Source organism: Talpa occidentalis, unplaced genomic scaffold (genome assembly GCF_014898055.3).
Source record: "Talpa occidentalis isolate TD23 unplaced genomic scaffold, MPIMG_talOcc4v2.1 talOcc4.10, whole genome shotgun sequence".
In the NCBI taxonomy this organism is placed as follows: Eukaryota; Metazoa; Chordata; class Mammalia; order Eulipotyphla; family Talpidae; genus Talpa; species Talpa occidentalis.
The window spans coordinates 35597385-35666831 of NW_023600993.1; the positions used below are offsets into that span (position 1 = coordinate 35597385).

General features: G+C 50.7%; 2 protein-coding genes across 3 annotated transcripts; one reads left to right on the top strand and one right to left on the bottom strand.

Annotated features, from left to right (window-relative positions):
• Window positions 1-7550: 7550 nt before the first annotated feature.
• On the bottom strand, window positions 7551-16857 carry CISH (cytokine inducible SH2 containing protein). Its single transcript, XM_037529798.2, has 3 exons — window positions 16719-16857; window positions 12930-13150; window positions 7551-12695 (listed from the first exon to the last, which is right to left on the bottom strand). Exons 1-3 carry the CDS (start codon window positions 16736-16738, stop codon window positions 12163-12165), a joined length of 774 nt encoding a protein of 257 aa, XP_037385695.1. The 5' UTR covers window positions 16739-16857; the 3' UTR covers window positions 7551-12162.
• Window positions 16858-22634: 5777 nt separating this feature from the next.
• On the top strand, window positions 22635-49129 carry MAPKAPK3 (MAPK activated protein kinase 3). 2 transcript variants are annotated; one of them, XM_037529812.2, is made up of 12 exons: window positions 22635-22687; window positions 22958-23234; window positions 40809-40948; window positions 42087-42151; window positions 42596-42675; window positions 44392-44515; window positions 45732-45807; window positions 46116-46240; window positions 46684-46769; window positions 46994-47074; window positions 47733-47843; window positions 48810-49129. In XM_037529812.2, the coding sequence occupies exons 2-12, from the start codon at window positions 23010-23012 to the stop codon at window positions 48837-48839; spliced, it is 1143 nt and encodes a 380-aa protein (XP_037385709.1). In that variant the 5' UTR covers window positions 22635-22687; window positions 22958-23009; the 3' UTR covers window positions 48840-49129. The 2 variants fall into 2 exon arrangements, with proteins under 2 accessions (XP_037385709.1, XP_037385704.1); XM_037529807.2 differs by having other exon boundaries at window positions 47733-48852.
• The last annotated feature ends 20318 nt before the right edge of the window (window positions 49130-69447 follow it).

The following is a 69447-nucleotide window of genomic DNA, read 5'->3' on the forward strand; positions in this document are numbered from 1 at the left end:
TGCCATCACTGGGGACTTGACACAGCACTTGCACAGTGTGAGACCTGAACACCCACTCGGGACAACACCCTTCAGCCCCCGGGGTAAGGCAGGGATGTTGTGAACCTGCCTCAGAGTTCACAGAGGATCTGACTGTGAATGGGGAAGGTCTGTTTCTACAAATGGATTTAAGAGTAAGCATTTCAAAAAGCTAAATAAAATTTAGTTTTAAATCTCTGTGACTTAAAATTTAACAGTCCATTATGGCGTATCATGTATTTTGCCTTATAATTTTACAAGTTTCAGTTATTTCTAAAATAACTTTTTGGAATATGTTTAAGATGCTTTCAATTCTTAAATATTTTCTGTTTAGTAGTAAATCAATGATACTTCAATGAAAATATTTTTAATTTAACTTAATTTATCTTTGTGTGCTCTTTGAATATGTTTTAATCTTCTAAGTGATTATTGTCAATAAGATAGTAATTATGTGAAAACCTTGATTTTAACAACATCATCAACAACATCATCAATGGTTTTCCTGGAGTAAAAGCAAGATTGTAAATGTTGCAGAATAAACACATGCTATGTTTTGAGTTAGGCAGTTTTCTCACACACATCTCAGGCCCATCACTGGCCATGTGGACGGGAGAGATAATCATTACATTCATTTATCTTTGACATTGGACTTTCTGATAATGTTAAATCACTCTGCAACATAGATTTACACAGCTTTTATTATTATGAAAGTTTATTTGTTGAGTTGGAGGATAGAATCCATCTTATTAGCAGTTTGTAGCTCGATACATGATTTTAAAATAATTTGATTCTGTCAAATGGGCCCCATTTATCCTTTGCTGCAAACGTCAAGGCCTGCATTCCTGGGAAAAAGCAGATGTGGCCACAGGTACTCCATGCAACAATAAGGGCCAGAGAAAGAGTGCATCTGGAACTGGTATTTATATGGGTTCATGGTCAAGGAGAGCTAGAGGGGTGGGATGTGATCTGTGGAGGAGACCCCAGGGAGAAAGGAAAATCCGTGATAACATCATCCTGTCTTTCCAGAGTGGGGCTCAGAGAGGATTCGTGATTTGCTCAAGTCACATAGGTTGTCTGGCTCTGGAACCACCTGTGGCATCATCCGCTGCAATCCCTATAGAAGTCACCGAGTGGCTCTTCCCACTCAGGTTGGGTGGACCCCAGGTCTAGTCCCCCCCAGCAGGTAATTTTCAATTAAGTTCAGCCTGTCGGAGTGATGGAGCATCCACATGACAGAGAATGCAGCATTTCCACCCACTCCCAGCTGCCTCAGGTAGTCCCAGAGAATCCACTCTCCAGAGTGCATGCTCATCATTAAGCTTTGTCCCCAGGCTGCCCCATCTGTGCTCCTGCTGGGGTCAGAGGATCTCTCTGTCATAGCCCCACCCGCAGCCCCCACCAGATGTTGAGTCTCAGCCTTTCTCAATCCCAGGACTGGCCACTGGAGGATGAACTAGCAGCCCCCTTTCTCTATAACATGGTGAAGGTGAGCAGGTAGCAGACTTGGAACTAAGCTCAGTGAGAGCCATGGAATCAGCCTGGGCATGAGGGGAGAGGCAAGGCCCTGCCCACACCTCTGTCAAACTTTGGCCAGGGATGGCTCTCCATTCTTCTGAAAGCAAACTGGTCCTAAGTAGTTAAAAGGCTGCCCCAAGGCCATCCAGCCCTTACTTCCCCTCTCTGCCTGACTTGTCCCTATTTTCTCCCCACAAGCTAGACTTCAAGGCCCCTGGTGTGAGGGTGATGACCCTGGAACCCTATGACAGATCACTCAATGGCCACTCCCTCAAAGTGTAACAGGGTTCTAACTCAGAGTTAGACATGGGGGCTTCTGAGGACCACCAGGAGCCATACCTGGGCTCAGTGCCCACTTGTTTGCAGCATCTCTTCTGTTCTCCAGATGGAAAAACTGGAGGCTCCACCAGGCCAGATACATGCTCGACACTGTGCAGCTGGGCAGCCGTGCTGCAGCTACTCTGGGTGACCTGATGCCTGTACCCCAGCTGTGGGACAGGGATCTGAGGGGATGATTTGATAGGGAAAAGACTGACCTGAAGGAGTGAAGGCATCCTGGCCACAGGCTGCCTGTCCATCAGTGAGGGAGGTTCGATGAGTGAGGCCTGGTCTTACTGACCCCACCTTACCCTCCCTTCATACTACTGACTGCTCACCAGCCTGTGCCATACACTCATATTCAACACCCCTCTTTCACCTGTGTACCCACGCCTGCACACTGCCCCTCTCCCAGGCACCATGTCTTCTTGTTGCCCTACTGTTTCTAGTGCCCATAGCTGGACTAGACTCAGGGTACCACCATTGCTGTACAGGAGCTCTGCCCTGGCAGAGCCTGTAGAGACCCAGCAGACTCAGCACACAGATGGAGGAGTCTAAGAAAGCACCTGATGCTTTTTCTGGGAGGCAAGGACCCAAACTGAGGCCTCAGCACCCCACCCCCACCCCCCAGGTCACTGCCCATCCTCTAATTCCCTCTCCCTGGTGTGCCCGCAGGTTCCAGGAAGTGTCTCCTTGCTCTGTGGGGCTGGTTCCAAGAACTGCATCTCCTGGCACCACTTGTTCAGGATCCTTTCTTAGAATGTAGACCTTGCCCCACCTGGGCTGCTGAGGTCTCATTGGGTGGCCAGTGGGCATAGTGGAGGAGGAGGTACCCTAAGTGGGGTGTCTGTAGGGACCTCTCAGAGAGGTAGACGCAGGTTGTTAGCTGAGGGGGTGGCCACACTGGGTGGGGGTCAGGAGGTCAGTGTGTGTAGATGCCTTGACTCTTGGCCAGCCATGGAGAGCAACCTGGTGAGTTCAGTTCAGAGGCTCCTTGTACACACGGGAGACTCATTTTGGGGGGCCAGAATTTTTACCAGCTTGCTGGACTCTACCTGTTACCTCTTCCTCTCCACTGTAGTTTGACGTCGCAGGGTCCCATCCCATAGGCAAACAGCCCAGGCCTTAATCTCGCCTCATTACCCAGTGTGATAATGTCCAGAAGGACACACCAGGGGACCGGAGTGGTAGGTTCTGAGGAGGAGGAGGGAGAGCAATGGGACAATCTATCTTGGGGCCCTGGGAAGGAAGGAACACTTGAATTATTAACTTTGTTATAACATCACCTTGTCTGGTTAGGACAGAGGAAGTCACCCCTCCTCCCCTCCCACACACACCCAGTAAATTGGGTCTGGTAGGTGGAGGTTGGAGTGACAGCCTTGGTTCCTGGGCAAGGACATCGCCCAACTTCCCTCAAGGTCACTGGGCCTCCCTCTCTGGGGTGTGTCTTCTACCCCCACCACCTTTGAGCTGGCACCAGGCCTGCCTACCCGCCTGGGACCTGCCAGATCAAGTTGAGCAACCAGTTCCTGAGAAGCGTTGAAGGCTGTTTGGTTTAAAATTAACTCCCCAGCTCCCCCCTTCCCTGCCTGCAGGCCTCCTCTGAGTTCTTGGAAGAGGCACTCTGCTCTTCCTGGGAAGAGGCCTCCAGCTGCTGCAATTCTAGTGAAAACACCTCACCCAGAGTGGAGGCAGGGGTGCTGCACCAGGCCTTCCCTGCCCTCTGCAAGGCTGAGGGATCCTCCTGGATCCTAGCACCCTCCCGGCTTACACACTGAGACCCAGAGAAGAAAGGGGGTGATTGTCAAGATGCTGAGAGGGAGTGCTAACTGCCCCACAGCCTGCAGCCCTGTTCGGGCACCTGCTGACTCTGAGTGAAGAGACATAGGGCTGTAGAGACCTCTTCTGGGCATGTCTGGGGGCCGGAAGCTAGCAAGCTGATTGTCTGAACGCAAACCCAAGACTTTGGGGCGGCTTTGAGCCACGCCTGGCTCAGAGCGATAAAGCAACCCACCCAGGATAACCCAGCTTTCCGGCCTGAGCTCAGCCCACCGGATGCCAGGCTGACAATGCAGAGCTGTCCAGGATGCCAGGGGCAAGCCCCACAGGCACTCAGGTGCTCTCTGCTAGGAGGCCCCTCCTTGTCTCTTACTTGCACTAACTGCCCTGGGAACCCAGCTCGCTTTGGATAAGCTTTTGGTGTGTCCTTGGGCTCCATGTCTCTGGGGCTTCAGGGAAAAAATTTCCTGGGAACCTGCTCTCCAAGCTGCAACTCCTGCCGTGGCCATACACCCAAAGGAGCTAGAAAAACAGGAATGTTGGCCAAGTGGAAAGGTCAACTCACTCTCTACATACACACGCAAACACACACACAGTGACGGTGTTTAGATGTAGGGCTGGGGGAGGGGTGCCTTGAGGTTACTTCTTGGGAGGAAGCTGGGGGCTGAGAGGTACTTTTAAGAACAAAGCTTTGGTCCAACCCAGACTTTGAGTGAAACCCTCACCTCTGATGGAGGACGTGCCCAGCTCTGGTGACAGGAAGGGCTCAGTCTGGCTCCTCTGGGTGTGGGGAAAGTCCCTGCAGCAGGATTCTGCCTCAGGAACATTAGTGGGTACCACTTCCCCTGTAGTCACACTATCGGGGTCTAAATCTCACCAGTGGGATCAGTGGTAGGGTAACTTTAGGGGACTTCCTGGGAAGGAATCATGGCAGTCCCAAGTTCCTACACCCCCTGCCCTGCCTGCTTCAGCCACTCCGGGGTCACAGAAGCAATTGTCTTTCCTTTGAGCATGAAGCTTTGGCCGCACCAATATGGCTCTCCCTGCCCGAGGCATGCTGCTTCTCTTCTTCGTAGGTCAGTGTTAGCTTCCACTCACTCCCTGTTCTCCCAAAACCAGATTCAGCCACTTTTTAAGCACCTCATGCCATAGGCACTACTGCTATCTCTGTTAGACAGATGGGGAAAACCGAGGTTCTGCAGTCCCAGAGTACTTGGGGCTGGAATACTGAGATTAGAAACCTCTCTATGTTCTTCCTACTAAGTTAACGTGCCTCTTCAAACACAATCAGTCAATTGGTCTGTGACACCAGACCAGTGAGGTGTTAATATCCACCTACCCTCTATACCCCCTCCCTATCCCCATGGAAGGTGCAGGGAGGCTGGGATGGAACTCTAAGCAGCCCCTTGCCCCATCAGTTCTGAAACTGTCCTCCAAGCTCAGTTCTCTGCCATAAGCACCACTTATCACCCAATGCCTTGGGCTCTAGTCCCAGTGAACAAATAATTTAGTCTGGTCTCTGCATGGGCCAGAGTGGGGGCAAGGCCAGTTCAACCTTCTAGTGACTTCTTTCCCAACCCCAGTAAAGATGAGGTCATCCACTATCTTTCATGGATCTGTCATGGGAAGCATGGTGTGTGTGTGTGTGTGTGTGTGTGTGTGTATGTGTGTGTGTGTGTGTGAGAGAGAGAGAGAGACAGAGACAGAGACAGAGAAACAGATTTCACAAGAAACCAAAGAATGATGATTTTGAATCTGTTGTGGAAAATATGTTTTCTTCTCCCCAAGCTGAAGAGACTAGGGAAAACTTGGGTTCTAGGAAGATTCCTCAGAATGCAGTAGGTGCCTGTGAGTAAATGCTGGGGAAGTTAGGGAAAGCTTCTCAGAAAAGGAGTGTTTGAGCTGGGCTTTGTAGGATGAGTAAGAGTTTACCCTGCAGAAGTGAGGTAGAAGAACATTCCAGGAGAATGACTCAATGTCGTGGGTTGTTGGCATGGAACGGCGTGGCAGTTTGGGAAGCCACATCCTGGAGCCTAGGGTAAGGCACTGACAAGATATGGGGGGTATCTGTGAATATCATTAAATGGGGGAAGGTAGGGGTAAAGCTTAGCTGGTAAGGACCTCACTCTGGAGATGGAGGTGGGTAGTAAGGGGCATCAGGATGGTCTAGTCAGCTGAGTTAGCAATGGTAAGGCTAGATCTGAGCAAGGAAGCCATGGGGAGCAGCAGGAGGGCTGCTTGGGAGGAACTAGGGCAAGGTGGACAGACTTGGAGACCCATAGGCTGGGAGTCAGTGTGGGGGTTGTTTCCAAGGCAGGAGAGTGGAGGTGTGTCGAGGAGGCAATAAAGCATCGGACTGGGCACTGGGTGCCTGAGGGGTCCTAAACCAGGTGACACTGCCGGGGAGCAGGCAGCAGACTCTAGTTCAAGAGTTCTAAGTTGAGGGAGATAACCCTGGTCTGGGATTCAAAGCCTTAGACTCCAATTCCATATGCCCAATCCCTCCCTGGTGATTGATGACAAGCTACTTTGCCTCTCTGCATCTCAGGTGAGCATCTTTGAAATGGGGCTGACCCAGAGGTACCTGGCCAGCTTACCTCCTCACTGTAACTCACTCCTCAGGGCACAGACCACCGAGGCTAAGAGTAACATGTGTGAGGGAGACCTCCTTCACAGATAGTGGATGGCCTCACCTTTACTGGAGTTGGGAAAGAAGTCACTAGAAAGTTGAACTGGCCTTGCCCCCACTCTGACCCAATGTAGAGACCAGACCAAGGGATTTGTTCATCAGAACTAGAACCCAATGCATCGAGCAACACATGGTGCTTAGGGCAGCTTGAAGCTTGGAGGACAGTTTCAGAACTGATGGGGAGAGGGGCTACTTGGAGTTCCAGCCCAGCTCCCCTGCATCTTCTATGGGGACAGGGGTGGGGTGTAGAGAGTGGGGGGAGGGACATTAACACCTGACTGGTCCATTTCACTTCAAGTGGAATGAAAACAATGGACAAAGAATGGACAATAAGGGGTCTCTCTGGTGGCACAAGGGGTTAAGCATGGCACTATGAAGCAATCTGCAGCCTCTGCAGCACGGGTTCGATCCCCGGCCAGCCAGGGAGCATCCCACATGGCGAGCAGACCTCTCCTGTCTTGCCCGCTGCTCCCCTCAGCAGTGTATTTCCGTTAGTCTGCCTGTTCTGTTCCCCACTCTGTCTCTGGTGAATCCTTTCACCCCCCTGCATCTCTGGCCTGTACCCCAGCTCTTGTATGTATAAATAAATAAATCTTAAAAAAAAAAAAAAGAATGGACAATGAGAGGTGCAGCAGCTGCCAGGTTAAACCCTATCAGATGCTCCTCACATCACCCCATAAATACTCCTCGGTCCCCCTGCCCCTTGGAGAGATCCTGTTTCTCTCCTCATTTCATAGCCAACTGAATCTCCTAAGGTTCGATGAGATTGAAGGCAATTCCCCAGAACAAAGGCCATGTCACACAATCTAGACTGGAGGGGAAAGGTGGGGGTAAGACAGGGAGCAAGGGGCCTCCCCTGGTGGTGCAGCGGATGGAGAGCAGCGCTGTGAAGCTGTCCGCAGCCTCTGTGACGCAGGTTCAGTTCCCGGCCAGCCAGGGAGCTACCCACACGGCACGGCAGACCTCTCCTGTCTCGCCTGCTGCTCCCCTCAGCAGTGTATTTTGGTTCATATGCCTGTTCTGCTCCCCACTCTGTCTCTGGTGAATCCTCTCACCCTCCCGTGCCTCTAGCCTGTACCCCAGCTCTTGCATAAAAATAAATAAATCTTTAATAAAAAAAAAGATAGGGAGCAAGGGGGTGCTAATCAGAATTAAATCACCCGGGTCCCCTTATATCAAGAGTTTCAGATATGGGAGCCCCAGCCTGCTACGCAGAGAGGCCATGCAATGACCTTTTGGGTAGCAGGCTATGCCGTATAATCTGGGGAAGGAGCTCTGGACCCTGAGTTAGGGTTGGGGATGATGCATTCACCATGGGAGGTTGCTGAATTTCTGGCAAAGTTTAAACCTGCTTCATAGTAAAACTGGTATAACAGGTTGGTGCGAAAGAGCTGCCCAGGCCTGCACTGGATCCACTTCTCCTGGAGGAAGAGGACCCTTTGTAAGGTACCCAAAGTCCTCTGACTCTCCTGGTCAGCCTTATTTCAGGACCCTTGCCCCTCCACTTCCTTGGGCAGCTAAACAGGTCAAGAGGGTTCCCATAGGTGAGAGGCGCCTGCCCAGCTCTGCTCTGGCCCCACACTGCCTCAGCATTTCAGGATTTCTTGAGTTGGCAGATTAAAAACTAGTCCCAGGTGCAGGGCTCCCACAGATCCAGGGGAGGTGAGAATTCTCAGTGGTGATGGTTTAAGCACCCCTGCAAGAACTTCATGAATAAGAGGAAACGAGATGACCTCGGGGCACTGAGCCCAGGGAGAGACATTATACAGGGTCAGCCTCTCCCCTAGCTGCCCTGGCCTGGCTCAGCTCCAGTCCTCCTCCTCCAGAAAGCCCTGGTGTAACTCGCACCCCTTTTGCACGCCCTCAGTACCCTGTGGTGCCACAGCTTTTGTATGTCAGAGCAGAGTGGTGGTTACATGTACAAGGTCCCAAATCAGGGCTTGAACCCTGACTCTGCTCTTTGCAACATGCGCAACCCTGAAAAAGCTACCACTTCTCTCAGTCTTACCTCTGCAGCTGTCAATGGGGACAGCCTCCTCTGGCTTGCGAGGCTTCAGGGAGAACTCAAGGGGCACAAACCCCACCCAGTACCCAGGATAATGAAGTTGCAGCCTTCATCTTCTCCTGCTCCCCACCATAGCCTAGACTTCTCAAAATTCCTTTCTGACTTCCTGTCCCCAAGGCCTCCTGGGTCCATTCTCACCCAGCTCACAGGTTCACCCCTTTGAAATGAGTATTAGGTCATCACATTTCCCTGTTAAACTCTAGAGGCCCAAGAACCTCCACCACACCAGAATGAAATCCATGGCCCCTCTGCCTTTCCACCCTTCGTCTGTCCCTTAGCCCGCCCGGGCAGCCATGCCTGACTCCTTCCTTCCTTCTGATCATGCCAAGTATGTCCCTGCTTCAGAGCCTTTCCCGAAGTTGTCTGCATAGCCAACTTCTGTTCTTTGCTCAGCCGTCCAGGCTTGATGCCACTATGCTTCCCTGCCCCTCAGCTGTGACAGTGTCCCCAAACCCAAAGCCACATTTGCCCTGCCCCTACTTTGCTCTCTTTACACTCTCAAAACTTGTCCTGTTCACTTGTTTGTCTCTCACCCACCAGCCCAGGAGCCTCCTGAGGATGGGGACCATGACTGTCTTGTTCTTTGCTGTGTCCCCAGATGGATTCTGGTCCATTTGGTGCCCAGGAGCATGTGTGCCAGAAAACTTGATGGGTGCACAGCCACCATCTGTTCCTGCCTGTCGGTTGTAGGGTCCCCTGCATCCACTAGACAGCTCTCCTATTTCTCTGTGGCCAGATCTGGCAGGGCATGCCAGAGTTGATTGCATTGTCTGGAGCTGTTAGACAGGGTCTCTGACTGGGTCTCAGGCTCCATGACACACTCTCCACTGCTCCTGTTCTAGGCTGCACCACTCACTCCCCTGATAGGGAAATATGAAAAGAAGATTGAAGCAGAAAAACTGTCAGGGGTCAGAAGTGGCTGGCAGCCACTCCCCAGGTCAGATCTGATGCTGGCTTGAGCTCAGCCAAGGGTGAGGGTGGATAGAACCCTGATGGGCAGGCCAATGACCCCAGAGCCTTTAGCAGGCAAGGAGGCAGGGGTATAATACAGTGTCCATGAGTAACTTGCTTGGAGGCTATCACCCACCATGTGGCAGTCCAGGGGCAGCTGGGCAATCAGGACGCCTCAGGGTTAGCTCTGTAACTCACTTCTTTTTTTTTTGGTAACATTTCTTCAACTAGTCCTTTGCCCTCTCTGGGCCTCAGTTTTCTCATCCATGGAATATGGGTAATATTTAGACCTATTCCCAGGTGGTGAGCACCTCATGAGGTATAAAAGTCCTTGTCCAGTGCCAGCACCTAGCAGGCACCTGGAGACATCTGCCTTTCTGTGTCAATAGAGTTTTCTGCACTTCCTCTTCCGACAGCAACTTTTTGTCCAGGTCATGGCACCAGTGAGGGAACAGCCTGCCTCTGGTGGCCCTCTGTGTCTGCCGCCCATATAGGAGATGACTCAGATGTGGGGATGGAGGGGTCATCTCAGGCATTTTGAGAGTCACAGAGGGATGAGATTCATGCTGAAGGAATGAGGAACCAAAGAAGCACGACATCCCTGGCAGGGCCAGGGTGACCTGGAAGACGTGCTGTCAGGTCCTGCAGCCAGCAACAGGGAAGGTGCCAAGCTAGACACCTGTGCCTGGGCATCATTCCTGGTGAAGAAAGCCCTCACTCCCTCACCCACATCTTGCTCAATCTCACCCCAAATCAGCTCCATTTTTGCCACAATTATCTCCATGTCCCCGTGTCCCGGGCCTCATAATTCTTTTTATCCTTGCCTGCCTCCTTCTTGTCATCAACATGTCACTCCTCATAGCTTCCTGCTCTCAATCTGCCAGCATTTGCCTCTTCTCATTTGTCTAAGGACTTAGAAAAGAGGATGGTTAGAACCATTTCCAAAATAAAGGTCAGAGGCTATGAATGAGGTTCTGAGGAGCTTTTCTGTGTGGCATTCAGGCAAAGGTGCCAAAAACTTCAGGATACAGCGGCATTCCAGGAGCTGAAGTGTTCTAAAATCAGACCATGAGATAATGAAGAGTTTTCATTTCCATTTCATCAGAGAGTAGAGAGAGCTCTTGCACCCACTTCTGGTGTGCAAGGGCCTGAGTGGGAAGAGAGGTTCCCCCAACCCCAGCCAGACTCAGCCAGAACATTAACAGCTCCAACTTTAGGCCTACCTGCCAGTTTACTGGCCACTGTCCCCCACTCAACTGTTTTGCCCCTCTGCATAGAATGAGGCCTCCTGAAACCTCCCTGTGGTCAGGAATATGAGCTTCCCAATCACGCCCTGGGATCTTCACACTTCCTGTACCTTCTCCCTGAGAGACCCGTCCGGACTTCTCTGACTGTTGGCCTCCTTACCTCAAAAGATGCTGCCCCGGGAGTGGGCCACAGCATCCCTCCCCCAGAATTCTCCACTTTCAATCTTTAATTGGCATCCCCTGTTTACACAGCTCTCAGGTGAGGCGCCCCTTTGTCACTGCCCTGTACCTGGAAAGGGCCCAGGCGGTAACTCTGCAGGCAGTTCAGCTGAACTCTACCTTCCTGCCTGCCATCTCCCAGAGAAACTGAGAGGAGAAAGACTGCTTCCTGCCCCTCCAGCCTTCAGTCAGTACACCCGCCTTCCCAAACACAGCCTGCTCAGCCACGTAAGGCCTCGGCTGACACAGACATAAGGTGGGGGATAACGATAATAACATCAAAGAGGACAAATGGTGGACAGAACTCAAAAGAGGCCCCACCGACAGCTCCATAAACAAAAGGTACAATTTTATTGTCATTAAGAAAAGTCAGTGGAAGAAAAAAGATGACCAAACTGTTTTTCTGCTATAATAATTATTTTATAAAGTATTATCAGATCTGTATTTCTTTCCCTATCTCACGTGCAGGTAACTTCCCGGCCAGGAAGTGGACCCAGGAGGGCTGGTCAGCAGCCCTAGAACTAGCACCCCCCTTCCTGCCATACACACACACACTCCCTCAGGACCTGAGCCACAGCGAGACCAGCTCTCTACAGACAGGGCTCTGCCCTGCAAAGGGGTAGGCAGCAGGCTCTGCTGGAGGCATATACTTTTGCTCCATATTCTTGTCCATTGGCCCATCCTCCTAAAACCGGGCTGGGGGCAGAAGAGGACAAATTCACAGGTGGGTGGGTCAGCTCCAGGACATCCAGGTCTGCCTCGGATTCAGCTACACATCTCAGGATGGGCTCTCCAAAGGGAGGAACCAGAGAAGCTGAGGTCTCTGAACACTCAGCAGTCAGGGCAGGGAGGTGGGGTTGGCTGATCCCAAGACCAATGCCAACAAGAATAAATAAATAAATACTGTATTACTGTGCAGCTCCCCAGTCTGGCCTGCTCCCCTACCAGGGGACTGCCACCATCAACCTCAGTTCTCTGGCTGCTATCCAGAGAGGCCAGCTGGAAGGAGGGGACCTGCCCCACCCTGTGGACTGAAAAACCAGGCTGGGAAAGTCTGTACAGTTCAGGAGGCCAGGGCAGGCCCAGCCCACAGGGTGAGACAAGGTCCTGCCTATCTCCCTTTCTTCTGACACATGGCTTACCACGTGGAACTATAGGGGAACTGGGAGCACGACCTCCAAGTTATGAAATTTCGCACTACCCCTCGCCCCCAGCCTTGTTCCTCTGGCTCTTCCTGATCCAGCTGCCAGATGCATGCAGGCACCAGGATAATTGGAGAGATAGTGGGAGCCCACGTACAGCTGGGGCCCGTGTCCCCTCCATGGTATGGCTGGGTGGGGCAAGGTGAATGCTCGGCTGGGTCAGAGCTGGAAAGGGTACTGTCGGAGGTAGTCAGCCATGCGCCGCGGCAGTGGCAGGCAGTCCACGTCGGTCACCAGACGGTTGATGACAAGGCGGCACAGGTGCTGCAGGCTTCGGGCACTGCTTCTGCGCACAAAGGGCTGCACCAGTTTTAGGTGCACAGCAGTGGCCATAGGGGCAGGCAGTGCTGGGTCACTGGGAGCATCTTCCTTAGGAGTAGGCAGGGCCGGGCTGGGGGCAGGGTCAGGGCTGTCGCTTCGGGTGTCAGCAGCACAGGAAGCTACATAGTGCTGTACAAGGCTGACCACATCTGGGAAGGCCAGGATGCGCGGCCTGGACAGGCAGTTGGAGTCCAGGCGGAAGCTGGAGTCGGCATACTCAATGCGCACGTTGGTGGGACCACGGGTGGTTTTGACTGACAGCGTGAACAGATAGCTGGGGTGAGTGCTGTCACGGACTAGGAATGTGCCTTCTGGCATCTTCTGCAGGTGTTGCCGGGCCTCGCTGGCCGTAATGGAACCCCAATACCAGCCTAGGCAAGTGGAGAGGAAGCCGAGAGACTGGTCACAATGGAAATTAACTGAGGGCACCAATTCAGGGTAGGGCAGACCTCTGCCTCCTCTTTCACACTTCCCTTGGGGAGCCTGTTTCTTCCCCATCTGATTCTCCTATGCAGGATCATGCCTCTCTAATCAGAATCTACAGGCAGGCTATGCTTCCCCATCAGACTTCCCAGGGCAAGGCCAACCTCCCTCCTCAGACTCACCAGATTCCCGAAGATAGGAAAAGGTCTTGGCTATGCACAGCAGATCCTCTTCGGGGTCCAGTTCCTTGGGCTCACTCTCTGGCCTGGCTGGAGTCTCCTCTGCTACTTCTTCCAGCAAGGCCCCAGCAGGTAAAGGCTGCATAGCTGGCTCAGGCAGTTCCAGGGACTGGGCCCACAGGGGCCGCTGCCCAATCTGCTCCACAGCCAGCAAAGGACAAGGTCTAGAGGGAAATGGATGGAAAGTGAGTAGAGGCCCTGTGTTCCCCCCATTTCCAGATTCCCTATACTCTAGACTGGCTAGTCTATCTCACTATGAACCTCAGTTTCCCCTCTGCTCTCCCACGGGCAATGACACTACTACCCCAGCATTCACTTGTCAACACAAAAGTCTCCTTGTTGGGTTAAGACGCAACCTATGAAGGGTCTCCCCGGTGGCGCAAGGGGTTAAGACACAAACTATGAAGCTATCCGCAGCCTCTGCAACAAGAGTTCGATCCTTGGCCTGCCAGGGAGAAACCCACATGGCGCAGCAGACCTCTCCTGCCTCACCCGCTGCTCCCCTCAGCAGTGTATTTCAGTCAGTCTGCCTGTCCTGTTTCCCACTCTGTCTCTGGTGAATCTTCTCACCCCCCACGCCTCTGGCCTGTACCCCAGTTCTTGTATGCATAAATAAATAAAACTTAAAAAAAATAAAAGACGCAACCTATGAAGCTATCCGCAGCCTCTGCAGCATGAGTTCAATTGCCGGCCAGCCAGGAAGCAATCCATATGGCGCAGCAGACCTTCCCTGACTTGCCCGCTGCTCCCCTCAGCAGTATACTTTGGTTGATCTGCCTGTTCTGTTCCCCACTCTGTCTCTGGTGAATCCTCTCACCCGGCCCCCCGCACCTCTGACCTGTACCCTAGTTCTTGTATGCATAAATAAATAAATCTTAAAAAAAAAAAAAGGCCCCTTGTTTACTTCTCCCATATATGGGTCCTCTTTTGAAAAAGACTTTTTTAACCTCCTATATTTATTAATCAGCAATTAATCTCTTTCTCTATTTTATATCAATCAAAAACACAGATCATTCCCTATTGGCATTTCTAGTTCACGGTAGTCATTTGGTGTCCCACCACACTGATAGGACCCACTACAAAGCAGTTTTACATTGGTGCCCTCCTGGCTGAGGTGGGCTGATTAAATGGCACTGGTTCTGGTTGAGTCATGGGATGGGCCTGTGTGTGGTCCTCCAGAGAGGTGCCAAGATTATGGTAGGAGACTTGAGGTCATGTTGTCTCCTCGTAGATTGAAAAGTCTGTTGAAGAAACTTGGGTCCACACTGGCCAGGGCTTATAGACTAGAATAATCTTCCCAAACAGGTCAATCTCCCATCCTGTTCTCTGCCCCTCCTAGCTGAGGTGTGGACAGTGGCATCTAAAGGCACTGAAAAGTTCCACCTCCCATAAATACGAGCGCCCACAAAAGAGCAGGGTCCTCATCCAGCATTCCAGATCCCATGCTAGCAAGCCAGCCTACTATGCCCTATGATATTATACAAATCTCGCTCTTCACTAGGCCTCAGTCTCCCTGCCTTCAATGGAGTGGTCCTGCCAGCTCAGATACTGAGAGGTTCAGCCATATTCTTAGCTGGCTAGCGTTAGTTGCTAAACCAGCCCCAATCTCAGCTGTAGTTTTCCTCTAGGGGAAGCCCACCCAGCATAGTAATCCTGGGAGGGGGGGCAGTGTATGATCCTAGTTCCCAAGGAAGAGACCACAGAGGTAAGTGTTCTCTCAGTCCTCACAAAACACATTTTCAGGCCTCAGTTCTAATTCCAGTCCCTGTTGGGCCTCAGGAAGCCAAGATGAAGCCATGGGCCTTGCCCACAAAGAATATTTATAACCCAAAGCCCTAAAAGCAAAGGGTATCATGGGGGAGTCAGCAACTGCCTGGTCATGCACAGAAGCTGTCAGGTCAAAGGAAGGAATAGGGGGAAGGCATTCCAGGTAGAGATGACAACATAGGCAAAGAGTGCTGAGTATTGCTTATGAGGCAGAGAAGTGGGTAAGAGCCAGGTCTGACAGTATAGGTTATAGGTGACCTTTAGAAGATTTTGACAAATCAGGGCCCACTCAGGAGAAGAGGCCATAAGACCAGAGTCTGCTCATTATTTTCTCACACCCACTTTTGCTCAAGTACTTTGGGAGCTCTGGAATCTCACTCAGAGAGTTAAAGGCCAAGTTCCAAGAAACTGGCTAGTGAACTTCCTGCGGGGGTCCAGAGTTCAATTCAGGCCCAGGAAACTTCCAGCAGCATGGTGGATGGCTAGCTTAGGCTAGACCAAAGCTTCTGAGGGTGGCCATGTTCAAACAACTTAGCAGGACACATGTGGGCTATATGGGTCCCCACAAACTCCAGATGAGAGACTGTATATATGGAGAGGGGTGTGCCCACGGCTATGTCATCACCATGGAGGGGGTGGTGGCTGGTGTTTCAGGTGTGGGTAGCCCTGTACATGTGTGTGCCTGCTGTGGAACCCAGTGTGTCAGTTCCACCTGGGACACATGCCAGTTGGGGAAAATTCAGCCCTGGGCTGGGGTGGGGGGGTGTCTCCTCAGCAAAGCTCATAGCCTAAACCTACAATTGAGAATCCCTGCTCTCTACCCCAGGAGGGCACCAACTGGCCTGTGGCTCTGTATGTATGAAAGTCTTAAAAATCTTGCTCCTCAACACCCAACACTAGCCCCGAGGTTCCAAGGGGGCCTTCAAAGGGAAAGAGAATATGGGATTCCAGAATCCCACATCCTAATCTTTCGTCCTCTGTGTCCCAGCCCTTCCAGGAACTCAATTTGGGGGCGCTGGCAGTGGAGGGGGTGTTCAGGAGTCCCAAAATTCAGAGGCTAGAGACAATTAGAGCTACACAGGAGTACAATCATTCTAGCACTTCTAAGTCTCTTTCTTGCTCAGAGCAAGGGACACTTTGAGGCTTGCCCCACCTTCCACCCTTCCTCACTAGGTACCTTGCCAGTTTTGATAAGTCAGTCTCTGGGATGCCCAGCTCTGCCTGGGTGTGGAGAACCCACTTCAGCTCCTTTTTCTCTCCCTAGAGTTTTCTGAGCTCCTATCAGATCTGTCTGGAAAGCACTAGACTTGTTTGAGGCTATCAGTCAAAGGAATGTGCCAAGAATGCTCAGCTGAGGGCAAGACTCTGTCTTATTAGCCCCCACCCACCATGGCTAGTGTTTGGGAAACTTGGAAAAGAGACGTAGGAGCCACGATCCTCCTTCCATTGCAACCCAGGCTGTGCTGAGAGGAGGGGTAGAGATTGTGGAGATGCTCCAGGCAGGGCCAGATCAAACCCAGGCTCTCGCAAGAGCTGCCTGTCTGGGACGAGGCAGAGAACTCAGACTGTCTTCCCAAGACGCCCCATTGCTGGTAGCTGGTGTGGATGACAGGGCAGACGGGGGCAGGGGCTAGTCCAAGGTCATCAGCAGATCCTGTTGCCGACAGCCTAGGTTAGAGCACTATGGGCCAGAAGGGGGTCTGGGGAGGTGAGCCATGATTTGGAGGGGCCCACTCCCCAAGACATGCTACTGCGGGTGTCCGTCTGCCCCAGTCAGAACCAAGGCGTAGTCTAACCAGTGTTCCTTGTGCTGCCAGCCTACTCCCAGCTTCCCTACCCAAGGTCCTTCCGCGCTCGGTCACCTCCGGTCCATTAAGCCCTCTCAGTAACCGGCAGCGGGCACCAGGCGGCTACTCTTCCGCGTGCGGGCGCAGAGGCTGGGTGGGGACCGAGAGTCGCGCTTACCCCTGAACGCAAAGGACCATGTCCCGGCAGCGGCAGCGGCAGCTCCGGAGTTGGGCTCGAGGGGCCGGCGGAGGCTGCGGGGGGCAGTGGGCGCGGATCGCGCTGAGGGCAGACTCCCGGGGCGCACGGTCCGCGGGCCGGGACTGAGAAGCCGCGGCGCGGGCGGTCTGGGAGGGCGCAGGGGGCGGGCCGGTAGGGCGGGGCGAGCGTCCTAATCTTTTGTCCTCTGTGTCCCAGCCCTTCCAGGAAGCAGCGTCTTCCTAGAACCGCAGGCTGCGCGGCCGGGCCCGGGAGGGGCGCGGGCGGGGGCGACCACTCCAAAGTCTGGGGCTGTGGGCCACTTAAGGAAACGCCTTTGATAGATTTCCAAGAACTTTCCAGGAAAATAGGGCGGGGCCCAGCGCGCCGACCAATCGCAGCGAAGGAGGCGGAGCCGAGCGGCCAGTAAGGGCCAATGGCAGCACAAGGGCTCAAAGTGACGTGACCGGGAGGGGTGGTGCTTGTCCAAGAGGCCGGTAGGGAAAGACCGGGTTGGAGCCGACCGGGGAAGGGCTGGGGCTCTGCCGACCCGGGTTTGGACTTCCTTCCGGCACGCCTCTCCGTCGGGGGCCGGCGCCCAATTTCTCCTTAGAACCGGCGGCCGCGCGAGGGCTGGGACGCGCGTCTGTTCCTCTAGCCGGCCTTTGCCCCGCGAGGTCTGTCTGGTGTGCCAGCGACCCCGTGTGGGCCGCACCTGCTCCCTCCGGACTCTTGTGAGACTGGAGGTGGCATGGGTTGGGGTTTGGAGAGATTTGTTAGGGGAGGGAAGGGGAGAAGAGGGAGGCCCCAGATTCCAACAAGTCCCTGAGGGTTAAGCGCGCAGCCACCACATTCAAAAGGATCCAGGTGGGGACGTTTTCTCTGGCAGAGTGGGAGGTGAAAGCACATCTCAAGCTTTAGCACAAGTCGGCCATCCAGGGCCATTCCAAGCCCGCTGTCTCACCAATCAAGGAAGAGGTGATTACCAACTTGGTGAGGCAGAGAGGGATGATAGCCCCCAGCTAACCCCACAAGAGTCCAGGGGCATCTCTGGGCTGGCGAGCGTCCCAAAATGCAGGAGAGAGACCTGGAGCTCCAAACACCCAGAGATAAACTGAAGGTAGGGTAATAAAAATAAGGGGGCAGAACAGTGTTATCCCTTCTTATCTACATGGAGCATTTACTACATATTGTCCCCATTATGCAGATGAGAAAACTGAGCCCCAGGGAACAAAATTCCTTGTTATGAAATAGCAGGGCCAGAATTTGATCCCAATGGAGTGAGAAGTTTATGCTTCAACCCTCTATCTTTTCACAGTTCACTGGGCACATCAGGGAGCATCTAGCCCTTGGGTTAGAATGAGGTGTATGTGTGTGAAGGGAAGGATTTGGAGGGGTGGCAGGGTTCACTCCCCCACTGCCCAGTGTTTAGATCTAGGTTCCCAGAAAGGTGAGCTTCAGGTCCCTGAGCAGAGTTGACAGACACCTGGTAGTGTTCAGAGACCCGAATAATAATAATAATAATATCCAGGCTTTGCCCAGGGCACACAGAGCTGAATTTGCCCTGCCCAGGAAGGGGTGGAAGATGGGACCCAAAAGCAAAGCCCTTAAAAAATTATTGGTTTAAGATGAGAAATGACTTCAGGGGACCCATTTATCTGTAAATTTCCTAAATGGAAGTTGATCTTCAGTGTAGCCCTGACAGCCCCTCCTGAGTAAATCAGAAGTTGATTTCTTGAGGTGGAGGTGGTTGTGACCTCAGTACCCATTTTGATTACTAGGGTACTCGAAGAACTCAGCTTGTATGGGACGCTGTCCTTCTAACAAAAATTGTCCACTGCCCTATTACTATGAAGACAAAGGGGCTTTGTAGCTACCCAGCAACAGAGCTAGGATTTGAGCCGGGGTGTCCGTGGATTCAAACCCCAAGCTTTCCAATCAAGAGAGATAAACTCATACCATTCGCAGCAACATGGATGGAGCTGGAGGGGATTATGCTCAGTGAAGTAAGTCAGAAAGAAAGAGAAAAATATCGGATGGTTTCATTTATAGGAGTAACATGAAGAAACCAAACAAGGCATCAGGAGAAAAAAAACAAATTGGCAGGCAAACTATAAATCAGAAACATTCAGCTGGGGGAGGGAGAGGGATCAAAACAGGAGAGAGAAGAGCACAAGAGACTATGGTGATGGTTCACAGGTGTTCTGGTAGTGGTAATTTTATGGGGATTATACCTGAGAGGAGAATGAACAACATTGTAAAAAGTATATTAAAAAAAAAAAAATTCTCAGGCCTCCCTGGTGGCACAAGGGGTTAAGACACAACCTATGAAGCTATTTGCAGCCACTGCAGCATGAGTTCGATCCCAGGCCAGGGAGCTACATGGTACAGCAGACCTCTCGACTTGCCCACGACTCCCCTCAGCAGTGTATTTCAGTCAATCTGCCTGTTCTGTTCCCCACTCCGTCTCTGGTGAATCCTCTCACTTCCTCCCCCGCCCCCACCTCTGGCCTGTCCCCAGTTCTTGTATGCATAAATAAATAAATCTTTAAAAAAAAAGTTTGCCTGCAACTAGATGTTAAGCTCCCTAAGAGGAGAGTGTATGCATTATTCTTAAAAAAAAAAAAAAAGGAAAAAATTCCCAAGCTCTCTACATTAAGACTCTACCCCTTCTCTCTAATGATGCTTACTACATGCCAGGAACTGTCAGCAATTTATAGTCTCATTTTGTTTCTTACTTCCACATATCTGTGCCTGAGGAAACTAAGGCACAGAGAGGTTACAATATACCCTAGATTTCACACTGGCAAGGAGTTAACTGGGCCTTGGAGCGTAGCTCTCTACCCCCTCCTCCACTTCCTTGCTAGGACCTGAGATGTGCCAACTCCTAAGCATCCTTCAGGATCCAGTTTCCTCACTGAAGATTCCCTGCTCTCAGGCCAGTCAATATCCAAGCATTGTGGGTGTCCCCTTGAAAGTTGCGTAGTTTTGTATGTAAAGTAAAGGGCCTCAAGGGTTTTACCTTCCAGCCACCCTTTGTGAATCTATGCATTTCACATGCATGCTGTCAACAGTGGTGTACTCCAGTTTTGCCCAGGTGCCTGCCAGCACCAGATGTTGTGGGTCCCTTAGATCATCTCATCATCACCTCTCCTGTCCTGACTGCTCCCCCACCCACCACTGCTCTGACTGCTGGCCCACACTGCCGCCCAGTGGCAATTCTTCTCATTTTTTTCGCTTGCCAGATCCTCATAGCCTCCCATTCAGGAATAACCCCCTAAGCCCCAAGGATTGGCTCACCCAGAACAATCACAAAATGGATCACAAGAATACAAATTAGGGCCCTCCTCAAAGTCTGACTCATTTGGTATCTATATTCTCACCATGTGCAGCCTCTCCTCTCCCTGAAAGACAATTCATGTGTGTATGTGTGTGTGCATGTGTGTGTTAGGGTTGAGGGGATTCTGTACACACATATAAACACAGCCTCCAGATACTCATTGGACCCCTTCTAAAGGCCTTGATCCCCATCCCCTTGGAAAAACAGCCATCATGGAGCAACATATGGAAAAGTCTGCCACCCTTGTTCTAGCTCAACCATCTGAAATACCGAATCTTCCCATCAATATGGAGGTGAATACGGCAGATGGTTGCTGAAACATGAACACTGAGGGGAAACATGCATGCTCACTCTCCTGAGTTAAGGGAGCAGTTACAAAATATTTGATGTACCCATGTTGGGAATGTGTGTGCTTGTATAAGCATTGGTATTGGCATTATGGAGACTGTAAGGGAAGAAGCATCACTACTGCTTTTTACATTTTACATTTCTGTATGGTTTGAATTTATTATAACAAGCAATTTTACTTATACAATTAAATTTTTAGTAAAAAGAACAATTTTTAAAATACAATTAAAAATTTTTGGGAACAATTGTAATATAACTTGATTTTCAGAAAATATCTTCAGAGTCCAAGGTATGCACTGAGATGCTCTTGGCTGGGACGAGGAACCAGCCTTCACATGCAGTTGTAGTTGTCTAGCTTTCTATTTATGAGTGGGACCCTGCTTGTCCAGAATGAGCACACAGCTCCAGGCTCACCTGGTTCAAACCAGTGACCTCTGGAGGGAGACTTTTTTCCAGCCTCCAAGCAGCAGAAACCTCCAGATTTTCCTCCAAGGCTCTGAGATCTTGGATCAGGTTCTCAGTGGGGCTCAGGGTAAAAGGTCCTGGGTCCATGTGATCATCACCTCAAATGTGAGTATTTATATGTGCATATGTGAATGTGTGTGAGTATATTCAAATGTGTGGATATGGGCGGGGGCAGGGAGGCATATGATAGGAGAGCCTAGTTTGAGTGCGAGAGCTGGATCCTGAAGTTGTTCTTCAGTGGTTGGGGTCAGGCCATGATAGCTGCTGACATTGGGTAGGTTGCTTGACCTCTCAGGTTTTCTCTTATCTTGTGTGTCTGTGTATAGGAATACAGGATGGTTATGGCGCTCCTTCCTCCAGTTCAGTCAGGCCATGGAATGCCCAGGTAGAGCACCCCACCCAGCATCTAGCCCAAAATAAGGGTGTACAACAAACTGAGGTTATCATCAGGGTCTCCTACTTCACTGAAGCCTTCTAGCTTGAAGGTTCTCTCAAGGAGATAGGGCAGAGGCCTCTCACCCTCCATCCAGCTCAATGACTGCTCTCAGAAGGTGTTCACTGTCTAGGAGCTACTGCTCTGAAGAGCCTGGACTGCAGCCCACGTGTCTATGTTAGTGTGTGTGTTGGGGCAGGGGGTGGGGTTGGGGGGTACCTTTGCAGGGCCCCTATCAGGAAGCTAGCAGAAGAAAGGCTCTCAGGCACTTAGAGGTGGGACCAAGGCCACAAGTGCCTGCAGTCCTGCCAGTGACCTGTAGATGCCAGCAGAGGCCAGCACAGGAATCCAGCCATAAGTGGCAGCTTTCCAGCTCCAGTGAGCCACCTGTTTTGGTCCTTCAGCCTTGGGCTGGGGATTGGAAGGGAGGGGTTGCAGGAGTAGTGTGGGTTTGTCCTCGGACATAGCTGCACCCCCTGGGGTTCTAGATAAGTTGTTTCCTCAAAGGGGACCTCAGTTTCCTCATCTATTAAATCAGAGTTGTTAACAGCTGTGATGAGAAAACCAGCCCAGAATACATAAGCTAATCTAAGATGGCCTCAGAGACCTAACGTGGAAGGGAAAAACCACAAAGCTAGTAGAGAATGTCTGTCACGGGGGTATAGGGGGGGGGGAGACTTAAAACATGACACCAAAAGTAAAACGAAAATTTGATGGATCTGACCAAATGGGAACTTAGGATATCTGGTGAAAGGTGCAGTATCCCAAGAAGAAATGTAAATCAAGGGTATGACCAGTGGATGCACAGAAGCCTGGAGCCTCCAGGGACTAGAGATGTGAATGACAAAGAGATGCCACTTCACTCCTCATTTTTGCAAAAATTGAGACTTAGGTACGCTGGCGGTGGGCACCGCTAAGGAAGCTGGAAGCCTCACAAGCCACTCTGGAGGGCCCAGAAAACACTCGAACTCAAGTGGCTACCTGAGGCTCCAAGGAAACAAGACTTCCTGCGCTCTGATTTCCTAGCTCACTGGGAGACTCGGGTGATCTCACAGCCCACACGGGTCGGGCTTGCTCTGGCGCGAAAGCGTCTCCCCGCCGGGTCCCGCGAGCCTAAGAGGTTACGGCCTCCCAGGAAGCCACGCCCCCAGCTCTGAGCCGGCTCTGGGGCGGGGCCTGCTGGGGCCCGCCTGGCCCTTTAAGGCTGACCGAGCCCTGCCCAAAGTCCCGGACGCTCCGGGGCGGGGAGCGGTCACGTGGGCCACGGGCGGCTCGGCTCTCGGCTTAGGGCGCTCGCGGCCCGGGGCTTCCGAGACCGCCGCCCCTGCCCCTTGCCGGCGCCGCCGCCAGGTGTACTGCCACCAGGTACTCCCTCACCGGGCCCTCTCCGCCTCCTGCGCCCGCCACCTCACGGCCACTCCACGCTGGGCCACTTTCCCTCTTCCTAGGTGCCCGATCTGTACTTGCTGCCACCCGGGCGCCCGCCCACCGCCCTCGGCCGCGCGTCAGTATTCTCAGGCAGTTGCCTCCTACTCTCAGCCCCGGCTGCGGCCCGCAGCCCAGTCTGGCTCGGGGCCCCGACCTGGGATGTGTTGGAGGAGTCTGGGTGGAACTCATTCTTCCCCTCTCACCCAGGTGGCCCTGGACGCGCCAGGCTGGGGGCACCTCTGAGCGCCCCGTGGGGGCCATGGATGGAGAGACAGCGGAGGAACAGGGCGTCCCTGCGCCCCCGCCAGATGCACCCTGCGGACCTGGCTTTCCCGGCGCTCCAGCTCTTGGGGGGCGGTGGGAGCCCAAGAAGTACGCAGTGACCGATGACTACCAGTTGTCCAAGCAAGTGCTGGGTCTGGGTGTGAACGGCAAGGTGCTGGAGTGTTTCCACCTGCGCACCGGACAGAAGTGTGCTCTGAAGGTCAGTGACCCTTTTTGCCACGTGGGTGCCCAAGAGGGCCCCACAGCAGAGGTCTGTGGGTGCAGAATATTCCCTGCGCCCCTGCTAAGCTTTTTATGTTCTGCTTCACGTTTCATCCTCTTATTCCCTTATAAGGGCAGTCTCCTGGTCCTTCCTCCTTTATAGATGGGGAAACCAAGGCTTAACCTAGTTAAGCTTGCTTCCCAGGGAGCAAGAGGTGGAGTCAGAATGGTTAGAGCCTGCTCTACCCGGAAGAGGCTAGGAGTGGCTCTTGACTCTGGAGTGCTGACTGTGCCTGCATGTTCAGGCCCAAAAAGGGAGGCCTCATTCATCTTGGCTGCCCTTCCCTGGAAGCTCTTTTGACTAGAATGGGTCTAAGTTTCCCTCCACCTGAGACTGAGTGTCCACCAAGGCTTGGGGTGGAGCTACTTTCTCTGTGGTTCCTTCCTGCCTGGGCTGTAGTGTTGGGAGCCTCTCAGGGCTAGATGGTGGGCAAGGCTGATCCCCATCTCACCCATGGGACAAGAGGCTGCTACTGGCGCCATCTGAATCATTGGCTTCATCTTAAAAGTAGCAGGCTCTGTTCCAAGCATGACCCCCTCTGGTTCCTGGGCTAGTCACATATCCCTGTCACATCACAGGCTCCCTGGAAGCCTGACTGAAACATCTCTAACAGGTGGAATCCAAGGAGTTCTGGGGGTGACTGATCTAGCCACACAGTTCTGGCTTAAGTCACATAGTTCTAAGCCCAAGACCACACTCCATACCCAGAATCCCTTGAATCTGTCATCACTGGGAACTTTACTCAACTGCAGCTTGTACTAGTGGCTATCTGTGTGGGTAGAGCATGGCAAGAAGAGTGACTCTTGGAGGCTAGACTATAACAAAGAATCTTGCCATTTTATAGAGATTGTAATTGTGATCCTGAGTGCTAAGTTCTACAGATATAGTTCTAATCTCTGGCCTGTGTTTTTCAATTTCATGACCTTAGACTAGATCCTAGACTCATGAAACCAAGTTTCTGCTCCTGTTCAGGGGGATAGATAAGGGGTTGGTGTGAATCTGGAAAAAGATGATACTTATAGTTATTGGTGCAAGGACTCATGCAGGCCTGGGGAGGCTGCACAGGGTCAGCAAGTATCTGAGCAGGAACCTGGGCCTTTGTCTTTCCCAAGGAAGGGCATTAGGGCTGAGAGAGAAAGTTATTTACCTATGATGGTCTCAGAGACAATCCTGAGGATGGGGACAGAGGAGGCTCAAGGCTGGGCTGGTCAGGCTCAGTCTCAGGCATAGCTTCCTTACCTACTAACCCATGAGTGGGAGGGGGGAGGCTTTTGGAGCCCCAGGCAGGGAAATCTCTGAGTCATTCAAGGAAAAGGTGGCTCTTTTGAGGGGGGATGGGACAAAGGAAGTAGACGTGAGACTCTTCACCACTCCCTCAGCATCATTTTAGCCCTTTCCCCTGTGCTAGGTCCAGGGGACAGTCTGGGTGGGTGATGGGCAGCTGAAGCCAGAGAACCTCATCTTAATACCAAGTGTGGCTCTGTGAGCTCTGATCAGCCCCATGGTGCTGCAAATGCCGTGAGCAAGGCAACGATGGAGTGGGAGGCCAGAGTTTGTGGGCCTGGGCAACACCAGCTTTAAGTAGGGCTAGGCTTAGGCCCTTCCCCATAGCTTCAGTATCTGACAAGTGACTCGGGAGAACTTCAGATTGCAACAACTTCCAAAGCATCTCCTCTTGAATCTAGGGCTTCAATGCTTTCTTTGTTCTAGACTGGGAACTAGTCCTAGAACAGATTCCCCTACTGTACCTCATTAGACCTTAAGGGTGAACATGGTTATGGCTACTGGCTTGGGACTTTCAGGACCTGGCTTTAAGTTGGTCCTCAAAGGGAACATGGATTAGCTATGGCACCACCCCAATACCTTCATGTTTTTGCCCATTCTCCTTTTCCCCTGCCCAGGAAGGCCAGCACCTGGGGACCTCAGCACATAGGTCTGGGTCCTGGTAGCTCACCTAGTTCATGAGCTGGTATCAGCTCTCTTTCTGCCCAGCTCTCACCCCAATTGCCCCAGGTTAGCTTAGGTAGAGGCCCTGAGTTCTGTCTATCCTGACCTACACCCTAGGTTCCCTGTCGGCCTGCCCTCATCTTGTAGCCTGGACTTGCTCGGGTCATCTCTGCCATTCTTGGTGGTCCAGACTGAGTCCCCTGGCCTCACTCCTCAGTTCTCGTGCCCAAATGGCAGATACTGTTTAGAATGAAACTGGGAATGCAGCAGGCACTCATAAAACAAGAGCTATGGTTGTTTTCCCTGTAGCTATTGCGTTTGTATGGGGGCCCTAAAGGATCAGGTTTCTCTTTTTCAGAGAGCAGGCCTCTTCCTTTCCCTCAAACTCTTGACCACGGACTTGGTCTATCTTGGCTTTGTTCACACTCAGCAGCTCCCTCCCAAGGCTAGCTTCTGCCACCTCTGGAGTCATCCGCTTTGCATTCCACCCTAAGCACTAGCTGCTGTCCCCTTGGCAGGAATTGAACTGTCTGCCAAGTATGGGGGCAGGGGACTGTTTTCACTCAGACATAACTGCCTGATGACACCCCTCAGCTTCTCTTAAACTGGGCACCTTTAGACCTGTTCCCTACCAGTCACCCCACCCTTATGGGGGGAGGGGGGGATGTAGCAGAGGCCAGAATCCTTCCCTCATGTCTTCCTACCCAGCACACTTGTGCTCCTTGGCTCACTGGCAGGCAGAAGTGATCATGGCACTTAAGTAAATAAAAACAATAAAAGCCTTGAAGAGAAAGCAGGATTTTGCTCATGACTGGAGAGGTAGCTGTCTTCCTCCCCTGCTCTCTGGGCTTTAGAAACTGAGGGTCCTTCCCTCTGACCACTGGGGCTCCCAGTGTCTCCTTTTCCCTTCTTAGTCAAGGTGCATGAACTGGGGGGGTGCTGCGTCCGTATGCCAGGAGATCCCTGCATTGCTGCACAGGCTGGGCTGGCCTGTCAGAGCTGGTGCTATGAGCTGGATTTGAGGTTGGGTGGGGCTGCCATCGAGGCCAGGTACTTTCTCATTTGTCAGCTGCCACACCCTCTTATCTCCAGACCTGTCAGATCAGCCTCCACAGGGCTACTTGTAACTAAGTCAATAATCAGGAGGCTTGTGGAGGGCCTGGAAGACCTATACAAAGGAAACCCCAGCAATGGTTTGATTGCACCCCAGCTTTTCTCCTGGTTGCCCCTCTCCTGAAAAGGAAGAATCTGAGGAGCTCCCATGTACCACACTGCTGGAGCCTTCTGAATTGTCAAGGTGAGCAATTTGCTTTTTAAATGAGGATCCCGGGGATCCTCCAGAAAATGCAGTGTGGAGTTTCTAAGAAGTAGGTTATTTTGAGAGGTTTCACACCCTGCCCAGCTGGCCTCGCTCACAGCTTTAGAAGCTGTCTTCCTGGCCTACTGTCAGGATCCCCTCTGCTGGGACTTCCAGTTTCTTTTCCCATCTCATCCAGAAACATACCAGCTCTCCAGGCTTCAGCCTTGGTGTTATGGATTCTAATACTCTCTTAAATTGCTAACTGTCTGGCAGGTCCTGTTCCCAATGCACAACATGTGCAATCTTACCTAACCGCCATTATTATGAAGACACTGATGTTCAGAAAGTCTCAAAATGAGACTTGCCCAAGGTGCATCAGGGGTAGAGATGAACCTAGGCGGTTTGATGCCTGAGTCTTAGCACTTTAGTCATTCCACGCCTCATGCAAGTCGTTGGGGATGTCAGAGGGTCTTTTAGACTTGGTCTCTGGAAGGATACTGGCATCGTCAGCCCTGGCAGCCACAGCTGGGCCTTAAGTGATGCTGCTGATGTTTGCCCCTCTGCTCAGCCTGCCGTACTGTACGGGATTCTATGCCTGTGAGGGGACAGGAGGAGGCCCCACTAGGCCAGCATACAAGGACTGTGATGACTCTGGGGCCACCTCAGAAAAGTTGTGTGGTTTGCCCCCAGCCTGTGAGTCTCAGATAAGCCCAGTCCCACAGAGTCCAGAGTCCACAGGCAGGAGGTCAGGTTAGCAAGTGAGCAAGAGGAAACTGTCTAGGTTGGGGTAGGGGAAACTTCCTGAAAGAGACTGGCAGTTTCTCTAGTCTGAGAAGGATGTGGAGGACGAAGGAGGGCATAGGCGTGACCAGCTGGTTTGGAGAGCTCAGACCTGCTCTGGAGTACCACTTCCTGACTTGCAGGATGTGGCTGATCTCAGTGGGGCCCAAACCCAGACAAACCCTGGGGAACCAGGGAGGGATGGGTGGATTCTTGAAGAAGACATGTTTGTGTAGGGCATTGAAGGACAAGAAGAAAAAAAATCAGTGATGACTCTTCCTCTCTGTTTGCCCACAGCTAAGATTTACACCTCACCCTAACAGAAGTCTCTGTCTGTCTTCCATGCCTCAATCTCCTGCCTTCCTCCAGAGCTTGCTTTCATGGCATCACCAGGGCCCTGTGGAACACTATTACTGGGGGTGTTGCAAGCACTTCTAGGTTCCCTGGGCTGTCATTATTCAGTTCAGGCTGTGGGGGAAGGGTCTGGTCTCCATGACAACAGATTTCTGTTGTGTCTCTGCTGAGGTTTGTGCTGGAGAAGCTGTTTTCCTACTTGGATCCCTTGTCTTCCTCTCCAGGGCCTCCTTGGGGTATCATCATGGGAGATCGCTTAGAGCATCTCTGGCTCTTCAGCACCCCTTTGGTCCCAACCTGGTGACTGGCTTCCTTGTGTCTGAAGGTGATGGCCACCAGGCAGGGACTGAGGATGGTGGTCATCCCTAGGCCAGGGGCATTTCCAGCACACCTGTGCCGTCAGGGTAAGAGTGCTGCATGCAGCAAGGCCTTCCTGGGTAGGTGGGGCCGCTGCTCTCATGGCAACGAGACCATGTTTCCTACGGAGTCCCATGTATTCCCAGGAAAACACTGGTTCTACTGCCGTTGCTTCCATTTGTTCGATGAAATCCTCCTGCATTCTCTGCAAGTGACCTTGGACAAAAGGTAGTTTCAGAATTCTTTGCAAAACCATCGTCTTTGTAGTGTGGTTTGCACCCTGGGTTTGAAGATATGATGGGGGGCAGGATGCAGCCTTGTTGGCCATAATTATCCCAATGTTCCTGCTCTGAGGTAGCATAGGCCAGCATGTACTCTCAGAGGGTGGAACTCTCATTTGGGGTGGTCTGGGTGCCTTTTTATTTTTTTGGTGATACATTATTGGCCTGTATGGGGACCAGTGCTTGGACTCCCACTGCATTTGGGGAAGCCAGCCCCTTGCTGGGCAGCAAGGGAGCTCCGGGGTCTGGGCTTCTACCCCAACCTCCTGCCTTTTGGAACTGAGTGGATTAGGTCCTATGCAACTGTGATTAAAATCTTGCTGTATGGGAACTGAGAGGGTTTTACTTAGAGCAGGAGTATGAGGCCTCTGTTGGGGGGAACAAGGTGCCCTAGGAAGCCTTTTCAGCACTGGACATGCTGGAAATTCTGAGAATGTTGATTCGTGTCTGTGTGTGTGTGTTTGGTATTAGGGTTGACTTTCTCTTTACACATGGGCCTTCTCTTTGCTGCTTTCTCTTTATGGTGCTTTGTCGTCTCTGCCTCCTTGCTCCTCTCATTTCTTCTTTCCCAGCTCTGTTTTACCTGTTGTCACTCCATCTTCCCTCTCTCAGGTCTTGCCACTCAATATCTACCTCATGGGTTTCAGCTTGGCTGGGCCTTCTCTGCAGCCTGGCAGGCCGAGGGCATGTGGATAACAGATGGGAGCTAGCCAGGTACTGGGGGTTCATCCTGGTCACTCTGCAAGTCCCCCCAACCCTGGGTAGTCTGGGGGTGGAGCAGGAAGGAGAAACACCTGACTATACCCATGCTATTCATTGTCCTCTCTTGCTGGCGGTCTTGACCAGGTGCTGGGCCTTGGCAGCCAGAGCAGTGGAGTCAGGAGCATTTGGGTCAAGCCGTAACCTGAGGAGTGCCCTGTGGGGTATGGCTGCTGCCCCTGCTGTCTGCTCTCCTTTTATGGCTCAGTGGTCTGAGAATTTTGCTTGGGACACACAGTGCAGGGCCAGGAGCATTATGACTCCCAAGGGTTCCCTGACTGAGGTTGGGAAGAAGTGAGGCTCTGGTCTGACCTGTGATGCGACCTCAGAGCCAGCCAGAAAAGCCTGTGGAAAAGCTGGGATGTCTGAAGATGTAAGGTGCAACTGGCCTTTATTTTACAAAGGGCAAAACTGAATGTGCATGGCCCCCACTAGTTGGGTGAGCACCCCAGAGCAGCTGACTCTGTCCTGTACCCTACACTTGACCCTCTCACCTCAGGGAAACTTGGAGGCTATATTCAGAGGTGTGAGGGGACTGGGCCTTGGTCGGCCACACCCGTCACCCCATTCTTAAGGGTTCAGTCTTTATGAGAGACTCATAGCTTGTTCTGTAGCTGCTCCCCCAACATTAACAAGCCCCTTCTCAGGATCTGGCAGAGGGACTGGCAGGTGTTTCCTGTGCTCTCTGGCAGGCAGTGTCATGGTCGGGGGACAGAGGTTGGGGATGAAGATAAGAGTACCCATTTTTCCTTGGGTGCTTCCTGTATGCCAGGCACGAGCACAATAGAATTTATAAGTGGATTTTATCACTCCATGTCGTGGATGGAGAGACTGCAGTTCAGAAAAGCCAAGTAACTTATGCATGGTGACACAGCAGGGACTTGTCCAGGCTGGGCTGGAGCCCTAGATCATCTGGCAGTCAACTCTCAGCCATCCCTCCTGTGCCAGTCTCAGCCTGGTCCCTCCACCAGAGTACAGTCCGACTATCTGTATGGTAAAAGAGCTGGCTCTCCTTGACAAGAGCCCCTCTGGTGGCTTTTGATGGGCAGTGGCTGTAGGCAGTGCCAGGGAAGCAGGAAGGAGGTAGGGCCACCTTGCCTCCTTCTGGGGCTGCTGTTATAAGTAGGGGGGTGGAGGTTGGCTACAGGTTGCCCCAACTTGCCTCACCTAAGCTTGCATCTACTGATGGTGTGCTGCCAGAGGGGGCACTCATCGGTGGTCTGTGTTCTCCTAAGGGCAGGAGCTTAGGGGTTATGACTCAGGTCTGAAGACCCTCTGCACTGTGCTTTGTGGACCAGCTAGATCTTTGAGTCAGGCTGAACATGTGGCGTGTCTTTATCCTAGGGAGGTCTAAGTGGTGATGAGTCACTGTAGCCAACTTCCTCAGCAGCGGTGTCCCACAGTGCTGCCAGGCTGCCACCCTGGTCTCCCAGAGGGCTGGGCTTTCTTCCCCTTCCTTATGTCTATTATTAGAGACCAGGAAAGCTTCCCAGGAGCTAGCTGGGTATTGAAATCTTGGGAGCCCTTTAATTTAACATGATCAGGACAGGGAGTTGGGGCCTGGGGCTAAAGGCCAGGGAGGCTGGAAGCCTAGATAGCCAGTGCCCCTGTGTCCCCTAGGAGAAGCCTGAGTAGGCTGATGGCTGCCTGAGCTCACCCAGGCCTGTGTGGGGAGCTGCAGGGACATGGATGAAGGCAAAGGAAGTGGGAGAGCTGTGGAGCAGATAACATGTTGACGTCAGGAAGAGCAAGTCTGGGGGGTGGGGAGGGATGGAGTCAGAAGCTTCTCTAGGGTCTCTGTGCCTTGCCTCTGAGACTGGTCCAGTCCATCCTCCCAGGCCCCCACTTCTTATTTCTTTGTCATCTTTGTGGTTTCCGGGGAGTGAAACCAGCTGTCATTCTTCTAAGAGCTAGAAGGTGTTTGACCCCCTCTCTCTAGCACTGGCCAGAGGCATGGTCTGATATGTAGCTCAGCAGGGGCTCCCTGGGCGTGGCTTGCTTGGCCTGGTCACACACTGCTTAGGGAGGGTGGGCACTGCCCTCTGTAGCCCTGTGCTGGCTATTCAGGTATCACTGTGGCATAACTGGCCAACTGGGAACACGGATTCCATGCCTGAGGTGTGCCTCTTCATGAGCAGGGATCGTTGAGGGGACATTATTTCTGAGATTAGAACAAAACACTTGTGCTTGCTAAAATTTTCCAGTCCTATTTTTATATTATCATAGAAGTAATGTTTCACCAGTTATATAGCTGATAATGCAGTCGCCCCAATACCTGCAGGATGTACTTGGCACTGTGCTAGCCTGAGTTCTGTTGTGTGCTCATGCCACCATTACAGCCACTTGGGAACACGGGCCTGGTGTTGTCTGCATTTTCCAGAGTAGGCCAGTGAGACCCAGAGGTTGAACTGTCCGAAGCCACAGGACAGTGGAGGATGGAACTGGTCTCTAGGTCTGGGTCTGGTATCGGAGGTCTGTCTGACCTGAAGCCTTGTGGCCAGAGCTGGGTCTTTGTAGTGAGTGGACCCTGTCCTGGGACCCCGGGTATGGAGCCTGCTCCAACTAGCATTATGTGCCCCTGCCCCCTCTCCCTCCCTGCCTTTGAGCCGAGCTCAGTTCTCTCTTTTTGGAAGCAGGTCTCTCTCCACCAGTCCCTAGACCTGGTCCTTCTATCTATTTCTAGGTAGTCTGGGGCTGCTGGGAAGCAGGCTGAGGCCACCAAAATTTAGCAAATTGAAGGAATCTTGTGTTCCTGAGATATGACAATTTCAAAATGTGTGCTGGCTCTCCTGTCTGCAGGGCTTCCTGGGAAGAACAGGGTTGGAGGCACAGCTATTCCTTCCTTCCCGGCACTCTGGTATAAGGGGGTCAGAGAGGCCCTGGGCTGCACCCCCAGCGCAATAAGGCTGCACCCCCAACACTAGGCCTTGACCTGGAAGGAGAGCAGCTGTTTGGGGCCCTCCTTGTTCCTAGGTTCGCTCTGGAGGAGCGGGCCTTCCCCAATCTGTCTGGTTTGCAAGTTTCTAGCTCTGCAAAGAAAGGAGAGGGAAAGAGGAGACAGGAACAGTTTCCTATGGGCCTACACCTTCATCAAGCAGCAGTAACTCAAAAACAGATTAGTAATCTAATCTGTAATTAGATTAGTAATCTAATTAGATTAGTAATCTAATCAGCAGTAACTCAAAAACAGATCCCCAAATTCTTGAAGACAGTGCCTATGACAGCAGTACCAGCCCCAGCCCTAGACCTGACCCCCAGGCAGGGCTAGCAAAGATTTGTAGGAGTCAGAATGGGATCTGTAAAATGGGCAGGTCTCCCTGGATAAAGTTTGAATTCTGGTGCCCAAAGGACTTCCGGACTCACATAAACTGTGTGACACAGAAAAGAGCCCTTCCAGGCCCTGTGACTGCAGATACAGGAGGCTAAGGAGCTATCGGCATGGTCCCCACTGCCTAGAAGCCAACAGGTCTGAGTTTAAGTCTTGAAGCCCACGATCCAGCTGTGTGACTTTGGGCAAGTCACTTAAATTCTCAGAATCAGTTTCCCCACAGCTAAAAAGAGGACACTGGTTCTCAGGTGAGCACCACTGGAACTGATGTCTGACCCAGCCCTGTGGCCAGCACAGCACTGACAAAGTACCAGTGGGAGGGAAGGGGCCACGAACACTGACCTTGCTCTATCAGTCCTGAGCATCCAGCTGTGGCCTGAGCATTTGGGGTTAGTGATACCACGTGAGCTGACCTTCCTGGGACTTAGGAGGAGAGGTAAATGGGCAGGATGACAGAGAGGGCAGGATCTGGTCTGAACTTAATGAAGTGAGCTCTCTGGCTTGAGGCCAACTAATCCATAGCTGTAAAATTGGTTCCATTAGCTCCCTTAATGAGCTACTAAAGCTGGGAAAATGAGTGTGTGAGAGAATAATGGCACAAATCTGAGGCTCTAATTTGAAACTGTGGCTAAAAAGTTACATTTGACACTACCAGCAGCTCTTCAAATAGCACCTGTGCCCTTGCAGTGAGAGGGAGGGTGGAGGTGGGGAGATGACTCTGGCTTTAAAAGGAAGATACTGAGGCCTGAAGAAGGAAATTCCTGCTTCTGAACCCTGAACTTCCCTCCCCTGACATCTGCTCCCAGGCTGTGGTTCTGTGCTCTGCCCTGGATGAGCACAACAGCCAGCAAGTCACCCTGGCTGGCTTGGGGCCTAGGTGAAGAATGTTCACAACCTTCGTTGGTGCCAAGTACGTGGCAGGGGTGGTCTCAACAACTGACTATAAAATGAATCCTGCTCTTCCAGTGGTGTCTCATAAAATTAGAAGCATGGGGCTTCCCCGGTGGCGCAGCGGTTGAGCGCTGGGTTGCGAAGCTGCCCGCGGCCTCTGCCGCGCCGGTTCGATCCCCGGCTGCTCCCCGGCCACCGGAGGAGGGTCCCACATGGCGCGCAGACCTCTCCTGCCGCCCGCTGCTCCCCTCAGCAGTGTACTTCGGTCCTTCTGCCTGCTCTGCCCCTGCTCTGGCTCTGGTGAATTCTCTCACCCTCCCGTGCTTCTGACTGTACCCAGTGCATGTATAAACGAACAAACAAACAAACAAATAAATAAATAAATAAAACATGCCTTAAAAAAAAAAAAAAAAATTAGAAGCATGTCCCCCAAGGGAAAATAATCCTGAATTACCACATAGCTGGGAGCCAGAAGGGATCTTAGATATGGCTTAGTTGAAAACTCCTGTCAAAGATTGGGAGTATGGTAGGTTCTGGGTACTTTTTTTACCCATAACCTCCCTCTGTCGAGAATAGGGGTTTCCCAAAACAAATTAAAAATGAGTTGCAGACCTGTGTTTTTCTCTAACCCTGTTCGTCCTGCCTCCTGAGCACGTGCACTGCAGTTTCATCCACAGCCCAGAAATGCTGCTCTTGGGCATTTCAGCATGCCCTGCCCTAAAGCTGGTATGAGACCCATAAGATGGCAGAAAAGGTGTTGGGGGGACACGTCAGTTCTTCCTGCCCCTCTTCTCTCCATCCGCTGGCACAGAACAAAGCTGGAACCCCAAGAAATTAAAGGACCTGGTAAAATAATATCTTGGTGTGCCAAATTCAGTGCCATGTGGTGGCCTCAGTCTTTGTGGGGGACCCATATTAGATATGTTCGCTTTAATCTTTCTGTATCTTTCATGAAATTACTGTTGAAGATGTTGCCAGAATGTTAGCTTTTCCCCTCATGTATGTTCTGCTGCTAAATCTCTTTTAGAGTTTGATTTTGGAAAAAGTTCAATGAATGTCTGTGCTTCTGTCTTCATGGGTGATAAAAAGCAGCAAAACCCTACCTGGTTTCCTTTTTTGCCAAGACTTCTAAGAAACTCAGAATTAAAATTTGTATTCAATCGTAGTTATGCACTTAATTGGCTTTCTAGTACATTTTATCTTTCTTTTCATTCTAAAGAGAATCTGACATTTTTTAAAATTTTATTTGGCCTCTACCATATCTTAGAATTATAAAATTCCAGAAATTCTGTTGTCCATGATCAGGGCATATGGGAATAATGGGCCTTGTGGTGGCCCATGGAGTAGAAAAGGTATGGGGTGGGGTGGGGGATCAATTGTCTCCAGGAGCTTCTCTTTATTTCAGGGCTGATGTCTCTCAGGCTGTGGGTTTTGTGAAATCCACAGTTCATGTTCCCTAATTTGCTACTGCCTCACTGATGGGAAAGATTGCAAACCAGCTCCCTTCCCCCGGAAGGAGTGGGTGTTCCAGCACAGTCTACAGAGTAGCTTGGCCAGGGCTGCAGGTTAATTGACTGGGAATGTGGAGGTTGGAGGGCAGAGGAGGTTGGCTTATGGTTCTGGCTACATCACCCTCCCTGAGCGGGGAAGTGATTGGAGAATGGTGTTGGGAGCAGGTCCCAAGGCTGTGTCTTTATCAACATTGACATCCCAGCTCATTTTGAGGCTCTAAGAAGACAGAGGACAGTCTTTTTATAGCCCTGGGCAAAAGGTGATGGGACCTTAGCGGGAGAGGCCGTCTGAGCAGAGGAGTCTGGGCTTGTTTACCTGCCTGGGCAAGACTGTAACTGGTTGAGTTGTGTCAGCAAGACCCCTAGTCTTTCTTGGGTTCCTCTTGTGCCTTTCAGAGAGGCAATTCAGAGAAATAGAAAATACTGGGTGAATAAATGAACAGATGAATGGGTCCCCCTCCCTGGGGGGTTCAAAGGCAACATTGCAGGGGCTGGAGACATATGCATACCCATGGTTAAAATCCCTCACCCCTATATCCCTTACATCGATACACACCCATGCATGCAGCCCTCTACATACATGTACCATGTTCACATGTACCATGTTCCCATGTACACATACTCCACCCCATCCCCACCCCCGGACACATACCCCTGCTCTTGCATACACCCATACATCTATGCATGCATTTATTTCAGAACAAGTTTCCCGAGTCTTGTGCAAGCAGTGGTTTTGACCTGTCCTGTCCATCTCCAGCTTGGGGCCACCCCCTCCTCTCATTTCCCTCAGGGAGGAGTTGTCTGGATGTTCTCTGTCAAGTGCTGTCCTCCTCCTGGTTGCTGCCTTGCCATACTCCGAGCCGGGTGCCCCAGGGCAATGACTTCATCCTCCTGGATCCTCTCTGGCCTCAATCTGTAAATTGGGGCTGATGGTCCCCACCCTGCTTGCCTCACAGGGTGGCACCAGTATTCCCATGAGATAAGGGAAAGGAGAATGTTTTGTAAACTGCAAATTGTTTTTCAAATGGGCAAATGCTGTTGTTGTTTTCCCAGTTCCTGAAGTCAGTAATTCCTCCACCTTCACGTAAATCCTGCCATGGATGGGAAGGGCATAGAATAGAGGGAGTGAGACAATCAGACCAGTTCTGGGGCTCCCATTCCACCTGGTGATGCTGGTGAGGTGCAGGCAGATGTCTGTCTGGGACATGGACCCTTTTCCCCACCACCTTGGCTGGGGTCTGTTATCCAGTGGTGTTGGCAGGGGTCTCAGCCATCTCGCTTGGGGTGCTAGGGTGGGTAAGGAGAATGAGGGGAGAAGTAGAAACCACTTCAAAGCCTGAGGTCAGAGCAGTGTCATTTGTTCAATGAAATGTCATTTGACGCCTGTCTAACTCTAGTGGGCCCGTGCCGGCAGTGCAGCCAGAAGCCCCCGTCCTTAGGGCAGAGCCAGGGCTCCAGCTCACTGGTGATGAGGGGGAGGGCACCGTCAGGCAGTAGCTAGAACCTTGGACCGCCTCTAGACTCTCCAGCTTCGGCAGACCCCTGGGGACGGGGGCTTGTCCAGGGGATGTAGGGTGGGAGTGGGGTATAAGGGTTGGGGTTTCAGGTCAGCCCACCTTCTCCCAGCTGTGCCTGGGGACCAGCATACCAGGTGACTCCCATCAGGTTCAGACACTTGGATAGGAGCTTCTTGGAGACCCAGGGCTGCTTCATGCAGGACATGATGTGGGGATATGGCGATAGTAGGTACTTTGCAAGGAGCCCCTGTCCAGAGGTTCCCTCCCCACCCCCTTAATCTAGCCTAAACCCTACAGCTTAACAATGAGAAAACAGAAGTCCAGAGAGACAAAGGCCAGGACCAAGGTCATAGTGAGAGTAGAAGTATAGCCGAGGCCTCCTGTCTCCTAGCCACATGCTCGGTCCCATGCTGGGATGATGGGGACATCTTTTATGAAGGGCATTTGGTGTCCTCTACCTGCATGAGTGAAGCCAACTTGTAGCCCTGGCCTTGAGCTGAGCATTCAGGGCGGGGTCCCTGGAAGAGGAGGTAAAGTCTGGCTTTCCAGAGGGTGGGTGAGTTATCCAGCGGGCAGCAGGCTTGGCTAGGTTGTCATGTCTCTCATTTGGCGAGTCTTCCCGGATCCTCCTCAGTTTAATCTTATTCTGTATTTATGATGGGTTGTGAGGGTTTCTTCCCCTCATCCACACTTTATAGAGTTGTTCGTTAGATCTATAAATACCATCTGAGCCACTGTGCCAGACCCCATGTCCCAGTGCTGGGACCTAGAGGTGACCAGAGAGACTGGCCCTGCCCTGGTGAGCCCACGGTCTGACGTGAGAGGCAGCGTGGTGATGGCCTGGGTTGGGGAACAGCTGACTGATCTGGGACCAGTCCCTTCCCTGCTCTGTGCCTCAGCTGAAGAATGGGGATAATGAAGTCCTTTCTTCCTAATATTTGTAAAGTGCTCAGAACACAGCCAGGCACATTGAAAGTACAATATCTATATGTGTGTGTTTGCTTAAAGAGTTATCAAAAGAACAAGCTAATTGTAGGTTATAAGCAAGTGCTGTAGGGGAGGGAAAAAGGGTGATGACGCGGGAGCTTTCTGGGGAGCTGAAAGTGTTTTCTATGATGATGGGCGTGTGGGTCATAGGGGTGTGTACAGTAGTCGAAACTCATTGCACTGGACTCTTGAGGCCTGTGATGTTAGCAGCCTGTAAAGTATTCCTCAATAAACATGGCATAGATCGAAAGAGAAATACAGGGTAAAGGGAGAAAAAGGGGCCCTTGAGGCCCTTTTTAGAGAGGGCACGCAGGGAGGGCTTCTGGGGGGTGACACTGAGGGGAAAATAAGACTCTAGCTTCGGAGAAGAAAGATGAGGAAACTGAGGCTCTCAGAGATTTGGGGCCATGTTCAAGGTCAACTTGAGAGATAAGAGTGATTTCTTGGCAGCTGGGTCTGAGTGGGGCGAGGTCAAGACTTTGGCCCCTGTGATCTGCCCTACAGAGAGGCCAGTGGGGGCAAATATTGTGTGTTCTGTGAACAGCCCTCTGCCTGCACCTGTGTCTGTCCTCAGGACCTTGCACTCAGAGAAGAGCTATTTAAATTGGTACGGGGAATGGGTTCCTGCTCATGCATTGAGTATGGTGGGAGGCGTTAAGTGTCTCCAACTCCAGGCAGCTCCACCTGCTCCTCCGCCTCAGCAAAATCCAGAGTGCTGGCCCAGGCCACGAGGCCATCTTCCTCCTCCTCTCCCTCCATGCCTCCTGTCTCCTTCCAGCCCCATGCCCATCCTCCCATCCTTTTCGTTCAGGGGCCTAGTGTTTACTGCTAGACCCCAGCTGAGGACACCAGGTTAACCTGACCCACTTCTACCCTCAAGCTGCTTCCAGTCTCACAAGAAGTACGTAGGAAAAACAATCAGGGAGGTGCTGGGAGGAAAGTCTTCCAGAGAAGGAGACATCTGATCTGAGCTCAGAATGTTCCTCAAACAGGAGGTGCCCCAATGGAGGAGACAGGGCAAGGGTGCACGTGGCCTGGGCAGAGAGACTTGAGAGACCAAAATCTCTTTGGGACCAGAGCACATCATTCTGGTTAGAACAGTGTTTTTGGGCCAGGGTAGCAGGAAATGAGGTGGGAGAGCAGGGCCAGCCCTGGATGCCGGGGGAGGAGGAGCCTTTTATCTGGAGAAGGGTAGGGGTTGGATTTAGAGTGCAGGGGCACAGGTGAAGAAGGGTCAGAGAGACTGAGAGATGGGGCTGAGACCCCACCAAAAGCCTTCCAGTTGTGTGGTCTTGGGATTTTATGAGAAGAGAGAGGACTTTAATGCAACGTTAAGAAGCTGGAGCAGGACAAAGTGAAGAAGGCATTCAGGAGCCAGCCTGCGGCCCCCAACAGGACATGGTCAAGTCAGACTAGGGAAGAACAGGGGCTGAGGAGAGGGAGAAGGCTTAAGGAACAAAACAGAAAAAAGGGTGCAGAGAAGACAGAGCAGGGAGGGAGAGTAGTCTATCATGGGTGCTGCAGCTACAGACTGGGCTACCCCTGGCTAGAGACACCTAGGACATGGTGGGGACCAGCTGGTACAGTGAGTGAGGGGAAATAAGCCTCTCTGCCCCCAGCACTGTGAGCAAGAAGCTGGTCTTCAGAAATGTGTGGGCACTGAGGAGTGTTTGGGAGGCAAATGCAACAGGAGCAAGGGATCTATGGTTTCTAGGCTGGGGGTGTATGTGTACAGCAGCCTCTGTGTACACTTGCAGTCGCAGTCTGGACTGGGTAATGGAGCAGGGACCCCAGAACTGTCCATCTCCCTCCGTTCCCAGCCTAGGATAGTGGCTGGTAGTGCTCCAGAAGCAGAGGATAAGCATAGGGGTAGCAGATGTGGAACCTACCACTTCCCTCACCACTCCCGCCCTGCCCCCAGATACTGCCCCGCCCCATATTACCTTTGCCTGGAAAGCCTGGCCCTGGAGCCTGCCCTGCAAGGTGCCCTGGCTTTCCCTACCTTCAGAGGAGGAAGTGAAGGCCCAAGGCCCGGGCAGCCCAGGGTCCTGTAGCTGCCCAGCAGGGTGCAGCGGGTTTGAAGCCCCAGTCTGGGCATCAACTGTGCTCCTCAGCTGTGCTCAACTAGGAAACAAACATGGCTAGCCTTGGGTGAGCAGCTCTGTTGGGAATGGTTTGTCCCTGCTTCCCCCATCCTGAGCCCCCCCATGCTGGCTTCTCTTCCTCCTACACCGCCTCGCAGCTGGACCACTGCAGCGCTTGCTCATTTCCTATGATTCGCCTTATATTTGGCAGCTGTAGCCCAGGGCTGAGTTAAACCTGAGCGAGGAGCCTGACGCCCGCCTACCTGATGCCTGCTTTGCTGTGATGCATCCTGTGGGGATGAGTCTGTTATTACTCTATTTTACAGAGCTGTGGGCTGTGGCTTGGTGCTGTGAATATTTGCCTGAGGTCACACCACGTCATTGAAGGAATTCAGTCTCAAACCCAAATCATACCACTCTGGCTGTCACCTCTCCCACTCCTTCCTGACCCCGGACTATCTCTGGGTCTACACCCCTCATGCTGTGGTCTGTAGGTTCTAGCCTGGTTACCTTGAGGCAACCCCAACCTGCCATCAGTGAAGGCAGCACTGCCACCCCGGCCCTGCATAGCACCTCCTGGGAAGCTGCAAAATCCCTCAGAAGCTGGGGACTGACTGGGTGGTCGTGACCAAGCAACTCATTTTAGAAGCAGTTTTCTTGGTGGTGACAGTTGTATTTCTGTACCCACTCCCAGAGAACTTGAAGTTTTAATTACCCTCACTTCTGCAGGAGGAGCATGGTGTTGACTCCCTCCACTCAGGGCCTGGCTCCTTGATGGGATGAACTGGCAGACACAGCCCTCAGCACCCCCTACAGGAAGCCTTCCCTTATGTTTCAGCAATCTTCTGGTCATGCTGAGGTCTGCAGGGCACCCTTCCTTCTCCCCAGCCCTTCCTCTGGCACCCTCCTCTATGTTGTTTCCCCTAGAGGTGCAGGAGGAGGACCGTAGGGGAGTGTCCTGCTATGTGCCAGGTGCCATCCCGTGCACTTTACATGTACAGTTCCCAATCCTGTTTGCCACTGTTTCACCCCATCGTAAAAATGAGGCTCAAGGGATATGTGGCCCCTGAACTGGGTCCCACAGCTGGTGGGACTACAAAACTACTTCCCTTGTTGCCCCTGAGAAGAGAATTGGGGCTTCCCTGGCCTTCCCTTCTCTCGCAGGCTCTCATTGAGCTACCAGCCAGACTGCCTGAAGCTGATGCTCTAGATGCTCTATCAGGTCTGAGGCTCACTGGCCCCAAGGCTGGGAAACCTGGACTTGAATCCATTCTGCCCCTTCTAAGCTGCATGATTTTGGGCCCAGCACAGACCTCTCTGAGCTCAACTGGCCTTGTCTGCAAAGCAGCATTATCTGGTTGGCTGCTGGGGAGGTTGGCTGTGAGCCTGACACATTCTGTGCCCACTGCCCTCAGCTCCTATATGACAGTCCCAAGGCCCGGCAGGAGGTGGACCACCACTGGCAGGCCTCGGGTGGCCCCCACATTGTGCGCATCCTGGACGTCTATGAGAACATGCACCACGGCAAGCGCTGTCTCCTCATCGTCATGGAATGGTAAGCAGACCCACCCTACCTTGGCACCTCAGGAAGACTCCTGTGCCCCCTAGGCTCCTCACCATTCTTCTGGGGCTCTCTCCATTCTTCAGTTAGTGGCCCAGGAGGCACCCCAGCCCCTGAATGGTAGTGGAGGGGGCAGCTGCCAGTCCTGCCCATGGAGTACATCCCACAGGGGTGAAGGAAACTTCAGGGGCTCTGATATGGCTTCCTGGGGTGTGAATTCTGCTCTGTGAAGAGGGGTTGAAAGAGCTGCCAGAGAATGTAGGGGAGAGGACACTAACGGGAAAGTAGGACATGCATAGTTCCCTTGGCTTTCTCCTTCCTACCCTCTTGTTCCTGTGGCCCCCTCGATGCTGAGTGACTAGGGCTTAGAACCAGGAGCCAGCAGCCTTCTCCACCTGGGTTTCTCCACTAGCATTGTGGCTCAGCCCTAATATTCCTCAGACTCTGGGCCCTGGGTCTATGCCTCCTGTTCTTCCATGTCTGTCTTTCAGGTTAGCCAGTTCTTAAGTCAGATTTCAGGGACAGATCCTGGCTCTGCCGCTCGCTAGCTGTGTGACCTTGGGCAGCTGAATCTCTGTAATTCACATGTAAAATGTAGAGAAAGATCTTAATATAGCTCTCACCCTGAGCTTGGCTCTTCTCTACATGCTCTTTACAATTCTGTGAAGTTAGTGTTATAATCCCTGTTTTATAAAATAGGAAACTGAGCTACAGAGAGATGAAGGGGCCAGTCCTAGGTCATGTAGCAGTGTACACAAAGGGGTTGTGCAGGGCTCAGCACATAGTAGAGACTCAGAAAACTGGTCATGTTGATGATATTGACATCTCATTCCACATTTTGGGAAACTGAGGCTTGCATGGGGGTGCGGCTGTCCAAGCCTCAGCCAGGTGGAAATAGTGTCAGTGGGAACACCTGGCAAGGATCTGAGCCCCCACCCTCCTTAGTTCTAACAGTTCAGTTCAGCGCATTCAAGCCCACAGTCCACCATGCCACAGGTTCTGCATAGGGAGGTTGACAGTGACTGTTCCCATGGGAAGAACAGTTGGGCCTGAGACCTGGGCCCATGATTTGGGGCAGGGGCAAGTTGATACCTGATTGTTTCCCTCCCAACATAGTCACCTTCTCTTATAGCATGGAAGGTGGTGAGTTGTTCAGCAGGATTCAAGAGCGTGGTGACCAGGCTTTCACTGAGAGAGGTATGTTCCTGCTGCTGGACCATTGCAAGGATTTGGGCTGGTATGGATGGACCAGAGTTGTGTGATGCTAAGTGAGGCCCTGTTCCTCTCTATGCCTCAATCTCCCCGGACAAGAGAGGGTGGGATATCCATCCTCCAAGGGATTCTGTGAGTTTGTGACAGGTTCTTGGAGATGGACTCTCCTTGGCCTTGAGGTAGAGGTCTATTGGAGCCAACCAGCTTCTGAGCTGGGGGGAGATAGCCCCGTCCTGAGGAAAGAGGTCCAGGTGAAGTAGAGGCGTCCCCAGAGGAAGCTAGGGTGATTGGGGTGGGGGTATGGGATGCAGATCCTGGGTGGGAGGACTGCTGCTACTATCTTGTATTGGCCTGAGAGGCATGAAAGGTTGAGAGCCTTCAGGCCATCTGACCTTTGACTGGCATCCCTGACCTCCTCTCTCTGTGCAGAAGCTGCAGAGATCATGCGGGATATTGGCACGGCTATCCAGTTCTTGCACAGCCAGAACATTGCCCACCGAGATGTCAAGGTGAGGCTCCAGGATCCAGTTTGAGGGGAAAGGAAGGAATCTATCCATAACCACTGATGGCTCCCAGCATCCACTGGATGGAGATGAAGTTCCTTGGTTGGCATTCAAGGCCTCTGTCCTCTGGCCCAGCCTGTTCTTAGCCTCTTCTCCCATGGAGAAGCATACTTACCCTGCTGTAGTCTTATTTGCTTCAAACATGTGTGATTCTAGTAGCAATAAGTACAACTGAGTGTCTTTGTCAAGCCAGTAGGCCCTGACTCACATCTCATTTAATCCTCATCCAGCCTTGTCTCATTTTACAGATGGGGGAAAGTGAGGCCATGCAGTTATTGCATGGGATACATTCATTCATTTGTTTATTCATCAAGAATTTTTATGAACATGCAGTGTACCTGGCCTTAGGTCGGGGCTGCCTGACATGTTGGAGCAGCTCTGAAATAACAGCCATAGTCGCAATAGTACTAACCCCTCTACCATCATTTAAAGGGGAGAAGCCACTTGCTGGGCACTGGATGAAGGAGCAGAGATAGTCCCAGTTGCTGGTCTTTCTTACCCCGTTAGTAGATAAGCTTGAGTGATGTTTTGGAGTCTCAGCTTTCCAAATTCCTATCCAGGAAGGTCATCAGGATCAGATGGATGAAATGCAAACTGAGGCAGCCCACATAAGACTCATGCACACACGTGTGAGCACACATGCTTATACATACATGCCAGTCAGCATCACAGCAGAATCTGCAACTCCTGGGCCTCTGTCCGGCCTAGAGCATGGTCCCCTTCCCTCCTTCCTGCTTATTTCCTTCAATTCTGGGCAGAGGTAATACTGAAGGTCCAGCTGCTGCATCAGGTCCTTCTTCTGGATGAATACCACTGAGTCATATAGTTGTCCTTTGATTTCAGATACACAGGCAACTACAGCAGACTCACCTTCTGAATCCTCGCTTTATTCTGGCCCTGGCTTCCTTTTTTCCTAAGGGGAGAAAATTGCTTTCTTCAAAGGCGATTCTCTTGTGTAGACTAAACCTGCTTTCCTATTTTCATTCCACGCAAAAGTCAAACCATCTCAAAAAGAACCTGGGAAATAACTTCCATTGACTTCAAATCAAAACTTCATCCAATGCCACACCCTTCTACCCCTGCTGTTTTTGGGGGCTCCCTCCTACCGCTCTCCATGGGCCTAGATTCTACCCATTCATTAAAAGCCAGCTTCAGGACCACTTCCTCCATACAGACCTCCCCTCTGCCCTCATCCCTCAGTCCTCTCTGCTCTTCTACCAGGAAGGACTGCCCCTGGAGTCTAAGCAGAGGGGGACTTCTCCTTGGGCATCCTTGGGTGGGGCTATTCTGCTGGCTCATTCTAAGCTGGCTATAGGATGTACAGTGCCAAATGAGCTGCCTTCCCCCAGAGGCCTCATTTTGTCTTTTCATGACATCACCAACTCTGCTTAGAAGGTCCTGCCCCTGGTTCTCTGAGGCACTTGGTTATTCACAGCCTCAGCTAAACACCTGCTTCACTTTCTCCTCCGCAAATGGAGATGTGACCTCCCTGCCACCTTGGTCTTCTCCAATTTAGCCAAGGCTCAGGTCTTTTTAATGAGATGGCTCCTGCTTCTCCTGCATTAGGTTGAAGGAGGGAGGAAGCCTGGCTGAAGATCACCTTGGGGTTCAGCTTCCACCTGGTACTTAACTCTAGACCAATGCTTTCTCTTTCTGACCCAGCCTGAAAACCTGCTGTACACATCAAAGGAGAGAGATGCAGTGCTGAAGCTCACTGACTTTGGTTTTGCCAAGGAGACTACCCAAAATGCTCTACGGACTCCCTGCTATACTCCCTATTATGTGGGTGAGTCCTTGGGACATGGTTTATACCTCCCGACCCACATCAGATACCACTGTGGTGTGGGGCAGCTGGTGAGTTGCAGAAATCAAAGGGTTAAAGCCCAGTAAGGAAGGAGGTGGAGAATTCTATCTGAATGCTGGCAGTGACGTGGGGGGTGTAGGGGGGAGTGCACAGAGCCTGCAAAAATATTCTCCCAAACTTGAGCTTCTGCTTTTGAAAATAGATCCAGGAAAATTCTGACTGTGGCCTGTGAGCTGAATGACATCACAGCAGCTCTAAATATATACGTGATAAAAGGCTGCCATCAGCTTGGGACGGAGCCCAACCGTGGTTGTTTTTCTCTAGTTTTTAATCTTCCTGGGATTCATATTCAGAAAGTGGGCAGGTCCTTCCACCTACATTAGAGGGATACAGGGCACCAGCCTTTTGCCTGTGGGAGAAGGTCCCTTAGGCCGGGGCCTGGGTGGGACCCAGGGGTGTGCACATACACAAGCTTCCTGGAAAAACTCCCCTGTGAGTTCCCTGTGAATGGGCAGCTCCCAGATCTAGAAACACCCTTGCTGAAAGTGTCCCTTGAGAGCAGGGTGATGACTCGCTTGACTGAAGGCTTTTCTCCCTCAGGAGAAGGGAGCCAGGAGAGGCCTTCGGAGAAAGCTACTTAGGGGGTGGGAAGTCCCCAGAAAGCTGAAACGGCATAGTGTTTTCCGGATATATTCTGCAGTAATTTAAGCAAGAGATCTTCTGGCCTACCTACCTTATTGAACAGACAGGAAGACCAAAGCGCCATGGGGTGGTAGCCAAGCCGGCAGTGGAACCCAGAGCCCTACTCCAGCTTCTCTTTCCCCATGACCTGTGCGTTCAGGCAGGCAAGGAACCCAGGGCCATGGGGGGCTGAGGCCCTCTTGCCTATGGCAAGACCCTTTCAGACCCCATACTGGCCTTCTGAGACCAGCAGAGGGGCTCAAGGCCTGAAGGAACTAGAGGGTTAGCATTGCTTACAGACCAGACTAAAAGCAGGTGTTTTTTTCTTTTCTTGCTGGGAGTTGTTTCCCCCCCTCAACTTCGCACACATGCTCCTTCCCTGAAGGTGCCAGACACCAGTCTGCTTGCCCCACCCCCAACCCGGGCACCTCTCCCCATCTTGCCCAGGCTCCAGGTTTCCACCTGGGCTCCAAGACTCTTGGGGCTGAGAATCTTCTTGTGCCCTCTGCCCCGGTAGCCCCTGAGGTCCTAGGTCCAGAGAAGTATGACAAGTCATGTGACATGTGGTCCCTGGGCGTCATCATGTACATCCTGTGAGTACCGCCACCTCCGCTTCCTGTACCTCTCACCCTCCACTATGTGCCCCCAGTGCCACTTCTTACCCCTCCATTGCTTGGTGAGGGGCTTAAGTGGGTTACTACTCTTGCAGGCTGCCCTTCCCTTTTGGTCAAGGGATACCCCTCCTTCAGGCTGCTTGAAGGCCTCCCCATGCCTAGGGCACATGCCCCGGAGTCCAGAGATCTGGCCGCCGGCCTCCCCAGTCAGGGACTGGGGGTGGAGAAGGGGCCCACCCTGAGACTGCCCCCAACACCTGTGCCAAATCACCTCCCTCCTCCCCCAGCCTATGTGGCTTCCCGCCCTTCTACTCCAACACCGGCCAGGCCATCTCCCCAGGGATGAAGAGGAGGATCCGCCTGGGCCAGTATGGCTTCCCCAAACCTGAGTGGTCAGAGGTCTCCGAAGATGGTGAGTGAACCTTTTTACCTTAGCTTGCCCCACCTGGCCTTCATTCTGGGGGTCACTATGTTGTTATTAAACTTAAACTACCTGTATTCAAATCCTGCCTCTTCACTATGTGACCCCAGGCCAGTCATCTACTCTTCTCAACTTTAGTCTCTATAAATGGGTACAAAACTTGCCTCCTCAAAGCTCCCCCTTATGCCTGTCCCTCATTCATACTTTCCCTTTTTGGGGACCACAAACAAGTCTGCCTGTACTAGTTATCTATTGCTGCTTAGCAAACCCCCGCACTTGGTGGCTTAAAACAAGTAGTTAGCTCACTGCTTCTGTGAGTTAGGAATTCAGGAGCACATGTGGCATCTACCCCTGTAGAGCTTGTGGTCTGTGGGGGACTGTGGGGAGACTGCTCTGAGGAATTCTGCCACCTCACCACTCCCCCTCTTCCCCAGCCAAGCAGCTCATTCGCCTCCTGCTGAAGACAGACCCCACAGAGAGGCTGACCATCACACAGTTCATGAACCATCCCTGGATCAACGTGAGTGCCTCCTTGTGCCATAGCAGCCAGGGTGGTGAGCCAGGGTGTGGCTGTCAGCAGGAAGGGGTTGCTCTGGAGCCTGACTTTGCCACTGCAACTTCAGCCTGACTATGCCACTGCTCCAGACAAACTCTTTCAGGTTCATCTGAAAATAGAAGAAAGGGCTCTGGTCGGGGGAGCCACTGTTGTCCCAGGTTCTAATCTATGACTTGGACTCCTTCCAGCAATCCATGGTGGTGCCGCAGACACCACTCCACACGGCCCGAGTGCTGCAAGAGGACAAAGACCATTGGGATGAAGTCAAGGTGGGTGGATTTGGCCTCAGTCTCCCCACAGGGTTTTGGAAATAGGGACTCCTTCACAGGGCTGCAGCTCCAGGGTGATGGCTACTCAGGCCCCTCCCCCACACCTGGAGCAGAGGGATGATGACTGCACCAACAGTTCCACCATGACACTCAGAACATTGGGCCACACTACCCCGTTCAGGGTGATGCTCCCTCAATGAAAGAGGCTTTGGGCCAGGGGCTCAGTGGAAGGGCTTTGGTCATAAACCCCTTTGGTGACAACATTTAGAAGGGTGTTCAGCCTGGTTTTAGACTCAGGAGGGGCCAGGTTTGAGCATTAGGGCAGTTGCTGGGGCTCCTGGGGCACAACCTTCAGGCCCTCATGTCCCGGGTATCCAGTGTCCTCCAGCAGGACAGTGTCCTCTGCAGAGCTTATGGTTCTGAGCAGGTGACATTGCTGCAGCCCTGTCCTACTTGCTTTTGGTGTAGCCCCTTTCTGTGCCTTTTTCTGTACTGAGGATTATATCTGGGAGGAAGGGCCCAATGCTGGGCACACAGTAGGTACTTGGGCAGTAAAGGTTACCGCCATCTCAGGCATTATTAAGGTGCTGCCCAGGATGGAGGCTGGCAGCGCTTGAGGTCAGTACTGCCTGGTCACCCACCCTCTATCTGTCCCCAGGAGGAGATGACTAGTGCCCTGGCAACCATGCGAGTAGATTATGACCAGGTGAAGATCAAGGACCTGAAGACCTCCAACAACCGACTCCTCAACAAGCGGAGAAAGAAGCAGGCAGGCAGCTCCTTGACCTCACAGGGCTGCAACAACCAGTAGCTCGTGGGACTTTGGAGGAGCCTGCCTTCTCAGCCTGGGGGAGACTGGAAAGCACTGAGGCCCTGAGCCGGAGGGCACAGGGTCGTTTTTTAAACAAAATGATTATTTTATTGTGTGTTAATTCATCACTTTGAACTTCAGGATGGGGGACCCTGACTCCAAGCCTCTTTTAGGGTCTTGGCCAATGAGGCCAGAGTCTGGGGGCTAGGGGGCTACCTGTGGCAGTGACAGCACCTTTGGCTGGAGTAACAGCTGTGTCAGCACTGGGGCATGGCCTCAGCTTTTTAGGCCACTGGGAACTGTGTCTGGGCTTCCTTCTACTATGAAGACCACACCCCCACCCCCACCCCTGCAGATGGGTAAGGCCTTGAGAAAGGTTTCTGGCCTTTGGTTGCCATGGTGACCAGGGACGTTGCTATCTATGAATGCTAAGTGAGTGAGTTAGGGAGGAAGAAGGGCAATTGAGGATTGCCTCTGTCTTCTTGGGGAGGCGTGTCTCCCTCACTTGGCTTGTACTTCTCAAGTCCTTCCTCTTCCTGAGGTCATAAGGTCCAGTCTGCCTGCCTCCCTAGGTGGGCCTGTCTTGCTGCAACCCCATCCCACAGGGCCCTTGAGCTTTCTCTCCACAGTTCTGGGCCCAGTCATCTTGTTACTACCCCTTACCCAGAGTGCTCTCTCATCTCAGCTGAGGGTGGAAGGTATTTTTAACCCTTTTCTACTTTGGAAATGTCACTGTGACAAAAGCCAGTACAGTTCTTCAGCCCCTACCTGCTTATTGCATCCCTGGCAGGAAAACCCTAACGGTTCATCCTCTAACCTGGTTATGGAAGGGGATATCTCTTAGTATATTTTTTGTGAAAGTAGATGACTGGGGGCAGGGTTCAGAGGGCCCCCATTAATCAGGGGTCTCTTTCTATACTCCAGGTCAGACCCGAGGTGGTGGAGGGCTGCTGAGAGGTGCTTAGAAGGTCTGGTCCTGGCTTCAGCCTGAATTGGAGCAGAGAGGGTCACTTTCTCACTGGTCTGGGCTTAAATATCCCTACACTGCCCAGGATATCCTTAGGGTGCTGAGGGCCTGGTATGGGCCTGACAAGTGCCTAACACCCAGCCTGGTTCTTGGTTCCTGACACCTCTCTGGTTGGGAAACCCGAGACCACAGCAGATAGGACGTTACTGGGTTTTACCTCCAGATATTAATAAACACCATTTTAGCGTTTTCCTCTTGTTCCTGAGTTTCTGTTTATCTCCATGAGTGGATAAAAGTGGCCCAAGGGCAACTGCTCACCAGTGACTTCACCCCTACTGGAGAGTGTGCTTCAGGCTTGCCAAATGTGCCAGGCTGACTCCAGGTGTGGAAAGGTCAGAGGAACCAAGGGATGGCAGCTGCCCCATGCTCCCAGCTCTGCCTCCTCAGTGCACTGTGTGTGTGACACCCACCCACGCCCCGCGTGTGCCAGCGTCTGCCCACAGTGGCCACCCCCAGCTGCTTGCCAGCCTGCTGAAGGGCGGGCAGAGTGCCTGCTGCAGCGCTGAGCTATTTTCAGAAGCTGCCAGATTTCATTTGGCAGCAAGAATGTCGGGGAGGGGAGGGGGCGGGACGCTGGAAGACTGTCTTTTGACTACTCCAGCAACAGAGCACCCTCAGCCCTCGGGAGCCCTTGCGGGCAGCCTTGAGGGGGGGCCCTGACTGTACCGTATTCCTTCAGCTCCTATCTCAAAAACCTCCATTTTCCAAAAGCTCTTCCGGCACCCTCAGAGCTCCTTCCTCACCCGCTTCCCCTAGGGTATGGGGGGAGGGTACCTAGCTTTTGGAGACTGGGACTGGCGAGCTCTCCTGAGATATGTGCTGCTCCCTAGTCCAGCTTTCCCACTTCAATTTCCCTAACTACATGGTGGGAGTGACACCATATGGAGTCATGTGGGGGATCTGGGAGGATGTGTGTGAAGTCCTTCTTGGGGTGCCCGGTACATGGTTTGTGCCCAGCACTCCCTTGTTCCCCAGCATCTTTAGCTGTCAGCAAGAAGAGAGGTACCTGAAGTTGCTCAAGGGAAAAGCCATTCACCTCAAACCTCCACCCAAGACTTCCTACCAGAAAATCAGACCTTCTCCACCATGGGGTCTCTTTCTACAGGGCCTGCTCTCCGGAACAGTGTAATGTGGGACTTCATGGACCCTGGTTCCAGCTCTGGGCCCACCTTTCTGAAGGGCCCCTGAACACTTCCAAAGAATTTTGGGGGCTTCATGGAGCCTGTGGTTCAGACCAACCTATGTAGTGCACTCTATCCAGTGAAATGCTGACTACACACAAAGAGAGTATCTGGTCATAAAGCTGCAGAGGAGAAGACAGACTCCTTCACTTGGCTACTGAGCACCTACTGTGCTGAGAATCCTTGCTGGGTACAAAGGAGGCAGCAGAGAAAGTTTTGGACAAGAGAGTCACCTCTGGGAATTTATACTCATGAGAGCAAATTAGCACACATATACATGCTGAGTTGTAGGTTTGATATGTTCTATGAAGGAAGCACAGGGTTTAAAACAAGGTATCACAGGGCCTCCCCTGGTGGCGCAGCGGTTGAGCACTGGGCTGCAAAGCTGCCTGCAGTCTCTGCAGCGCCAGTTCGATCCCCGGCTGCCGGCGAGGGTCCCACATGGTGCGCAGACCTCTCCTGCCATGCCCGCTGCTCCTCTCAGCAGTGTATCACTCTGCCTGTTCTGCTCCCCACTCTGGCTCTGGTGAATTCTCTCACCCTCCCGTGCTTCCGACTGTACCCCAGTGCTTGTATAGATAAATAAACAAATGAATAAATAAATAATCTTTAAAAAAAATAAATAAATAAAACAAGGTATCATGGTAGTTTAACCAAAGAGGGAATTTAGATACCCTGGTGGCTGGGGAAGGTGCCAGACAGGTTACAGGGATAAAGGCAGAACTGCAGGGACAGAGGGACTCTGAACGACATATCTGCTTCTCTCTGGGACTGGCCCTGATCATCTGTATTTTCAGTGGGGAGGCACCTGCTAAGGTGTCTGCACGCCAGTGCCATGGAAAGATTTTTATTGGTCATACTTGGCCTATAGCTGTTGTAAGGGAGGGGCATGACCCTTCTGTGACTAGGTCTTGGGGGTTGCTGCAACCATCTCCTTAGCTGCTGTGGCATTTTCAGGTGGCTCAGGTAGCAGAGGGGAAATGGGAGGATTGCCCCCATATTTTCTACATTTGCTTGGCTACTTCTAAGGGCCCATCAGAGCCTGGCCCAGGGGCAAAGCAGTACAGGGCTTGCCACCCTGATTCTGGCATGAGGCACAGTTCTCACAAGTCAGAGCTGGGAGACCGGATGTCTGGCCAAGTCACACTTGGCCTCAGTGTGGCCCTCTGTGAAATGGGAGCAAATCTCTGATAATTAACTGGCATCTGGTGAGCCATAGATTGACAGCAGCCTATTCAGACACAGGCATTGGTATGAATTCCATGGTGGTTCCATGGGACCTTTCATTGAAGGCTATTAGAGGTGTATACACACATGTGGATGTGTGAGTGCTTGTGTGTGTGTGTGTGTGTGTGTGTGTGTGTGTGTGTGTAGGACCTTTCTTCTCAGTGCTTTGTGTGAGTGAGCATGTGTGTATATAGGACATTTCTTCCCAGTGATACTGTGTGTGTGCATGTGCACGTGCACGTGCATGTGTATGTGGGTCGTTTTTTCCCAGTGATGCTCCCCCGACCCAGCCGACAGCAGAGTTCTCTGTCTTGCAGACCTGGTGCTGGCAGGCTTCCAGCAGCCTGGCTCATTGCTATTCCACACCAGCCCCTCTCCGCCCTCGATTCAGCCCCTCCACTGCAGCATCAGAATTGAACCTCAAAATGCAGCCTGCTGCAACCTCTGCAGGGGTCTCAGTGCTTCCAAGTCTGCTTAAAACTCTCTCTGACAGGAGAGGAGTGGTGGTATAGGGCCTGAATGGTTGTCTCTAGACCTAGCTGCCTTGGGCTGAGTCTTTGTACCCCTAGTGGGTTTTCACAGCTGCCCCTCCAGCTCAACAGGGTTAAATTCTTCCCTTTGTCCTGCTCGGCAGTCAGCATGTTCAGTGTGTTGGAATCAAGGCCAGCAGGCAGAGAAGAGTCTGGGAACCCCACCTCCCATTCTGTGTGAGGGGTTATTTAGTTTAGAGCCAGGAGATCTGAGCTTTGGTTTACTTGAGGCCTTGGGCAATGCTCTTTGTAGCTCCCTATCGGTAAAATGAGACCTCAACTAATCAGGGCCAAATCTTTCTGGCACCCTTAGCAGAGTTGCTGCTCCTGGCTGATGTGTTGTGAGATTGCTTTATGTCTCAGGCAGATCATGCACTTTGTTGGGCCTGAGTTTTGTTGTCTATTAAATGGGAATAATTCTCATAGGGTTGGGAGAAGGCAGCAGTGGAACAGGGGAGAGGGGTAGCCATGCCTAAAGACCTTGGTCACCAATGCAGCCTGTGTTTACCAGGTGACACACGGAGCTGCCAGACTCTGCCTGTTCTGTCCTCTCTTGGTTTGCCCTGACCAGGGGAAGGCAGTCAGTGACACAAGGGGCCAGAGCAGCTGGTCAGGGCAGGTTAATTGGGTGTGGAGCCATCTGCTGGTCACCCAGATAAGTGTTCGGTAGATGTCTTCGTGTGCCAGTCTGGGGTACCTCCGGTCCTGTCTGGTAGAGGGAGAGACCACAACATAATAATGAGCAGCTGGCATTTACTGAGTGCCCACTGGGACTGTGCTAGGCTTTACATGGATCATGTCACTCAGTCTCCACATTCCCATCTTACAGATGGAGAAACTGTACCCCAAGCTCTTTGCCTCTGCCCTCTGCTGGAGTATGTCAGAGGAAGGAATACTACTTTTGACTAGTGATAATCATAGAAGGCTTCCCAGAGGTGATGACATGAGTTTGAAGAGTAAACCAGATTTGGATAGACACAGATTTGGGAAAATGACATTCCAGCTGGCAGGTATTGGGTGAGGCAAGGTGAGGAGGCAGGAATGGGGCAGACCTGTGTGAAAATCAGAGAACAGGTTTGTTTAATGGGTGAGAGGCAGTCATGGCCAGAAGGTCTCTCATGGCCTCATCCATCTCCTGCAGGAAGGCAGGGTGGGGGACTCAGGACTGAAATATGAGCACCGGTGGAAGCCTCTCTACCCTAGTGCCCCCAGGGCAATCTCCTGTAAGGTGTACGCATTCCCCTCCCCCCATCCCCATCACATCTGCCTCCCCTGATGATATAGTCAGTGTTTAATGTTAGTTTGTCAGACAATCCATTCACCTCCTGTTGCTGTGGTGGCATTTTCGGGTGGCTCCAGAGCTGGTTGTCAGGTTGTCAGTGTTTTTTCACGTTTAACTTCCTGGGCCCTAGGGTTGAGAGGCAGTCCTAGGGTCCTCCACTCCTGCTTCCGGCAGAGCTATTTTGAATATTAGAGTTTCTTCTGAGATTTAATTTGAACAAAGAGTTTTTGTGCTTTAAAAAGATTATGGACCACTGAATTACACATTTAACACAATTTATCTCAAATTCTATGGGTCAGTATTGGGAAACCAAGACTCAGAAAAACTAAGTGGCTTGCCAAGGACCATGACTGGGCTCTGACATGGTGAAATGATTTCAATAATGTCTTTTCTCCCACTCTGAGCCTTAGAGAGTCCAGGTGCTCTGGGGACAGGCAGAGCAAGAGATGCCTTCCTCTCTAGTGGGCTGCAACCAAGTGGCATAGGGATAAAGTGCTCAAGTATCTATATGTGGCAAGTGGCAGTGCCAGGGTCTGAACCCAGGAGAATGGGTCTCTATAATCCCTTCCCTAAGAGGAAGACTGTTTCTGCCCAACCCTATCTGACCCCTCCTCTGCGTTGGCCTAGCTGGAGGTATCACAAACCTGTCCCTCCCTTTCCCTGATCTTCTGTATCCTTGGCTGCCAGAGGGAAGGCTCTTGGTGGTGACCTTCCATGTTCTCTGGCAGGTAGTGCCAGGTACTTCTCAAGATAGTTTAAGGTAAGGGCACTTTGCTGCAGATGAAATGGAAATTGGATTTGGTCATTCAGCCTAGGATGCCCTCCCAGCTCTGTTCTGTGACCTTGAACAACTCTCTTAACTTTGCTGACTCCATCTTCTCACTAGGACATGTGGCTAGCAACACTGGCCCCTGGACTATGAGACCATGAAAGGTCAGGCATGCCACACTACAGAGCTCTCAGCACTTCACAGGTCCTGAAAAATGTCACCTCACATAAGATACTGGGTATGACGGTATGTGGTAGTATCCTGAGTTGTATGCTAAATGCCTTAAGAAAGGAGCTTGTCTTCCTGGGGGAAATGGCAGTCACAGATTCTGAGAGTACTGCCCTCCTGCCCTTGGAGCACCCCCTCTCTGAAAACCCCTGCCAGGCCAGAGCCTAGAAGGCTGGGCTGTGCACTGGGCAAGGCCACTGGGGGAGCTGGGTGAGGCAGAGGAGGTTCTGTCCACTGGCAGACCCTCCTCCTGGGGTCATGAAGGGATCCGTGGGGGACAGGGCTGGTCACCACATCAACCAACGGAGGCTTGGATTGACCCAGAGTGTTGGCTGTGAGCAGGCCTCCTGGCTTACTAGCTGGCACAAGCTTAGAAAATGGGACTCCTCTAATGACAAATCCCACCGCCAAACTGGGGTGACAGACTGGGACAGGAAGGTCAGGGAAGCTCTTCAAGGATGAATGACAAGAAGTTGGCTATAGGAAGAGCAGGAGGAAGGGCATCCCAGGCTGAGAGAATAGCAAGTTCAAAGGCCCTGGGACTGAAAAAGACTTTAAGTATCTGAGAAGCAAAAATGAGCACAGTAATGCCAGGAGAGCACTAGTCCAGCCTTCCTCAGACAGAGATGAGTAAGTATATGGGCAGTCTTATGGGACACCAGAAAATCAGACATTTTTTTTTAAAGATTTATTTTATTTATTTATACAAGCACTGGGAACAGTCAGAAGCGTGGGAGGGTGAGAGAATTCACCAGAGCCAGAGCAGGGAGCAGAACAGGCAGACTGACGAAATACACTGCTGAGGGGAGCAGCGGGCAGCAGGAGAGGTCTGTGTGCCATGTGGGATCCTCGCCCGGCGACCGGGGATGGAACTGGCGCTGCAGAGGCTGTGGGCAGCTTCGCAGCCCAGCGTTCAACAACAGCCACCCGGGAGGCCCCAGACATTTTTTTGGTAACTTTTTCTACATTCTGCTACTGACCAGCCGGAACAGGGTCTGGTCCAGGGCTCAGGACAGTTTGGCCAGATGTGAGTCAACTGGCCCTCTACTCTACAGATGCCTGAACATTAGCTCCTGAGGTGACTTTAATATCTAATTGTAGGCAATATATTGAACCCATTAAACTTTCTGGGGCTGTTAACACTATCAAAGCTTCTGACTGAGTCTGTTTCCACACAGAGAACATGCTATAAGATATAATTTACCCCTGGAGGTAGATTGTAGAGATAGGATCCTGCAGTCTGCACCCAGGAGAGAGGGGATGATTACTCTTAGTGAGCTCCTATAACTGGGGTTCAATCTTACTGCAGTTATGCGAGTGCTCCATTGGGAGAACCCTGGATAGAAGGTGTGCAGAGATTCTCAGCAAGTTTACAGCACATCTCAGCCAGCAGGAGACAAGGCCCTCTTCCCTCCAGTCCATGAGTGAATGCAGGTCAGGGCTTAGGATGCCAAGGATGAGAGGACCCTAAGGTGTTCTTCTTGGGATGGGCACCCCTCCTCCCACTGGGATTCAATGAAAGGTTTTTTTCTTCCTTTAGTTGGTCTGGAGGTCAGGGCGGTCTGAAGCTTGGAGGGCTGCCTAGATGAGGCAAAGATGCAGTGTGTAGGGGGAAATTTAGGGGAGGGGTAGGCGGTTAGGATCTACTCTCCGGGAAGAAGGTAGTCAGAGATAAGCTGGCTTGTCCAAGGTTACATAGAAGGTTAGTATCTGGAGTTGTGAACAAAAGAAGGCTCCCTAGAAATGGTGTTAGATTTGTGGGTAGTGGATGAAGGTACCAGGACTGGAGGGATTTAGAAGAGCTGTGGGTTTCAGCTTCACGGCTTCTGATGCTACTTCCTCAGAGTGCAGATACCCAGTGGAAAAAGTCCCTCTTGGGCCTCTGCACTTTCTCACCTCTGTCTGTGCCCTGCTGGACCCGCCAAACCCAGCCCTCTAAGGATGGGAGTGGATCCTGGAATAGCAGAAGTCTGCCCAAGTGTGGTTCCGGACATGGCTTTGTGAGCGGAAATGGGTGTATGGTTACAAATAGAATCATAATAGGTCAGAATTAGAAAATGCCTGATCTCACTTAATTCCCATTTTATAAGTGAGAAAACAGGCTCACCAGTCAGCCTCTCAGTCTAGGTTGCCTGCCCTGACACACACAGCCTCCCTATCTGCTGGTTAGCCCTCCTTCCCTTCCGGGCCTCAGATTCGCCTGGATCTTACCGTCTGCAGAGCTATTTTCCATTTGTGTTTGTTCTTAAATAGAACTTTGTCTGTGACTGTGCTTGGGCCCTTCGTAGTTCTTAATTAGGCTTGGGTTTCCTTTCCAGAGCACTCTACATGAGGGGAGAGTGGGAACAGCTGTAAGGCTCTGCCTGTGGCACAGGGAGAAGGGCAGGTGTGCAGGGGGGCTGTTGCAGGGGCTGCTGTGCTGCCAGTACCTAGAGAACCTAGAGGCCTGAAGGGTGGGCTTTCAGGCCCCAACCCTGACTTGTGCAGGTTGTGATGGCTCCTGGGCTGGCAGCAGATGCCACCCTCTCTGCCACTTCCAGGGCTGCAACTGGTGTGCTGGACATACACCAGGGATTTCCTGGCTGTGCCCTGAGGCTTGGAAGGGGCTGCAGCTGTGGACATATTGGAAGCCATGAACTGCTTGGTCTGGGGTCCCCACTGTCTAGCCAGTGATGTGGCTATACTCAGCAGCCTCCTCCTTACCAGGATGTCTTTACAGAATCAGGCTGTGGAGGTCATGGGAGCTTCACTTGGCCTTGGGACTCAAGGTGGATTTGGTATGAAGATGGGACTTCTGGAAGGTCAGAGAAGAGAGGGCACAATAAGGCAATGAGAATAGCCTTGTTGCTTCTAGGTATAGGAGATACAGGGTATGGTCAGGGAAGAGCAGATGGCTGGAGGGCAGAGTCTCTCTGAAGTCTTAAGCATCCTACCTGGGGTGGATAAGAAGTGCCAGGCTGAGTGTGGACATACACTGCTCTAGAGGAAACAATGAGGCATTGGGGACCCCTGAGATGGAGGGAAGGAGGTAGCTTCACCTAGGGGTGGAAAAATGAAGCAGGAGTGGAGGTATTCCTCTAACGATCTCTCTGGACTGAAGTGGCATAGCCTCAGGGCAGGAGTTCCTCTCCAAGGATGGTGGGGGGAAGACTCGGGGTAGGGAGTCTGGATGTTCAGGGACAGCCCAGGGTGTTTCCTACACGTCACCATCAGTCCCTGGCTGACACCTACCCTTGGTTAGAGTCTTTTTTTTTTTTTTTTAAAGATTTATTTATTTATTTATTCATACAAGCACTGGGTACAGTCGGAAATGTGGGAGGGCGAGAGGACTCACCAGAGCCAGAGCGGGGAGCAGAGCAGGCAGAAGGACCGAAGTACACTGCTGAGGGGAGCAGCGGGTGGCAGGAGAGGTCTGCGCGCCATGTGGAACACTCGCCGGTGGCTGGGGATCGACTGGTGCTGCAGAGGCTGCGGCAGCTTCGCAGCCCAGCACTCAACAGCTGCGCCACCAGGGGAGGCCCAGTTAGAGTCTTTTCAACAAGTCCTCCCTGGGGCATCTTTTTTGAAATTGAAGTATAACTGACATATGCTAGTTTCAGGTGTCCAATATAGTGATTTGACATTTGTATACATTATAAAACAATCACAATAGATCCAATAAACATCTGTCACCTACGTATTTACAAAGCTTTAACTTTCTTGTAATGAGGACTTTTAACATCTACTCTCAGTAATTGTCAAAAATTCAATACATATTATCAATTATATTATTAATTATAATTATTTATAACATTTATAATATTATAATAATATATAATATATTATAAATTATAGCCCCTATGATGTACATTTCATCCTCTAGGGCATTCTTAAAGAGGCCCCAGGTCTGTAGCTCCGGGGAGTAAGAAGTCTCATGTGCCAGGTCTGTGGTTGCCCCTGACCTGGGATTCCTGTATACAAGGAATAAAAATTCACGTTATGGGTAGGTGGATGCTGGAAACTACAATTCATGTAACCCTGGCAGCAATCCTAAGAGGCAGGTTCCCTTCTTACCCATTTCCTAGGTAAGACCCACCCCACAGGTCTGTTCAGCTCCATAGCCCATACTAGTCCCCCCTTTACTCCACATCCTCATCAACATTTAACATTATCAGTCTTTTTTATTTTAGCTATTCTGATCAATGTATAGTGGTATTGGAAGGGAACTGCTAAGAAAAAGAAATCTTTCCCTGTTAAAGAGTCATAGACCTGAATGAAAATGTAAAGTAAATAATAAGTTTGTTTAATAAACATATCTAAACAAGGTCTGGCAGTCTGCTAGGCTGATTGATCCCCCAAGCCATCCTGGAAGATCTGTATCCTTCCCCTTTTCCTGTGTCACGAATTTGTATGCTAACTAACCAATGTTATCAATGTAAGATGCCTGTGTATAAAAGAAACTCTTTGTCTCTAGACCAGGGCTCAGACCTCATGGGACTACCCAGGTCTGAGACCTCATGCATGAGTAATAAAGCTTTCCTGACCTCACCATTCCTAAAGTACTGCTTGTTCTTCCCCTGCCTGGGTAAAAGGGTAGAATTTATTTCTGCAACAGTATTTCACTGCAGTTTTAATTTGCATTTTCCTGGTGACTAAAGAAAAAGGAAACTTTTTCATGTGATTATTGGCCATTCATAGATCTGTTTAAGCCTTTAACCTATTTTCAGGGCCTCCCTGGTGGCACAGGCAATTGAGCACATCGCTGTGAAGCTGTCCGCAGTCTCTGAAGGGCCGGTTCGATCCCAGCTGGTCGGCGAGGGTCCTACATGGCACAGCAGACCTCTCCTGTCTCTCCCGTTGCTCCCCTCAACACTGTATTTCATCAGCCTGTCAGTCTGCCTATTCTGCTCCCCGCTCTGTCTCTGGTGAATCCTCTCACCCTCCCGCGCATCTGGCCTGTACCCCAGTTCTTGTGTATAGAAAACTTGTATATTTAACCTACTTAACCTACTTTCAAACATTAGATCAATTGCTTTTTTATTATTGAGTTGTGGGAGTTCTTTATATATTCTGGATCTACATCCGTTGTCATAGACAGGTGTTGGGGGTGTTTTCTCCCACACTATGACTTCCTACTCATTTTCTTAATGGTGCTTCTCATGAGCAGTTGTTTTCTTTTCCTCTCTTTCTTTCTTTCTTTCTTTCTTTCTTTCTTTCTTTCTTTCTTTCTTTCTTTCTTTCTTTCTTTCTTTCTTTCTTTCTTTCTTTCTTTCTTTCTTTCTCTCTTTCTCTCTCTCTCTCTCTCTCTCTCTCTCTCTCTCTCTCTCTCTCTTTCTTTCTTTCTTTCTTTCTTTCTTTTTCTTTCAAAAGTTCTATATATCACTTTCTTTATTCTCTGAAAAAATCTTTACTTATCCCAAGGTCACAAATTTAACCCTTTTTTTCCCCATGTTTGTGTAGTCTGTATAATTTTAACTTTTACTTTTAGGGTCATGATCTATCTATAATTGATTTTTAAAAAAGATTTATTTATTTATGCATACAAGAACTGGGGTACAGGCCAGAGGTGTGGGGTGGGGTGAGAGGTTCATCAGAGACAGAGTGGGGAACAGAACAGGCAGACTGACGAAATACACTGCTGAGGGGAGCAGCGGGTGAGGCAGGAGAGGTCTGCTGTGCCACGTGGGTAGCTCCCTGGCCAGGGATCGAACTCATGCTGCAATGGCTGCGGATAGCTTCATAGATTGTGTCTTAACCCCTTGCACCACCAGGGAGTCCTCATATCTATAATTGATTTTTGAGCATGGTGGAAGCTCAAGTTTGATTTTTTCCTGATGGATTTCTGGTAACTGCAGTACCATTCTTGAATAATATCAATATTTCCATTCCTGTTGATTGCTGGTTCACTCATCTGAAATCACTTGCCTCTGTATGTGTGGATCTAGTTCTGAACTCTAATCACTTCCCTTGGCCACCTAATTGTTTACATATTTGCCAATACAATATTGTCTCGATCATGATCATTGGGTTATTTAGGCTTGCTTTAATTTTCCTCAGCAATATTTTATAATCTAACATATCTTTCATTACATTAATTCCTAGTTTCAGTTAATTTTTAGTTCTTGGATGTTATTGCAAATTTTAAAATTATTAAATTTTCCAATAACTTATTACTAGTTTAAGACAATACAATTGATTTTTCTATTAATCTTATATTCTAGGACATTGCTAAAACTACTTATTAGCTCTAGTAGTTTTCTATATTCATTTTAATGTTATCTGTGAATAGCCACTTTATTCTTCCCGCCTGACCATTATGCCTTTATTTTTCTTGCCCGTGCACTGGCTGGGACTTCTAATACATTGTAGAATAGCAGTCATCAGATTGGAGTAAGGCAGAATAAGCAGCTGATGCTGTGTTTCTTGAGAAGTCATTCTTTTGACTGGAGGAATAACATGCTGTGATTTAAACTTAGAAAGATTCCTCTGGCTGCCTGGGAAGAATTGTAGGAATAAAATTCTTTAGAATTACTGTAAAAGCAAGGAGACCAACAAGAAAGCTGCAGAATTCCAAGTGAGACAGGTATGTGGTTTGGCTCTGGTGATGGGATCTGGGAGGCCTGGAGTTGCAGTCACAGAGCTCACTGCGGAATGGATGTGGGGGAAGGAGAGACGCACCAAGGATGACTGCTAGAGTGTTGCCTGAATTGCTGGGGAGATGTAGGTGCTATCTCTTGAGATGAGAAGACTGGGTGGGAGGCACAGCTTTGGTCACTTTCATTTTAAGATACTGTTAGACATCCAAGTTGTCAGGAGCGTAGGTAGAGTGATAGAGCTTGAGGCTCAGCATGAATCCAAAGCCACATGACCAAAGAAAGAGGGGGGCAGAATAGGGAGAGGAATAAGAAAGAGACACAATGCTGGGGCAGAGGTTGGCAAGACATGAAGAAGCCAGGAAAGCAGACTGAGAGGGGTCAGTGAGAGAGGAGGAAAACCAAAAGTATATCATTTCTTGGAAGTCTCTTCAAGAAAGTGTTCCAAGAAAGGGATAGTCGTTGTGTTGGAGGCTGCTGAGCAGGAAAAGTAGGACAAGGACAGAGAAACAACTATCAGATTTTCTACTGGTGGCTTTAACATGGGCATTTCAGTGGACTGATAGGACTAGAAACCCACTTGGAGAGGCGAGAACTGCCGATGTGGAAGTGGGGCAGTGAGTGCAATGAAGTGGGAAGGCAGTCCGGTGAGAAGCCTTGTGGTGCTCTAGGTACTGGCTGAGGGGCCCTCACTGGCCACGGGGAAAGAGAAAAACAGGTCCTGTGGTCTGGAAGTCAGAGCCTGGGCCAGGTAGAATGGATGAGTAGATGAGATGGACAGGAGTGGTGGAGGTAGGAGGTGGGAGAAGGGGTAGGAGAGAAGAGGAGAAAGCAGGAATCCATGCTCTGTTCTCCCCAGCTCTATCAGGAGACCCCACTTGCAAGAAATCCTCTAAGCTCATCCAGGAGGGATGAGCAACAAGTGTTACAGATGAAGGGGGTTTCCATTTACCCCACCCCAATTATACGCAGCCACCTTGGGTTGCAAGTCCCAGTGTGACATGAACTAGACTTCCTGAGCAGAGTTGCAACTGAGACCTAAGGGCAGAGCTGAGCGGCTATAACATGGAAGGTAGGTGGGCCCGGCACTTAGAAGGAGAAATGTGGAGGAGAGACATGCAGACACTTGGAATAGACACGTGAGTGAGAAACATGTGGGAAGGATGACAATGGCAACTATTATCTTGATGTGGGATCTCCTGTCCCAGCTCTCTAAGACCTGCCTGACCCTTTTCTTGTTGTTGCCTACCAGAAGGTATCTTCGACTTGTGTCAAGTTTTCAGGCCTCAGCTAGAAAGGTGCTGTTTGGCTAGGCAGTTGCCCACAAGGGGATGGATAATATTTTTTGGGGGTGGTTTACTGGGAAACTGTTATTAGAAATATCCTTTCTTTTCTTCTCTCTCTATGTGCACTAATTATATTATAAATATTTCACACTAAGAATATGCTTTTTTTTTGTCTTTGTGGGTATAGGTGGCCAGATCCCCTTAGAACATGCACCCCTTACCATTTTGGTATCCCTGGGTACACCTTGGTTTTGTGCTAACACATGGACCGTGGGAGTATGAGCTCCAGAGAGCAGGGAAACCAAGGCTGCCCAGCTCCATGTCCCGCCTATGTGTATTTTTTTCCTGATAAACCCACACTGCTTTATACAGATAAATTTATCATAAAACAGCATATACTCAATAGGAAACTGCAAAATGGAAAGGTTTGCTTGGTGTATTTTACTAATTTACCAATTTTACCAAATTATTTTTCACTGAATATTACATAAGATGTGGCAGTTTAATAGCTGGGTGAGGGTGGAAGCATGGGGGTGAAAGAATTCACCAGAGACAGAGTGAAAGGGGGGACTTACTGAAATTCCCTGCAAGAAGGCAGGGTTGCAGTATAGACATACATCTGTACTCCAAGAAGATTTATTTATTTATGCATACAAGAGCTGGGGTATAGGCCAGAGGAGTGGGGGTCGAGAGGATTCACCAGAGATAGAGCAGGTAACAGAATAGGTAGATCAACCGAAGTACACTGCTAAGGGGAGCAGCGGGCAAGTCAGGAGAGGTCTACAGTGCCATGTGGGTTGCTCCCTGGCCAGCCGAGGATCAAACTCATGCTGCAGAGGCTGCGGACAGCTTCACAGGCTGCATTTTAACCCCTTGTACCACCAGGGAGGTCCTTTGAGGTTTTCTTTTATAACCTGTTATCTGCTGGAATGGCTACTCTGGGTGTTGACCTTTGGCACAGAATGTGTAGTGGTCAAGGCGATAGTCTTATGACTTGATTCCCATAGCAACCTTATCAATTCCCTCTATTCAAGCTTCCAAAACTGGCCTGTGGATTCTCCTTTAAGCCATCACTGACTTTGCCCCATACTTCCCCAAACCTAGGAGAGTCTGTGGGAAAGAAGTCTCAACCAACTGACTAATCTAGTCTCAACAGACCACTAGGAATTCTCTTTTGTCTGCTTTTGCTCACCTGTAACCTCCCACAAAGAATTCTTGGATTCTGGTCACTCTGGCTTTGTCATTGCTTCCCACATATCTTTGCTTTTTTTCCTTCTGTACCTTGTTTCATAAAAAATCCATCAAGAATGTTCCCTTGGGGCCTCCCTGGTGGCGCAGGCAGTTGAGCACAGTGCTGTGAAGCTGTCCGCAGCCTCTGCAGTGCCGGTTCGATACCCGCCGGCTGCGGAGCAACCCACATGGTGAGCAGACCTCTCCTGTCTCGCCCACTGCTCCCCTTAGCAGTGCTTTCGGTCTGTCTGCCTGCCTGTTCTGTTCCCCACTCTGTCTCACCCTCCCCCACATCTGGCCTGTACTCCAGTTCTTGTATAAATGAATAAATCTTTAAAAAAAAAAAAAAAAAAAGAATGCTCTCTTTACTCCTGAGCCATGTTCCGTCACACATGCTCTGAGACTTCCCCTGCTCTACTTCAGGCTATCCAGAGCATTTATGGCCTAGATGGCCCCTCAGTAAGTGTCCCCTTGCCCCCATTCGACTTCTGAGCAAGAAATAAAAACCCAGGTGGAAGGCCAAAGCATTACCTTCTTCACTGATGAAGTCTGAGGGGGAGGGCAGTGGATTAGCGTGAGGCCAAAGGAGCCTGTAAACTGAGCGCAGATCCCAGATTTAGGCCAATGTTCTCCCATCCCTGCAGAGTCTCATGCTACGGATGAGTGAGGCCTAGGATACTACAGCTAGTGGAGACCAGAACCTGGAAGGGAGCATCAGGAGTGAGAAATCTGGTCACCCTCCACCTCTACTCCAGAGAGAGGTGCTGAATCCTGTCTTGAATTATTGTCTAATTACTTCTTGTGGGTTTTGTTGCTTCAACTCCACTGAAACCTCCTTAAGACTAAGGTATTCACAATGCCTTTGAGGGGGTGAAGATGATTTGCTCTTAGCCAATGCCTCCTGCCCCATGCAAGGCCCGCCCAAGCTAAGCCTGAGATTTTATTCCAAAGCCTCATTTTTCCACTGATGCTGGCCAAAATAGGTGGAGGCCCTTTGGGAGTGGCCAGGGATGTAACCCCATGAGCTCTCCATGGGGTTGTGGAGTGGGGAGCACAGTGACCCTTAGCATCCGTAACTGGGAATAGGAGAGAGTTAAACAAGCAGTTGGGATGGCTAAGTAAACAAAGTTATGCTTTGTTTAACTCACAATTATGCTAAGAGCCTCTTCTGGGCCTTTCCTGGATTGATTGATGAATGATCAGCTCATCTAAGGCCTGGGGATTATTTTCGGCTGGGCAGGGGATTCCACAAATACAGCCAGGTCACACAGACTCCACTGCTCCATTGGTTGCTGCTTTCTAGAGGACTTTGAACCACCTCACACAATCTGGAGCCCACCTGGTAATGCCTGGATTCCAGAACTGTGGGTGCACACACATCATTGCACCACATCGAGTTAGAAAAAGACTTCTCTAAAAATAACCACCGAGGAATATTTAATTTGGGAGCAAGACTGTGACTAATGCATGAAACAGAGAGAGTCTGTGTGACAAGACACAGTACAATAATGGGGAGAAATTCATGTTTGACCTTTAAACTAATGCAAAACGAAGCTGATCTAAGTTTTGGCAGCTGAGGACCTAGCGATCTAGGGAAAATGGAGGAGAACCGATTGGAAATGTGATTCTCAGGGGTTGCATCATAAAAGTGGCTCAGGGAAATCAATACCTTTTGGCGTTAAATAGAGAGAAGGGACTGGTGCTGAGTTAAGTGCTGGCTGGTGAGAGGCAGACACTGGAGGCCAATCCAGCTGAATGCAGGTGACAGAACCAGTTCTCACAGGCTGACTCTGAAGGGAAACAGGTTCCCCAAATGCAGAGAGGTGCTGCGAAGCAATCTGAGCCTGTGGGGGAAGGGAGTGAGTTCCAGTGCTGAGTGAACAGTTGCCCTGTGCTAAGTAAGCTCTGTGCTGAGAACTTTGCAGGTGTAGTCCTCATAAACATCCCTGCTGTGAAAGCTATTATTCCACTTGATAGAAGAGACTGGGATCAGAGAGGTCAAGTTACTTGATTGGAATCACCCAGCCAGGATGTGAATCTAGAGCCCTTAAGCTCTATTAGCTGTTGCTTGGTCACTTAAAATTTGCCAGGTCCAAGGACTGAGAGCAGCTGAACACACTGAGAGAATCTGAGGGTTGGAGCTGGGGCAGGTGTAGGTGGGTATGGTTTTGGTGGGGACCACCTTGATTCATCCTCAAGAAAAATTGCTGTGGCTTCTAGCATGGGTTTCTGGATCAGGATAACTTCCCCGATCGTTCCATAATTCATTACTGCATTTCATAAATCCTGATCCATCACCCTCGGTGCTAACTGGATAACAAAATAGTTTCCATTCTTAGAGTTGCTCTTCCTCAGTGGTGGCAGGGTAAATACCTGCTGTGCCCCTCAGTACAGGAGGTGAAGGTTCTGCATGTTCTGAGTGGCATTTGTTTGTTTTTGCATCTTTTGTGAAATGTTCCTCATGGGAGAGAGTAGCAGTGATCCCTAATTGGACCCACGACCAGTTGTTCTAGAATGCTTGGTGATATTCTTTCCCTGGTCCCTTAGCATGGGCAGGGCTGTGGGTGACGAAGTGTAGAAACGGAAGTTGAAGCAATAGGGCTTGGAAGCCTTCAGAGTTGACTCTGTCAGTAGGTAAACTGCTCTTCTACCCTGACACGGAGGGCTGAGGGCTAAGCTTATGCTTAGGTATGCCATCTGAGTGTGGCACACTTTGAAGGACTGGCTTCAAGAGCAGAGGGAAGCCCAAAGTGGTCCTGGGTAAGGAGTGGTTTTGCACAGCTTTTGTTCTGTGCTTGAGGAATCGGGGATGTACAGCGGCGTTTCTGAGCCCAGCACTCAACGAAACAGACCCTTGCCTAGTAGTTTCTCCAACAAATCCAGAATCTCCTCATCGGGCGTGGCTTTACTCATGTCTCTCATCTCTGCTTGTGACCCAAGGCCTGGCAATGGTTGTGCCTATAGTCACAGGACCCTGCACAGCCCCAAGACCAGGCCATGCCTCCCAGTCCAGCCAAATGTCTCCCTACTCCCCATTTACTTGTTTGCTCACTCATTACATTTTCATCACAATGGACTTTCCATTCCTCAGATGTATCAAGCTCCTTGCTCACCCGGCTAACCTCTTCATGTATTGCTCCCTTTGCCTACAGCACTTTCTCTTCTTTGCTTAGTTAGTTTGTCCGTACTGTCAGGTTCTAATTTAAACATTTCCTCCAGGAAGTCTTCCCTGACTTACCAAACTAGGTCAGGTCCCTTGGAGGATGCTCCCTTTGTAGATAATATTCTTCTGTCCTATTAGAGACTCTTGTATCTCTAATTAGAGATTTGCTTGTGTGATAATTGGTTCAATGTATCCCCTTCACACCTGTTCCCCCTCCCCAACTGGATGGTAAACTCAGAGATAGGAAAGACTGTAAGTGGACATATTCCCTGAACCTGGTCCATAATAAGTGCTCAATAAATATTCGGTGAATGAATGATTAAATTTTCTTGCATTTCAAGGTGAAAAGTATGAGGAGCGGGTGGAGACAAAGTCTTAGTTCCCTTTCTAGCCTCAGTCCTATAGTAATTCAGGGATAGGTTAGGCGGTGCTACACTGAACAAACAGTCTTTGTTTTGCACTTAACTCAAGTGAATTGGTGAAGGCATTGCAATTGGTTGCTTTTTATGTGTAGAGAAATTACCTCTGTCCTCATTTGCAATATCTGTGCTATTTTGGGCTGTTTTTGTCTTTTGGGCCTGTTTGTATTGGAGCAATAATTTCACCATTGGACTACACAGAGGCCCAATTAATATTACAAATATGGTCCCATAAAATTTATTTCTTGACATTAGAATGTTTTGTTGCTAATTATTCTCCAAGGTTTTTAATTTCAATTCCTCCTTGGTGACTTAGAGCAGATATTCAAGGGCATAGTTATTTTCCCTGAAGGGAAAGGAGAACCTAGTAATGCCAAGTTTCTATCTATTTGCCCTTACTTCCAGGGGGTGCCTTGTTTTGAATCTCCCATATTCTTGATCAGAACACAAGCAATAAATATTTTTTTATTTAATTAATTTATTTATTTTTAAACAGAGGCATGTTTATTTATTTATTTATTTGTTTGTTTGTTTTGTTTATACATGCACTGGGCACAGTCAGAAGCGCAGGAGGGTGAGAGAATTCACCAGAGCCAGAGCGGGGAGCAGAGCAGGCAGAAGGACCGAAGTACTCTGCTGAGGGGAGCAGCGGGCAGCAGGAGAGGTCTGCGCGCCATGTGGGACCCTCTTCTGGTGGCCGGGATGCAGCCGGGGATCGAACCAGCACCGCAGAGGCTGTGGGCAGCTTCGCAACCCAGCGCTCAACCTCTGCGCCACCGGGGAGGCCCCACAAGCAATACATAAAAGACTTACTGAAACAAAGCTATAAATTTCTAGAAAAAAGTAAGAGCACTCATTCACTGTGAATTCAATCAAGCAATATTTACTGATTAGCTACCATGTATTATCTACTATGCATTATGGGTGCTAGGCACTGAAGATGCCCAAAAAAAAAAAAAAAAGTATATGGCTCTGTCTCCAGGTAACTCACAGTCTTAAGTGGGCAGGAAGGAAAAATGCCATGGAGTCTGCAACATACTTGGGGGTGCTTCTAGGGGTGAGGCTTGATAGCTACAGCCCATCCAGAAGTGCCACATCAGTCTTCAGGGGTAAAATCAGGGAAGCTTTGGTCATTTTTCATTTGAAAGACCCTAGCTAATTGCAAGGAATCTTCATTTTAATAATATTTTGAATGGGTTGATAAAATAGAAACAGATGGCTAAAGTTTGTCATTTTAGGGAAATAATGAAATATTACATTGCTTAATCTGGCTCTTTTTCACACTCTTCTCTATCCTCTCCCCACCACAAAGATATTCAGATGCAACAAAATTTAAGGCAAAACACTAATAATATCTTCCTGGTTATTTAGGTCTCTTCACCTGAAAAGACCCTAGCCTTGCCAGCCATCTCTTTGTTAACCTATTCTGTTAACCCTTTATTCCAATGTTGCCTAAAGGTGCCATTTTGGGGGAAACAGAAGGGGTGGTATTGAAGTGAGACTTGCTGGGCTATCTCATGAAGAAAATTAACTTTGTAGATGCTTTATTAAGCAGAGCAAACCCACTTGTAGAGAAATCCAACAGGGTAACACATGTTCCCAAGTCTTCTAGCCTCCTGCCCCTGGACTTCATGTGGTTGTAAGCTCTAGCTGCAGGCACCTCCTGGTTGAGAAGAAAGAATTTTACCACCATCACCTCCTCTCCTCTATATTCAGATTTACTTCTACTTCCACTGCATATCTCTGAAGGCTTCCTACAATTCTGCTTAAACAGAGCATCCTAAGAAATCAATTGATTGGAGAGGGAGGTCAGCGCAGCCTTGGCACCATGGCCAGAAACTCCTGGGAGAAATGAGCATCTTGTGCCACTTGCCCACTGCTTGCTGATTTCAGTAGCAAGAGCCTCCAGCATGCTCTTGGATAAACATCATCTTTGTGGCCACACATTGTTTTATGAGCTGAGTCATCAGACTGGCTGGCTCCTCAAATGCTACTGTCTGATTCTCCAGGCAGCAGAAAATAAGGAGAGAAGATATGAAGTGTGGGTCATCAAGCTTTGGAGAGGGCCAGTTTCATTTGCTGAAGGTGATGGGATTGATTATTACGGAGTTTGCTTATGTTAAAAATGCTACTGATTAACGTAAGTTCCATTTAAGAGAAAAAGAAGATGCTGTCTGTATTTCTTGTATGTTATGTACAATATCTGCTTGGTTATGGGCTATTTTTAATAGCCACAGTCTTAAAGAATTTCCTCTTGAAAACTTGATCCCTTTCTCATTCATCAAGTTGCAATTTATCTTCTCAGGTAATGAGTTCAAAGTAATAGTGACAGGTTAAGTCAAATTGCACTTTTTTTGCTTCCTAGATAAATGGCTACACCATGTTTATCTTTGAGTACAGTGACTGGGTAAGATGCAACAATGAATTTTTAATTAAAGTCAATGTACCTGTATCAAGGAAATTTACTCTTATTAACTCAGTTATTTCTGAATTTGGAGATCTGTGACTTGCTGGAGTAAATTTCCCAGTTCTTTTTTCCAACTGATTTCATTATGGTTTCAGGAAACATACAGGCAGATTATTCACCCAAGATTATATGTTGAATTGCTGTTAGGCGGTAGGCACTAAATTAATCTGTGTGGGGTAAA

What these genes read in the sequence shown, in the direction of transcription:
- CISH (XM_037529798.2), bottom strand. Translation starts at nt 16,738, where the DNA reads ATGGTCCTTTGCGTTCAGGG. An exon ending in ATGGTCCTTTGCGTTCAGGG is followed by an intron (nt 13,151 to 16,718) that starts GTAAGCGCGACT and finishes ATTTCCCTCTAG; the next exon opens with ACCTTGTCCTTTGCTGGCTG. An exon ending in TTCCTATCTTCGGGAATCTG is followed by an intron (nt 12,696 to 12,929) that starts GTGAGTCTGAGG and finishes CCACTTGCCTAG; the next exon opens with GCTGGTATTGGGGTTCCATT.
- MAPKAPK3 (XM_037529807.2), top strand. Translation starts at nt 23,010, where the DNA reads ATGGATGGAGAGACAGCGGAGGAACAGGGCGTCCCTGCGCCCCCGCCA. An exon ending in TTGCCCACCGAGATGTCAAG is followed by an intron (nt 42,676 to 44,391) that starts GTGAGGCTCCAG and finishes TTTCTGACCCAG; the next exon opens with CCTGAAAACCTGCTGTACAC. An exon ending in GGCGTCATCATGTACATCCT is followed by an intron (nt 45,808 to 46,115) that starts GTGAGTACCGCC and finishes CTCCTCCCCCAG; the next exon opens with CCTATGTGGCTTCCCGCCCT.